This window comes from Salmo salar, chromosome ssa14 (genome assembly GCF_905237065.1).
Source record: "Salmo salar chromosome ssa14, Ssal_v3.1, whole genome shotgun sequence".
In the NCBI taxonomy this organism is placed as follows: domain Eukaryota; kingdom Metazoa; phylum Chordata; class Actinopteri; order Salmoniformes; family Salmonidae; genus Salmo; species Salmo salar.
Window position 1 is genome coordinate 86,251,267 of NC_059455.1, and position 52,291 is coordinate 86,303,557.

Sequence of the window (52,291 nt, forward strand, 5' to 3'; positions counted from 1 at the left end):
CTATGAGAATTGGTCGTTTATGATGACCGGAATAGAGAGTAAAAGGAGCAGGTTTCTGGGGGCGATAAAATAGCTTCAAGGTATAATGTACAGACAAAGGTATGGTAGGATGTGAATACAGTGGAGGTAAACCTAGGCATTGAGTGATGATGAGAGAGATATTGTCTCTAGAAACATAATTGAAACCAGAAGATGTCATAGCATGTGTGGGTGGAGGAACTGAGAGGTTGGATAAGGTATAATGAGCAGGCCTAGAGGCTCTACAGTGAAATAAGCCAATAAACACTAACCAGAAGAGCAATGGACACGGCATATTAACATTAAGGAGAGACATGCTTAGCCGAGTGATCATAAATGTCCAAGTGAGATTCAGACAGCTAGCCGGGCCATAGGTAGCAAGTTGGCAGAAGATGTAGGGAGGTCTGTTTTTAGCCACCTGTGTGCGTGAGTGTGTCTGTGTGTGTGCCTGTGTGTTTGCTTTTGTGTGTGTGTGTGTGTGTGTGTGTTGTGACACATTATACCCCATGGTTGTGTCTCTCACAGCAGGCAGAGGGAGGATTTAATGCTCTGATGCAACACCTTGTCTCTGACTGTTATATATTTAGAAACAAGTTTTTCTTTATGAAAATATTATTTTTCTCTCACTCCATCTTTGTTCTTTCTCACTCCTCTTTCTCTCCATCTCTCTCCCCTTCCTTCCTTCCTTCTCTCTCTCTCTCTCTCTCTCTCTCTCCCCCTTCCATCTCTCTCTCTCTCCCCTTCCATCTCTCTCTCTCTCTCTCCCCTTCCATCTCTCTCTCTCTCTCTCCCCTTCCATCTCTCTCTCACTCCTCCCTCTTTCGCGCCTCTCTTTTCTCTTTCTCTCTCTCTTTCTCTCTCTTTCTCTCTCCCTCTCTCTCACACACTCTCTCACTCCTATTTCTCTCCATCTCATTCTCTCCCCTCCTCTCTCTCTTATCTCCCTGGCTTTCTCTCTTCCTTTCAATTGTCCATCTACACTTTCTCTGTCTCTCTCTCCCCCCAGCCCTCTCTCTGCAGGGTGATGGGCTGCAGGCTTCCTAAGCTGCGGAGGGAGGGGGAGGAGAGGAGTCCCGGAAAGATTTTTTCCACCCTCCGACGGCCACAGGTGGAGACCAAGGTGGGCGTGGCCTACACCTACCACTTCCTGGACTTCCTGTTAGGGAAAGAAGGCACGTATACGGACAGGCACTCACACACACACACACACACACACACACACTCACACACACACTCACTCTCACTCACTCACTCACTCACACTCTCACTCACTCACTCACTCACTCACTCACTCACTCACTCACTCTCTCTCTCTCTCTCTCTCTCTCTCTCTCTCTCTCTCTCTCTCTCTCTCTCTCTCTCTCTCTCTCTCTCTCTCTCTCTCTCTCTCTCTCTCTCTCTCTCTCTCTCTCTCTCTCTCTCCTAGATCCAGTAGTCAATTCCAATTTGACTCTTAGTCATCAGAATAGATTAGACAGGACTCCATCCAGATTTATATGAAGTGGCAGTACAACTGAAGATATCCCTCTAGTGGTGTGGGGGCTGTGCATTGGCAAAGTGGGTGGGGTTATATCCTGCCTGTTTGGCCCTGTCCAGGGGTATCATCGGATGGGGCCACAGTGTCTCCTGACCCCTCCTGTCTCAGCCTCCAGTATTTATGCTGCAGTAATTCATGTGTCGGGGGGCTAGGGTCAGTTTGTTATATCTGGAGTATTTCTCCTGTCTTATCTGGCGTCCTGTGTGAATTTAAGTATGCTCTCTCTAATTCTCTCTTTCTCTCCTTCTTTCTTTCTCTCTCTCGGAGGACCTGAGCCCTAGGACCATGCCTCAGGACTACCTGGCATGATGACTCCTTGCTGTCCCCAGTCCACCTGGATGTGCTGCTGCTCCAGTTTCAACTGTTCTGCCTGCGGCTATGGAACTCTGACCTGTTCACTGGACATGCTACCTGTCCCAGACCTGCTGTTTTCAACTCTCTAGAGACAGCAGGAGCGGTAGAGATACTCTCAATGATCGGCTATGAAAGCCAACTGACATTTACTCCTGAGGTGCTGACCTGTTGCAACCTCGACTGGCCACCCCTCATAGCGAGGACTGGCCACCCCTCATAGCCTGGTTCCTCTCTAGATTTCTTCCTAGGTTTTTGCCTTTCTAGGGAGTTTTTCCTAGCCACTGTGCTTCTACACCTGCATTGCTTGCTGTTTGGGGTTTTAGGCTGGGTTTCTGTACAGCACTTTGAGATATCAGTTGATGTAAGAAGGGCTATATAAATAAATTTGATTTGATTTGCTAAAAGTCTATTTTGGGCCTCCCGAGTGTCGCAGCGGTCTAAGGCACTGCATCGCAGTGCTAAAGGCGTCACTACAGATTCTGGTTCGATCCCAGGCTGTGTCGCAGCCGTCCGCGACCAGGAGACCCATGAGGCGGCGCACAATTGGCCCAGCATCGTGCGGGTTAGGGGACGGTGTGGCTGGCCGGGATTTCCTTGTCCCATCGCGCTCTAAGACTCGTGTGGCGGGCCCAGGTGCATGCACGCTGACACAATCACCAGTTGGACGGTGTTTCCTCCAACACATTGGTGTGGCTGGCTTCCGGGTTAAGCGAGCAGTGTGTCAAGAAGCAGTGTTGTGTTTCGTAGGACGCACGGCTCTCGACCTTCGCCTCTCCCGAGTCCGTACTGGAGTTGCCGTGATGGGACAAGACTGTAACTACCAATTTGGATATTACGAAATTGGGAAGAAAACAGGGTAAAAAGTAGCCCCTCCCAAAAAGTATACTTTGGTCTTCAGGAACTGGGTTGACATTTATACTCTCGGTTTGAGGAGGCATCCCAAGATTCAGCTTTAAAGTACAGACTAATCCACGCCCTCTCCCTACCTCTGAAAACAAAAGGGAGATGAGAGAGTAGTGTTGTTTAAGTTTTGTTCTGTGTTTAGGGAATGGTGTGTGTCTGTGTGTGTCTGTGTGTGTGCTTGCAGCATTTTGGAACTGTTTGATGAGAAGCCCCAGGAGGCTGCTGGGTTCTAAATATACTAATTCTGCTATTGTGACAGGACACAAGGGATTGTGCAGAGAGTGAAAAAAGAGAGTTTGGGAGATGTTTCTGGATTGTTAAGTCTCACCATTTGTCCATGTTAAGATTCATTTTCTTTCACCTTGTATTTAATGGATGCAGGAAGTTGAGTCAAAGTCAGTTGTTAAATTTGCTACATATTCAGAACTTTCAGCAGCCAGCCCAGTACAGTGTTTGCATCCCAAATGGCACCCTATTCCCTTTAAAGTGCACTACTTATAAGGGTCCGGTCAAAAATACTGCACAATAAAGGGATTAGGTTGCTATTTGGAACTCAAACCACTAGCAGAGAAAGTCATGACCAACCAGACAACAGCTCTGAATTCAGCCGCCTCTGTTTCTGATAAGCTCATTATAAGATAGATGGGAGCACATGCATAGTGTACTGTCACGCTGGTATAAAGGATTTTGAAGACAGACGCAGGAATACACAATAGGGGTTTTTAATACACCCAAAACAAACACGTATACAAAAACACTGGGCTGTACCCAAACAAAAGAGCGAGGGTAAACCTCGTTGAACTACACAGGACGATACCCGTAATACACAATATATAAAGCACGAAGCGTAACAGCTGCACCAACGGTTAGGTCCTCACACCACAAACGGACATGGGAACAGTAATCAACAAAACCATGGAAACCAAAGGGCACATATATACTAATCAGTGGGAATAGAGGACAGGTGTGCGTGATGAAACTTCCTGAGGGATCCGTGACATGTACTGTAGACCCACATGTACACACCCATACCCATGCATCACACACACACACACACATACAAAACCTCACATTAAAACACTCACAACCTCTCTTGACTGCACACAAACATAAATAAATACACACAGGACAGTTTTCAGGCTGGGTCGTATTGTCATCATGTCTCTATACAGACAGGCAGGTCATTTATATGGTCAATTCATTTCTGTCACCTGAGCTCCTTACGTCTGCATAGCAGTGCTCTGCTCAGGTGATCAAGGAAGATACTCTCAGTGTGTGTGTGATGGAGAGAGACCAAGAGAGCGAGTGAAGGATTATCTGATTTTGTGGAGATTCATTCCCAGCAATGGGATTTATTTGTGTGTGCGTGTGGGAGTGAACACGTGTGTGTATATGTGAGAGAGACAGTGTGTCTAGTGAGGAATCGGCCTGTCTCTCAGTCTGACATTGAAGAGAACCCACGGTCAAATTCACGGTTTAATTCACGGTTTAATTCCATTTAGTTTCCATTAGAAATATTATTTCACCCTCTGTGACTTCATGACTCTCACACAGTAATGACAAATAATTAACCATGTCTGTGTGTTCATATCCATTCAGACTATCTATACCTAGATACTGTGTTACATTTATTTATTCAGTCAGACACATTGGCTTGGCTGGGGATTTTATCCTCCAACGCAGCAGAGAAACCACTTGGACCATTTTGACCATAAATCAACCACAGGATTTGTCCAAAATGTCTCCCTACTCCGTCTATAGTAGTAACAGTGGCAGAGCAGTACAGTCAGTTGAAGGAATATAACAAAACAATCTGCTTTATTACATCATCATCATCTCAAATGACACACTATTTCCCCTTTAGTGCCCTAATAAGTGCACTAGATAGGGCGTGTCATTTGGGATGTAACCATTGATTCAGACCAGTGTGACCAGTGAGTGGACTCTGCAGACTACCAAAGAAAAGAGAGGATTCGTTGGCAGAAGAGAGGGCTGGACAGGTTGATAAAGGAGGGAGAGAGAAAGTGGGGGTGATGAGGGAGAGAGATGGTGGGGGTGATGAGGGAGAGAGATGGTGGGGGTGATGGAGGGAGAGAGATGGTGGGGGTGATGGAGGGAGAGATGGTGGGGGTGATGGAGGGAGAGAGATGGTGGGGGGTGATGGAGGGGGAGAGAGATGGTGGGGGTGATGAGGGAGAGAGATGGTGGGAGGTAGGGAGGGAGGTAGGGAGGGAGAGATGGTGGGGGTGATGAGGGAGAGAGATTGGGGGAGAGAGATGGTGGGGGTGATGGGGGAGAGAGATGGTAGGGGTGATGAGGGAGAGCGATGGTGGGAGTGATATGGGAGAGAGATGGTGGGGGTGATGAAGGAGAGAGATGGTGGGGGTAATGGAGGGAGAGAGATGGTGGGGGTGATGGAGGGAGAGAGATGGTGGGGGTGATGGGGAGAGAGATTGGGGGAGAGAGATGGTGGGGGTGATGGAGGGAGAGAGATGGTGGGAGTGATAGAAAATGGGAGGTAGTCGTGCTGATGGATGGAGGGAGGGAGGGGCCATTAAAGGAGAAAGAGTGGGAGCGAATAGGTGTGGGAAAAGGAGAGACAGGAGGAGAGTGAGGGTGGGAAAATGAGTCCGGTGTGATCACAGTGACTAAAGCTTCTCTCCTCAACTGACACATCGGGGCTCTGAAGTCAGCTGATGAGTTTTAGAGCATGTAGAGAAAGAAACACTCTTCTGACTGAATGTGAAGGCTATAAATCCCATCAATCAGAATAGGAGCTTCAATTGGTGCGTGTCTGTCTGTGTGTGTATCTGCTGTGTTCGCCCATGTGTGTGAGAGAGAGCAAGATACACTACATGACCAAAAGTATGTGGACATTTGCTCCTCGAACATGCCATTCCAAAATCATGGGCATTAATATGGAGTTGGTCCCCCCTTTGCTGCTATAATAGCCTCCACTCTTCTGGGAAGGCTTTCCACTAGATGATGGAACATTGCTGCGGGGACTTGCTTCCATTCAACCACAAGAGCATTAGTGAGGTCGGGCAGTGATGTTTGGCGATTGGGCCTGTCTTGCAGTCGGCGTTCCAATTCATCCCAAAGGTGTCCGATGGGGTTGAGGTCAGGGCTCTGTGCAGGCCAGTCAAGTTCTTCCACACTGATCTCGACAAACCATTTCTGTATGGACCTCGCTTTGTGCACAGGGGCATTGTCATGCTGAAACAGGAAAGGGCCTTCCCCAAACTGTTGCCACAAAGTTGGAAGAAAATAATTGTCTAGAATGTCATTGTATGCTGTAGCGTTAAGATTTCCCTTCACTGGAACTAAGGCGCCTAGCACGAACCATGAAAACAGCCCTAGACCATTTTTCCTCCTCCACCAAACTTTACTGTTGGCACTATGCATTCGGGCAGGTAGCGTTCTCCTGGCATCCGCCAAACCCAGATTTGTCTGTCAGACTGCCAGATGGTGAAGCGTGCTTCATCACTCCAGAGAACGCGTTTCCACTGATCCAAATTCCAATAGCGGCGAGCTTTACACCACTCCAGCTGACGCTTGGCATTGCACATGGTGATATTAAGCTTGTGTGAGGCTGCTCGGCCATGGAAACCCATTTCATGAAGCTCCCGATGAACAGTTCTTGTGCTGACGTTGCTTCCAGAGGCAGTTTGGAACTCGGCAGTGAATATTACAACCGAGGACAGGCAATTTTTACTCACTTCAGCACTCAGCGGTCCCGTTGGGTGAGCTAGTGTGACCTACCACTTCGTAGCTGAGCAGTTGTTGCTCCAAGACGTTTCTACTTAACTGATAATGCACGAGAAGCCCGGTGTTTGGAGGATATTTTGGCACAGATGTTTTTAGGCCCGAGACAAACACCGGCTTCAAGGGCATTATCACTTTTATACAACGGGTTACCAACATATTCAAATAATGATTGACATATTTTCATTAAAAACTTTATTTTGACGAATTTATTCATACTATTTCATCCTTCCACAAGACTTAGACCCGATACGAATCTAGGGTTGCTACCCAAGCCGGCTGATCATTTGTTCTATCAGTTGGGCTGCCAGAGACGGGACCCAGTCGTTCAATCTTTTGTTTTGTATCTATGGACGCGACCCAGTCGTTCGTTCTAAACGTTCCATTGCCATACTGGCTGCCAACGTTCTCATCCCTTGCTTGCTAGCTAGCCAACTAAGGCTAACTTACAGTCACGTCAAAGAGTGCAGCCAGAATAACAACGAAGTAGCCTATTTGCATTTGTTTAAGCCATTTTCTAGTGACATTTATTTTGATCCATCCACAACAATGAGCTAATGATACGCGATTTCACCTGGTATAGAAAATGTGCTCTCTCTTCAGGACACTGTTGTTCAGAGGAGCTAGCCAACAACACAGCTAACACCATCACTTCAAACTGAAGCTGGAAAGACTTCAAACTAGCTGCACTTCATTTCGTTTTACGACTGGCTGAGAAAAGCTGCCTACCTGTCTGTGTCGTCCCGACTCCCGACATGTTCATTACTATGGGAAAGCTGGAGATCGAATTTGAATATTGAAACAATGTTGTAAATGTCGGAGAGACAGACAGCAAGTTTTATACAAATCTCTGGTGTTGAAAACGAAATGTTAGTCTAAAGGAAATGAGATAATGTCTAGATGCTTTTTATAGTGGAGATCGAGTTTATAAATTGCTTGGCTGGCCTGATGAGAGCGTGGGTTGCGCAGTCAGATGGAACAGAGTAAATAGGCATTTTAAAGTAATAGATTTAGCCGGTGGTAACTTGTGGAATAGACACCGGCTGGAATGCGGTTATAACCAATCAGCATTCAAGATTAGACCCACCCGTTGTATAATTCACAATAACAGCACTTACAGTTACAGCTCTAGCAGGGCAGAAATTTGACAAACGGACTAATTGGAAAGGTGCCACGTTGAAAGTCACTGAGCTCTTCTGTAAGGCCATTCTACTTCCAATGTTTGTCTATGGAGATTGCATGGCGGTGTCCTCGATTTTATCCATCTGTCATATATAGTGTACATAAAGCTGCTGAAGTTTGATGTATTCAGATACAGTGCTGTGAAAAAGTATTTGCCCCCTTTCTAATTTTCTCTACTTTTACAGCAAAGAGATGGTGGAGGTGACCCTCTCAGTCTGAGGGGTTCTGAATGACGATGAAGAAATAGTTTTTAACTGGAGCAATCATAATCTCATTCTTCTTGGAGAGGACCCTGAGGAAGGGGAGGTCATTCTGGGGGTCAATGTCCCTAACTGTGCTAAGTGCCTTCATCACTAACTGGTGAATGAGTCCAGCATACTGCACTGTGCTGGAGTAGTCAAGGGTGGTTTTGATAGGGATGCCTTCAGCATTGACAATGATGATTCCTTGAACCCCATATTACATATTTTTGAAACGGAATGTTATCAAATCTTCAACCAAAACCTAATATTAGATCAAGGGAACCTGAGGAACAAATAACACAATTACATACTTATTTCAGAAACAAAGTTATGCGTAACTTTGTTAATTTGTTGTTATTTCTTAACTCAGGTTTTTTTAATCTAATATTAGCTTGTGGTTGAATATTGCAAAAATAAATATAATCACAAAAGGGGCAAATACATTTTCACGGCACTGTAAATAGAATTTATGATGAATGTAAGCTATCAAAACACATGATATATTGAGCTGTCAAAACACATGATATATTGAGCTGTCAAAACACATGATATATTGAGCTGTCAAAACACATGATATATTGAGCTATCAGAATATAAGTGATGCCTGGGAGTGTGTGTGTTTTTGGGAACCTATCAGTGTGTGAGGTGGGAATATTCAGCTCTTTAGAGAATGCATGAAGAGGTTTACTGGTAGAATTTGAAATTTAACTTGGACTGGATGACTAGTCAGACTAAGCAATATTCTGCTCTCTAAACTACAGACATGTCATGGGGTGTTTTCAGGCAGTTCATCTGAACTCTGACCTGGTCAAACATTTCCTGTACTATGGATGCTCTAGAAGAACTGAGACTTTGTCTAGCTCCCAAATGGCACCCTGTTTCCAACATACAGGACATTATGGGCCCTAGTCAAAAGTAGTGCACTATGTAGGGAATAGGGTGCCATTTGGGATGTAACCTGTGTGTTATGACCCTGACCAACAGCAGTCTAACCCGCAAGCTCATACCTCAGCTGTGTGTGGGTCATACCTCGATGGTGGGAACCTCAGGGCTTTAGGACATGTATTTTATAGTCAGTGTTTGGCACGTACATTCCTGCTCAACTCTAGTCATTCAAATATACTGAAGACATGTCAAGGAGGTATAATAAACCCTGGTCTGTGAGTGAGTAATAATCCCCACCACCCGCGCGCACACACACACACACACACACACACACACACACACACACAGACACAGACACAGACAGACCGTCACCAGTCAAGATTACAAGAGCATTGGAAGCTCAAGGTTCTGATTCCAGAATTCAAAATTCCCATTCTGGAGTGTAGTGGTTCTCATGCTGGTTCTCAGTCTTCTCTCAGGCCAGTGCCTGTGGGGAAAAGTGAAGTGCTGATTAACAGCTGAACAGTGATTCACTACTTCCTCCATCTGTCCCACTGGTCAACAACTCCAGAGTGATGAGGAGAGGTTCATCTGTCCCACTGGTCAACAACTCCAGAGTGATGAGGAGAGGGTATCCAACATCCCCACTGTCTGAACCTGGCATTGTAAACTTCCAGAGTGTGTTGTGCCTCAAGCTGTTCCTTTGGCAGAGCGGAATGATAGCCCTCTTAAAACCACTGTGGTAAACGTATAAATGAAAGGACTCTCCCTCCCTCCCTCCCTGCAGGGGAATTAGCCTAGTAGGTTGTGGATATCTTACTGGTTATTGTAATAGGAGTGTTAAGGTAATGATGCCTAAATGACTGTTTAGTGACACAATCATATTGTATTCATCTCCAGATGTTATGACAACCGGAGGGAGGGAGAGATGGAGTGAGGGGTGGGTTGAATCCGTCTGTAGATTCAGGTTTTAGTATCTGAGGTATTAAGTTGTGGTTCAGAAAATAAACTCCTCAGATTGTCTGAGGTGTGTGTGTGTGTGTGTGTGTGTGTGTGTGTGTGTGTGTGTGTGTGTGTGTGTGTGTGTGTGTGTGTGTGTGTGTGTGTGTGTGTGTGTGAACAGGCCAGATAACTATATCTGTGTGTGAAGGCCAGATGATGATCTGGGGAACAGATGGAGAATGAGATGGCTAACACATCTGTGTGTGTGTGTGTGTGTGTGTGTGTGTGTGTGTGTGTGTGTGTGTGTGTGTGTGTGTGTGTGTGTGTGTGTGTGTGTGTGTGTGTGTGTGTGTGTGTGTGTGTGTGTGTGTGTGTGTGTGTGTGTGTGTGTGAACAGGCCAGATGATGATCTGGGGAACAGATCTCTCTGTGTGTGTGTGTGAACAGGCCAGATGATGATCTGGGGAACAGATGTGTGTGTGTGTGTGTGTGTGTGAGAACAGGCCAGATGATGATCTGGGGGAACAGATGGAGAATGTTCGGATTTTCGTTATTTAGCCCTCCGAAAAGGCTCACCAGGAAGCACACAATGTCATGACTCGTGTTTTGTCCTTAATTTTATTTTAAATCAAATGACCACAGGTCATAAACCTGAAATACAACAAACAGGTAATGACAATATATTATTCAGATATATTATTTAGTATATTATTCAAGTAATAATAATAATAATAATAATAATACATCAAATAAGCCTGCAACACCATCAAAGATGTGGCGAATCTGGCTTAAAACAGCACCGACTACATCACCCAGAATGCCCAGCGCCAGAGGAGCATGCGCACAGTGACTCTGCCGTCACAGGTTGCTATGGACGCTGTCACAGGACACAGAACCCATGCCACCACATGCCTCGTCCAAAGGATTTACCCACAAACGCAACATAATGCGGCACTCCACCAGGGATCACCGAACCAAACCACCGCTATCACCACCGCCACCAGAAACCAGCAGAGTGCTCCGAAAAATCAGCACAATGCAAATGGCTGATAATAATAGCCTAATGCTATATAGCATCTGGGTCGCTGAGCTACCGCACCCAGCGAGCTACAAGTTACTCCCGGCCAACTAACACCAACACAGTGAGGTAAACGTTCAGTGCACAAACATATAAGTGACTTAAACATCAATGCTAGACTGAGTAGTTCGCAGTTACATACCAACGGGCTGTGTGCTCCTGATGATTGTCTACGGGGAAGTGATTACCAGGTGCTGTAATTTAAGTCTCTAGTGAAGCTGCGCATGCGCACATAACGTAACATATTTGAGCATCTAAGAAACTTAAAGAAATCACTCGTTCCCCATTTAATTGAACACATCAGACCCATTTGCTTCTCTTTTATCTATTTATATATATTTTTTATTTTATTTTCCTGAGTGAGCTATAAATCTCAACACCTCCCACTTGGCCGACTGATCGAAGATCCAAGGAGGGCACAGTCTCTTGAGTCTCTCAGTGAGAATTTCAAACTAAAGTCCAGTCTTTGTAGGCATTTACAAACTTGTATTAACTAAGGAGGTAGGCTCCACCACCTTTCCTCCTACTGAGTGTAGGTTTGCCCTCGAAGCACTCAGTTGCCTCCCAGGGTTACCCGCTAGCTAAGCAAAGAACACCGAGTCACAGTCTTTGGGTACCCATGGCGAGGACTTATCTTACCTCCTCTTGGTCTTCAGCAGGAATCAAGATCACCAACCTCCGCACATCCCTGCGAATGACGATTTTCGTGTGCATGGTAGAGTCCTTTCTCCGGGCCCTGGGAACCATGGGAGCAGGAAGACCCATGCAGGTTGTTATGTCCGCATCCCGGACAACCCCCTTCTCGTCTGGATATGTTGTAGCAACCCGGCCGAGCCGGAACTGCCCCCTCAGAGCATTCTGGTCCGCAATCCAGACTACGTCTCCAACTTTGATACTTCTCTCTGCTCGGTGCCACTTGTGTCGTATGAACAAGTTTGGTCCTGCCAGTTCGCTCCATTTCTTCCAGAACCTGTCGACTCCAGCCTGGACAGCCCTCAGCCTGTGCCAAGAGCGGGTTTCCATGTCGATTCCGTGTATGTCACCTCCCTGTCCGGTGCGCCCCAGGATAAGGGAGTTGGGGGTCAAGTACTCCACTGAGTCCTCTTGTTCCTGTGCCCTGGCGTCGATGGGTCGCTCATTAGTCAAGTTGGCTGCAGAGTAGAGAAGGGTCTGGAACTCCCCCCAGGTGTAGCAGCCAGTTGTTCCGCCAAGACTGTTAAGAGCTCTTTTAGGGAGCTTAACAGCTGCCTCTGCTGCTCCATTCCTGTGTGGCCAGTCTGCAGGATGAAAGTCCCATTGCCACTCTGTGCTATTTCTGGCAGCCTTGTCTTCAACGGATCCCTTCTGCAAACATGCCAGGTGCTTGTGTAGCTCTCTCAGAGCAGGCCTGGCTCCCAAGAAGTTTGTGCCTCTGTCTGACCATAGCTTTTTGGGATGCCCCCTTAGAGCAGTGAACCGGGAGTAGGCCTGAAGAAAGCTCTCAGAAGACTGGTCATCGATGAGATCAGCATGGACGGCTCTGGAAGTCATGCAGCAATACACGACTCCCCAGACCTTTTGCTTGGTTCTTTTCTTAACAGCGTCCCTCACTTCAAAGGGTCCAAAGAGGTCTAGTGTAGTATACTCGAATGGGTTCGCTCTACTGGTACGTTCCTGAGGAAGAGCGCTCATCACTTGCCAGCACAGCCGGGCTCTTTGCTTCTTGCAAGTGATGCACCTGTTGACCACCTTCTTCACTGTCCTCCGACCTTGCACAACCCAGGCCTTTCTTTTAGTGTGCAGCAGTGTGGCAGCCACCCCTTCATGATTCGCTTCGTGAGCTTCCCTCGCAAGCAAGGCCCCCAGCCACGACCGGAACGGGATTAAAGGTACAGCGGTTCCGTCTTCATTCCAAGACTGGACTCTACCACCACAAAGTAAGAGTCCATTGTTGTCGTCTTTCATCACAACAAGGCGGTTTAAGGTCGTATCCTGAAAGTTCACGCCGTCTTGGGCTGCAAGGGCTATGTCTTGGAAAGCCGCTGTTCTCTCTCCCACAGACAGCCTGGGCCCCCTCACCTCCCAGTTTGCTGAGCTCGAGGCTTGGTAGCTTGTCCTCATCCAGGATTCTGCCGCTCTTCGAACCCAGGCGATTGTTCCACACAATTTAGACAAGCTACTGAATCGTTCGGGCTCGACAAGGCGCACTAGAGCTACACCCCAGGGCTTCCTCTTTGGCCTCTCTACTGCTGGAATTGGACCTTGGTCTTTCATCTGCGGTCGCGGTGCGGAGTCTTGCAAGTCTGCCCCAACATCAGTATTGCTGGGGTCTGAGAACTTTTCTGCCTGAGACCTGGTGACTACAGCTGAGAACGCTCTTCTCTGCAACCTTTTAACCTCTTACATCTAGACGTTCCGCTAGCGGAACACCTGCTCCATTATCCAATGATGGGCGTGGCGCGAAATACAAACTCCTCTAAAATACAAAAACTTCCATTTTTCAAACATATGACTATTTCACAGCATTTTAAAGACAAGACTCTCCTTTATCTAACCACACTGTCCGATTTCAAAAAGGCTTTACAACGAAAGCAAAACATTAGATTATGTCAGCAGAGTACCAAGCCAGAAATAATCAGACACCCATTTTTCAAGCTAGCATATAATGTCACAAAAACCTAGAAGACAGCTAAATGCAACACTAACCTTTGATGATCTTCATCAGATGACAACCCTAGGACATTATGTTATACAATACATGCATGTTTTGTTCAATCAAGTTCATATTTATATCAAAAAACAGCTTTTTACATTAGCATGTGACGTTCAGAACTAGCATACCCCCAGCAAACTTCCGGGGAATTCGCTAACATTTTACTAAATTACTCACGATAAACGTTCACAAAAAGCATAACAATTATTTTAAGAATTATAGATACAGACCTCCTCTATGCACTCGATATGTCCGATTTTAAAATAGCTTTTTGGTGAAAGCACATTTTGCAATATTCTAAGTACATAGCCCAGGCATCATGGGCTAGCTATTTAGACACCCGGCAAGTTTAGCACTCACCAATATCAGCTTTACTATTATAAAAGTTTCATTACCTTTTGTTGTCTTCGTCAGAATGCACTCCCAGGACTGCTACTTCAATAACAAATGTTGGTTTGGTCCAAAATAATCCATCGTTATATCCGAATAGCGGCGTTTTGTTCGTGCGTCCCAGACACTATCTGAAATGGTAAATCAGGGTCGTGCGCATGGCGCAATTCGTGACCAAAAAAATCGAAATATTCCATTACCGTACTTCGAAGCATGTCAACCGCTGTTTAAAATCAATTTTTTTAGCGATAATATTCCGACCAGGAATCTCCTTTTAGCTAAACTGAGGAAAGTAAACAAAGCTTTCGGTCGATGCGGGCACGAGCCTGAGTCTCACAGTACTGTAACCAGCCACTACCCAAACGCGCTACTTTGTTTCTGCCAGAGCCTGCAAAGCCACGATTCAGCTTTTTACCGCCTTCTGAGACCCTATGGCAGCCATAGGAAGTGTCACGGGACAGCTAAGATCCTCACTCTTCAATAAACAGAGACAAGAAGAACGACACCTTGTCAGACAGGCCACTTCCTGCCTGAAACCTTGTCAGGTTTTTGCCTGCCAAATGAGTTCTGTTATACTCACAGACACCATTCAAACAGTTTTAGAAACTTTGGAGTGTTTTCTATCCATATGTAATAAGTATATGCATATTCTAGTTACTGGGTAGGAGTGGTAACCAGATTAAATCGGGTATGTTTTTTATCCAGCCGTGAAAATACTGCCCCCTAGCCATAACAGGTTAACGTCATCAGCCACGCTGGTCACTATCTCACTGGCTGTCTTCACAGGCCACTCAGCCTCAGGCCAACTCAGGAACTCTGGGCCTTGTTGCCACTCTGACCCTTCATCGAGTTCCTCAGGAGTTGCTCCCCTTGTGATGATGTCTGCTATGTTCAGGTTGCCCTCAATCCACCTCCAGTCTTCCACTGGTCCAGCCTTCTGGATCTCTCCGATGCGGTTAGCGAAGAAAGTTAGGTAGCCATAGCTATCCTTGTGAATTGCTCCCAGGATTGTTTGGCTATCCACGAAGTGGACCCAGCGTGCGACCTTGATGCGGCAGTGCTTTACAAGGTATTTTCTCAGGCGGATCGAAAAGACAGCACCACATACCTCTGCCTTAATCACATCTCCTTTCTGGTTGAGAGGGGTAAGCTTTGCTTTTGACTCAACCAGCCTCACTACGACCCCATTCTGCGTCTCCCAACGGAGATAGAGCACCACACCGTAGGAAGCCTCACTCCCATCTGAAAACGTGACTCCCATTGGATGGCCTATGGCTCCAGTTGGTGTGAGGCTTCTTTCGAACCTGATCTGGGCAAGTCTCACATATTCTTCGAGGAGTCTTATGGAAGCCTCTCGTAGTTTTGGTGAGAGTGGGTCATCCCAAGTGTCCTTAACTGGACTGCTTATACTCGCTTCTTGGTAAGCTTCTCTCACAAGCATAACCCCTTTCTGCTTTGCGGGTGTGGCAAGACCAATGGGGTCGTAGAATCCAGCGATCTGGCTTAGCTGCATTCGACGGGTCAATGGGTTTGGAGTTTTACCTCTGACTTCCTCTTCGCGCAAATCGACTCCTGTTCTCATCTTTCCTCTCTTCTTTGAGAAATTTACAGAGGTCATCACACGAAGTTTGTCGGTCTCTGGTTCATAGCCGACTCCAAGTGCTTTGCTCTCTTCGTTCCGCATCTGGTTGGGTAATATCAGCGTTTTGGGCACACTCACAGTTGTCTTACTGATACTGGCATCAGTTGTGGTTGCGGACCTCCCACTTTGGCCTGATAAGACCCATGGCTTAAGGGAGAAGCCTCCAGCCTTTAAGATCTTTTCCACTCCTTTGGTGATTTTCTCCAGTATCTGCAAGTCATTGTGGGACGTCAAGATGTCATCCACATAACTATCTTCTACCACAACTCTGCGCTCCTCAACCATGGCTGCAAACTGGGGCAGGTTGGCTGTTTCTCTCATTGCCACCTGGGCGATACAACCAGCAGGTTTATCGCCAATGTTGACCCTGACGACAGCAAAGACTTCGATCACCTCCTCAGGATTGTCTCTCCAGAGGAATCGATGGAGGTGTACTTCTTTGTCTTCTAGCCAGACAGAGTTGTACATTTTTTTCACATCGCCCAGTGCGGCGTACAACCCAGTCCTGAATCTCAGAAGCACGCCCCTTATCTGATTTAGGACATCAGGACCCTTGTACAGTAGGTCATTTAAACTTATTCCCATGAATTCTTGGCTACTGTTCCAGACAATTCTTACAGGGGTAGTGGTTGAGTGAGGATTAGGAGCAACTAAATGACTGATATACCACTTAGGTCCCTTCCAGCTATCGATTTCCTCCTGGGTGACTTTAACGGCAGCCCCTCTTGAGACCATATCGTGGATTTGCTCTCTGTACGCAGCCTTCCATTCCGGCTCCCTCTCCAGTCGTTTCTCAGTGTTTAAAAAAGTCGCTTCCACTGCACGTTGATTGTCAGGGAGTGTTGTGGGGTCTCCTTTCCACGGGTAAGCTGCGTCCCAGTGAGGGGATTCGCTGTGCTTGTCAGCTTGCACGTAGGTAGGACATTCCTTTATTTTCTCCAAGTCTCTTTCCTCTCCTAGGGTCATTTCCTTGCCTCCAGGGGGGCACCTACCGCATCTGCAGCCACCACACTGAGGATCACAGGCGGCGCCAATACTGTCCCACTTAAACCATTCAAAAACGTATTTGTTGGTAGTTGCAGTGTTTCGGAGGATTGCGTCGTCTTCTTCCACCGAAACTCCACTGGGTCCTCCCGTCTTCACGAGAATCTCTTTGTACGCCCTTGAAGCTGTTCTCATTGACCTAGCGAAATGTGTTTCAGACCTGTGCACTGCTAGGTCTATCACTTCAAAGAGGTCAGGATGCGTTCCACCAACAGTCTTCCCAAGGGGACCATCCCAGAGGACGAGGTCTCCAACTACTCTGACTGGCTGTGGGACAAGGCGACCCTCTCAGTGGCTAATCAACAGGTCGATCTTTTCGGGCCGGACCAAGTCCTTGAGTTGAACATTTGGAAAGAACTTCTGCAGTTGCTCTGGCGTGACAGCTTGGTTCACCTTCGCAACATCTTCCAAGCCGTAACAGAGGAGTTTGTGCTCTGCTATTGTACCTCTGGGAGTTTTTACTCTCAGCCTCAGGGTATACTTCATGGTAGTAATGGTTTTCTCCATCCCTCCAACACCTTGGACAATCAACTTAATGTTCTCACCATTTAGCTTGAGACGCTCTGCTGCTTTATTAGAGATATAATTAGTATCTGAAGCGAGATCAATCAACGTACCGACTAGCTGGCCAGAGTTTGTCGTCACATCCAGTAGCATCATTATGACAGGGCACTCTTTTGGCTCACAACCAATGCTAGCACACACTTTTGTTGTGATCTTATTTGAAAAGGCTTCTTTGAACTCTGCTCGCACCTCTGGAGAAAGTTTGGCAAGGAGCTCCTCCTGTTTGTTGGTTAGTCCAAGCCCCCTTTTCCCCAATTTTGCGTCGCTCTGCTCTCCGCTCTTTTCCTCTTTCTTCTTGATCTGTGACTTTGGACAGAGCAAGTAATTGTGGTCTGAAGAGCCCTCTTTCTGACAGTCATCCTTTGAGCATAGATACTTTTGTGTGCAGCCGCCATCGTCACCATGAAGGCGCAAGCACTTAAAGCATGCTCCTGCTCTCCTAAGCTGAGCCTTCTTGCCTGTCAGATTGAGCTTCTTGAAGACCTTGCAGGCGAACAGCCTACCTCCATGCTCGTTGTCTCCACATGTGATGCATGAGCTTGGTTGAGCGCCCTTTAGGGTGTTTCCTGATGTGACTCTGAATGCCCTCCTTTCTTTTTTCTTCTCGCTCGACCTCTCAGTATTGTCCGCCGGGCTAGGCTGTAGCTGGTCTAGCTCCTCGAGAATGTCCTCCTGCTTCTTCAAGTATTGCAGTAGACAGTCAGAGTGGTTGCGTGGTGAAAACCCGCTTCCAGGGTCATTTTTGTGTGTTATCCACTTTTCTTTCAGGGAGTCAGGAAGCTTACTTTCAATCGACTGCACAACCACTCGGTTCTTCACAGCATCTTCCTCCCCTAAGACTTGTAGGTCACGAAGAGCTCTCTCCACGGTTTGAATCAGTTCGATTGTCTTCCTTGGATGGTTTCCTTTGATGGGGCAAAGTCCTTGCACTTCTTGTGCAATCAGCAGCACTATTTTTGGCTTATTTCCGTACTTGTTGTCCAGGAGCCTGAACACGTCGTTGGCGGATCCACAGCTGGACAATACGAGGTCCCTCTTGACTTTTTCATCTAGGCTTCCCAAGAGATGGAATTTTCTCACATTTTCCAATCCATGAGGGTTTCCCAGACGTTGCAAGTCCTCCCATTCAGCTTTCCAGCGGTAGTAATCCCTCATATTACCAGCAAACATGGGCAAGCGTGCACGTTCTAGGCTGATCTGGGGCCTGTAGTTGTAAGTCCCAACTGGCTCCTCCTGCTCCACAAATTTCACTTTTCCCAGTTTCCCTTCGTCGTCGGATTGAGAACCGCCTTTCCATGCCCACTCATCCCACAGTTTTTCACGCCTTTTCTTCAACTTCCGGATCTGGTCCTTTGACTCTGTTGCCTTGGACCGAGGGATCAAATCTTTCCACTCATCCAATCCTCGTTCGAAGTTTTTTACCTCCCGTTCCAGGTTCCTATGAATCAATTCACATTCCCTCCTGGTCATATGGTGGTGATCGGTGTCCTCGGCCTGGTCCATGGATGATCCAGCCTCTTCAGTGAGGTTGGTAATTTCCGCCTCAGCGAACCTTGTCCAGAAGCTGATCAGGATGACTTGTTCAGTTTCATCAAACTTAGTCACATTCTGCTGTTTTTCCGTCAATGTTTTCCGCCTTCTTTTTGGCTTCATCATCGTCCACTTCTCTCAGGGCCGTGGCATACTCAAACCCTGCATCTCTGACTCTGGAGTGATCCACTTTAAAGTTCCTCCACTCACTTCTCATTTCACTTTCCCCCAGTGCACTAGCTCTGGAGGTGAGGTAATTGGCTCTTCTAGTGAACGCAGTCTGGGCTGCTGACCGCTTCTGTTTTAGCCTCTCCAGCTCCTCCTCTGATGCTGCCATCTTGCCAACTTTTCTAGCGTTTAACTCAAGCTCAAGTGTTTTCTGCCAACTGGGTTTTAAGTAGTCCTTTAACCTCTCTAGGCTAGGCGGGACGAATTCGTCCCACCTACGTAACAGCCACTGCTATCCTGTGGCGCGATTTTCAAAATCTTCAAAATCCTATTACTTCAATTTCTCAAACATATGACTATTTTACAGCCATTTAAAGATAAGACTCTCGTTAATCTAACCACACTGTCCGATTTCAAAAAGGCTTTACAACGAAAGCAAAACATTAGATTATGTCAGCAGAGTACCAAGCCAGAAATAATCAGACACCCATTTTTCAAGCCAGCATATAATGTCACCAAAACCCAGAAGACAGCTAAATGCAGCACTCACCTTTGATGATCTTCATCAGATGACAACCCTAGGACATTATGTTATACAATACATGCATGTTTTGTTCAATCAAGTTCATATTTATATCAAAAACAGCTTTTTACATTAGCATGTGACGTTCAGAACTAGCATACCCCCCGCAAACTTACGGGGAATTCGCTAACATTTTACTAAATTACTCACGATAAACGTTCACAAAAAGCATAACAATTATTTTAAGAATTATAGATACAGACCTCCTCTATGCACTCGATATGTCCGATTTTAAAATAGCTTTTTGGTGAAAGCACATTTTGCAATATTCTAAGTACATAACCCAGGCATCACGGGCTCGCTATTTAGACACCCGGCAAGTTTAGCACTCACCATAATCATATTTACTATTATAAAAATGTCATTACCTTTTGTTGTCTTCGTCAGAATGCACACCCAGGACGTCTACTTCAATAACAAATGTTGGTTTGGTCCAAAATAATCCATCGTTATATCCGAATAGCGGCGTTTTGTTCGTGCGTTCCAGACACTATCCGAAATAGTAAAGAAGTGTCGCGCTTGGCGCAATTCCTGACAATAAAATTCAAAGTATTCCATTGCCGTACGTCGAAGCATGTCAACCGCTGTTTAAAATCAATTTTTACGTCATTTTTCTCGTAGAAAAGCGATAAAATTCCGACAGGGAATCTCCTTTTCGGCAAACAGAGGAAAAAATCCCAAAGCGCGGGCGGTCGGGGTCACGCGCATAAGCTAGTGTCTCTTGATGGGCCACTTGAGAAAGGCGATAATGTGTTTCAGCCTGGGGCTGGAATGACGACATTCTCTTTTTTCCCGGGCTCTGAGAGCCTATGGACGACGTGGGAAGTGTCACGTTAGAGCAGAGATCCTTAGTAAATGATAGAGATGGCAAAGAAGTTCCAGAAATGGTCAGACAGGCCACTTCCTGTAAAGGAATCTCTCAGGTTTTGACCTGCCATTTGAGTTCTGTTATACTCACAGACACCATTCAAACAGTTTTAGAAAATTTAGGGTGTTTTCTATCCATATGTAATAAGTATATGCATATTCTAGTTACTGAGTAGGAGTGGTAACCAGATTAAATCGGGTATGTTTTTATCCAGCCGTGTCAATGCCCCCTAGCCCTAACAGGTTAACCTGTTAGGGCTAGGGGCGTATTTGCACGGCTGGATAAAAAAATGTACCCGATTTAATCTGGTTACTAATCCTACCCAGTAACTAGAATATGCATATACTATTATATATGGATAGAAAACACCCTAAAGTTTCTAAAAATGTTTGAATGGTGTCTGTGAGTATAACAGAACTCATTTGGCAGGCAAAACCCTGAGACAGATTCTGACAGGAAGTGGATATCTGATGTGTTGTATTACCTTTAAACCTATGCCATTGAAAAACACAGGGGCTGAGGAATATTTTGGCACTTCCTATTGCTTCCACTAGATGTCACCAGCCTTTACAAAGTGTTTTGAGTCTTCTGGAGGGAGATCTGACCGAACAAGAGCCATGGAACGATGATGGCCCATTAGACACCTGGCGTGCGAGTTCATGTTGGGCACCCTCGTTCCAATACGTTATAAAAGAGTATGCATTCGTCCACCTTGAATATTATTCATGTTCTGGTTAAAAAAGGCCCTAATGATTTATGCTATACAACATTTGACATGTTTGAACGAACGTAAATATATTTTTTCCCCTCGTTCATGAAGTGAAGTCCGGCGGGCTTAGATCATGTGCTAACAAGACGGAGATTTTTGGACATAAATGATGAGCTTTTTTGAACAAAACTACATTCGTTATGGACCTGTGATACCTGGAAGTGACATCTGATGAAGAGAATCAAAGGTAATGGATTATTTACATAGTATTTTCGATTTTAGATCTCCCCAACATGGCGGCTAGTCTGTATCGCAACGCGTATTTTTCTGGGCGCAGTGCTCAGATTATTGCAAAGTGTGATTTCCCAGTAAGGTTATTTTTAAATCTGGCAAGTTGATTGCGTTCAAGAGATGTAAATCTATAATTCTTTAAATGACAATATAATATTTTACCAATGTTTTCTAATTTTAATTATTTAATTTGTGGTGCTGACTTGAATGCCGGTTATTGGAGGAAACGATTTCCTGAACATCAACGCCACAGTAAAACGCTGTTTTTGGATATAAATATGAACTTGATAGAACTAAAAATGCATGCATTGTCTAACACAATGTCCTAGGAGTGTCATCTGTTGGAGATTGTAAAAGGTTAGTGCATAATTTTAGCTGATTTTATGGTTTTGGTGACGCCTGTCTTTGAATTGTCACAACATTACACACAACTCTTGTAAATGTACTGTCCTAACATACTCTAAATTTATGCTTTCGCCGTAAAACCTTTTTGAAATCGTAAAACGTGGTTAGATTAAGGAGATGTTTATCTTTCAAAGGATGTAAAATAGTTGTATGTTTGAAAAATGTGAATTTTGACATTTATTTGGATTCAAATTTGCCGCTCTTGAAATGCACCTGCTGTTGATGGAGTGCACCACGGGTGGGACGCTTGCGTCCCACCTAGCCCATAGAGGTTAACTGTAGACTCTATCCTCTTCTTGGCTTTCACTCATTAATGATTTGCCTAGTAAGTCAACAGATGAGCAGACAGCTTTATGGGTGGACTGTTTGCTTATCAGAAGTTAGTCTCGTGACGAATGTTCTAGCACTTGCATTATCCATGTAAAAGGAGAACCGTGGTTTATGACTGTTCGGATTTTCGTTATTTAGCCCTCTGAAAAGGCTCACCAGGAAGCACACAATGTCATGACTTGTGTTTTGTCCTTAATTTTATTTTAAATCAAATGACCACAGGTCATAAACCTGAAATACAACAAACAGGTAATGACAATATATTATTCAGATATATTATTTAGTATATTATTCAAGTAATATAATAATAATAATAATAATAATAATAAATCAAATAAGCCTGCAACACCATCAAAGATGTGGCGAATCTGGCTTAAAACAGCACCGACTACATCACCCAGAATGCCCAGCGCCAGAGGAGCATGCACACAGTGACTCTGCCGTCACAGGTTGCTATGGACGCTGTCACAGGACACAGAACCCATGCCACCACATGCCTCGTCCAAAGGATTTACCCACAAACGCAACATAATGCGGCACTCCACCAGGGATCACCGAACCAAACCACCGCTATCACCACCGCCACCAGAAACCAGCAGAGTGCTCCGAACAATCAGCACAATGCAAATGGCTGATAATAATAGCCTAATGCTATATAGCATCTGGGTCGCTGAGCTACCGCACCCAGCGAGCTACAAGTTACTCCCGGCCAACTAACACCAACACAGTGAGGTAAACGTTCAGTGCACAAACATATAAGTGACTTAAACATCAATGCTAGACTGAGTAGTTCGCAGTTACATACCAACGGGCTGTGTGCTCCTGATGATTGTCTACGGGGAAGTGATTACCAGGTGCTGTAATTTAAGTCTCTAGTGAAGCTGCGCATGAGCACATAACGTAACATATTTGAGCATCTAAGAAACTTAAAGAAATCACTCGTTCCCCATTTAATTGAACACATCAGACCCATTTGCTTCTCTTTTATCTATTTATATATATATATATTTTTTTTTCCTGAGTGAGCTATAAATCTCAACAGAGAATGAGATGGCTAACACATCTCTGTGTGTGTGTGTGTGTGTGTGTGTGTGTGTGTGTGTGTGTGTGTGTGTGTGTGTGTGTGTGTGTGTGTGTGTGTGTGTGTGTGTGTGTGTGTGTGTGTGTGTGTGTGTGTGTGTGTGTGTGTGTGTGTGTGTGTGTGTGTGTGTGTGTGTGTGTGTGTGAACAGGCCAGATGATGATCTGGGGAACAGATGGAGAATGAGATGGCTAACACATCTCTGTGTGTGTGTGTGAACGCCATGTGTGTGGGGTGTAGAATGAGTGTGTGTGTGTGTGTGTGTGTGTGTGTGTGTGTGTGTGTGTGTGTGTGAACAGGCCAGATGATGATCTGGGGAACAGATGGAGAATGAGATGGCTAACACATCTCTGGTGTGTGTGTGTGTGTGTGTGTGTGTGTGTGTGTGTGTGTGTGTTGTGTGTGTGTGTGTGTGTACAGGCCAGATGATGATCTGGGGAACAGATGGAGAATGAGATGGCTAACACATCTCTGTGTGTGTGTGTGTGTGTGTGTGTGTGTGTGTGTGTGTGTGATGTGTGTGTGTGTGTGTGGAAAATGTGTGTGTGTGTGTGTGTGTGTGTGTGTGTGTGTGTGTGTGAACAGGCCAGATGATGATCTGGGGAACAGATGGAGAATGAGATGGCTAACACATTCTTGTGTGTGTGTGTGTGTGTGTGTGTGTGTGTGTGTGTGTGTGTGTGTGTGTGTGTGTGTGTGTGTGTGTGTGTGTGTGTGTGTGTGTGTGTGTGTGTGTGTGTGTGTGTGTGAACAGGCCAGATGATGATCTGGGGAACAGATGGAGAATGAGATGGCTAACACATCTCTGTGTGGCTCAGTTAATTTATTCAGACTATCTTCTCTCCAGGCCCTTATGCAAATGAGACGGAATGAGAGAGGATGACAAGCATATAGACAGGCGACACACACCTTATTACACATACAACTCAATTCTCACATAGAAATATATATAATATATACTGTGTATACACACACGCATATCATAGGATATTACTATTTGAAACACAAACACAGCATATTTCCCTTGGGGGTAAGCATGACGATTAGAGCCTATATGATAAGCTGTCCTCTAGTCCCATTGAAGCGAATGGCTCCTCTCTCCATTGTGTTCTGTAATGGGGTAAACCATGAGCTGATCCTGCTAGCTGTAAGTGCTAATACGGCACGCTCATACAGACATCATCACAGCTAAGCCATGCTATCCCTATGCCAAAGGAGAGAGAGAGAGCTCACACACACGCAGGAAAACACAAGAACACACACTCACTCACTCTGCACTGTGGGAGAGCTATTGTACACAGCCTCTGGAAGAGCCAAACAGGTGTGGTTTACTTCTGTGAGTGTGTGTTTTTGTGTGCACTGGGTGTGTGTGTGTGTGTGTGTGTGTGTGTATGCACCGTGTGTGTGTGTTTGTATGCACCGTGTGTGTGTGTTTGTATGCACCGTGTGTGTGTTTGTATGCACCGTGTGTGTGTGTGTTTGTGTGCACCGTATGTGTGTGTGTGTGTGTGTTTGTATGCACCGTGTGTGTGTGTTTGTATGCACCGTGTGTTTGTTTTTGTGTGTGTGTGTGTGCACCATGTGTGTTTGTGTGCACCGTGTATGTGTGTGTGTATGTAGGTATGTGTGCGTGTGTGTGTGTCCTAACCAAAACCCCTAGAGTTGATTGACGCGGCCACGCTAATTAACATAATCCAAAAATCCCCAACAAAATCAGTCTGTTTAAACTAGAAATATCTGCGTCTCAATTCACTGCATCCGCTATGTCCCCCTTCAGCGTCTGCGTTGTTAAGTGGCAAATCTACCCCAGTGTTTGTCAGACCAGAAGACATCCTGAAAATCAGTCTTCTCACAAAAATGGCTGTAACGTCTGAACGGTTTGGGCTACACTCTATGTAAAGATGAGACTCTCACGGACACGATGGTGTTCTCCGTTTTGCTCTACGACCCCCACACTTTTTAGTTAAATAAATCATTGATACCTACAGGGCTCCTAAAATTCTAAATCAAATAGAAAATCATCCATGTTATGACCATGTTAAAACAGGAGTTATGGTTTGATCAGCAGCAGATTTATCATGAAGATGCCATATGTTATTATTCAATTCAAACTATAATAACTAAACAATACGCTCTCTCTCTGTCTGCCCCCCCCTGTTCTCCCTCTTCTCTCTCTCTCTGTCTGCTCCCCCCCCTGTTCTCCCTCTTCTCTCTCTCTCTGTCTGCCCCCCCCTGTTCTCCCTCTTCTCTCTCTCTCTGTCTGCCCCCCCCCCTGTTCTCCCTCTTCTCTCTCTCTCTGTCTGCCCCCTCTGTTCTCCCTCTTCTCTCTCTCTCTGTCTGCCCCCCCCGGTTCTCCCTCTTCTCTCTCCTCTCTGTCTGCTCCCCCTCTGTTCTCCCTCTTCTCTCTCTCTCTCTGTCTGCCCCCCCTTTGTTCTCCCTCTTCTCTCTCTCTCTCTCTGCCCCCCTCTGTTCTCCCTCTTCTCTCTCTCTCTGTCTGCCCCCCTCTGTTCTCCCTCTTCTCTCTCTCTGTCTGCCCCCCTCTGTTCTCCCTCTTCTCTCTCTCTCTGTCTGCCCCCCTCTGTTCTCCCTCTTCTCTCTCTCTCTGTCTGCTCCCCCTCTGTTCTCCCTCTTCTCTCTCTCTCTGTCTGCCCCCCTCTGTTCTCCCTCTTTCTCTCTCTCTCTGTCTGCCCCCCCTCTGTTCTCCCTCTTCTCTCTCTCTCTGTCTGCTCCCCCTCTGTTCTCCCTCTTCTCTCTCTCTCTGTCTGCCCCCCCCTCTGTTCTCCCTCTTCTCTCTCCCTCTCTGTCTGCCCCCCTCTGTTCTCCCTCTTCTCTCTCTCTCTGTCTGCCCCCCTCGGTTCTCCCTCTTCTCTCTCTCTCTGTCTGCCCCCCTCTGTTCTCCCTCTTCTCTCTGTCTGCTCCCCTCTGTTCTCCCTCTTCTCTCTCCCTCTCTGTCTGCCCCCTCTGTTCTCCCTCTTCTCTCTCTCTCTGTCTGCTCCCCTCTGTTCTCCCTCTTCTCTCTCTCTGTCTGCTCCCCTCTGTTCTCCCTCTTCTCTCTCTCTCTGTCTGCCCCCCTCTGTTCTCCCTCTTCTCTCTCTCTCTGTCTGCCCCCCTCTGTTCTCCCTCTTCTCTCTCTCTCTCTGTCTGCCCCCCTCTGTTCTCCCTCTCTCTCTCTGTCTGCCCCCCCTCTGTTCTCCCTCTTCTCTCTCCCTCTCTGTCTGCCCCCCTCTGTTCTCCCTCTTCTCTCTCTCTCTGTCTGCCCCCCTCTGTTCTCCCTCTTCTCTCTCTCTCTGTCTGCCCCCTCTGTTCTCCCTCTTCTCTCTCTCTCTGTCTGCCCCCTCTGTTCTCCCTCTTCTCTCTCTCTCTGTCTGCCCCCCTCTGTTCTCCCTCTTCTCTCTCTCTCTGTCTGCCCCCCCTCTGTTCTCCCTCTTCTCTCTCTCTCTGTCTGCCCCCTCTGTTCTCCCTCTTCTCTCTCTCTCTGTCTGCCCCCCTCTGTTCTCCCTCTTCTCTCTCTCTCTGTCTGCCCCCTCTGTTCTCCCTCTTCTCTCTCTCTCTGTCTGCCCCCCCTCTGTTCTCCCTCTTCTCTCTCTCTCTGTCTGCTCCCCTCTGTTCTCCCTCTTCTCTCTCTCTCTGTCTGCCCCCCCTTTGTTCTTCCTCTTCTCTCTCTCTCTGTCTGCCCCCCCCTCTGTTCTCCCTCTTCTCTCTCTCTTTGCCCCCCCTCTGTTCCCACTCTCTCTCTCTCTGTCTCTCTGTGTCTGTCTCTGTCTCCCCCCTCTTCTCTCCCAACACCCTCTCTCCCTAATCATAACCTTCTCTTATATATTCTCTATCTCCTTTTCTCCGTCTTTGTCTTTGTGTGTCTACCACTCACACACGCTTTCTCTCCAACACTCACACTCACTCACCACTAACATATATATATATATACACACACACACACACTTGCTTTCACTCTCTCACACACACACTCTTTCTTTTCCCAGAGGTGTCTGTGTCGTCAGTGCTGTGTCTGTCGTCAGTGAGAGAGTTACCAGTCCAGGTGAGGGAGCTGTATGGTCAGGGCTTTGTCCTGGTGGCTGTCCATCCCTTCGTCCACCCCTGTGGCCCCAGGCCCGCACGCATCCAACGCCAGCTACACAGAGCCGTCCTCATCAGAGAGACGCACTGGTACGGAAACACACACACACACAGTCTCACTCACTTCCTTACATACTCACGCACTCTTTCTCACACACACACACACCCCTTCACTCACACACACACACACATAGTCTCTCTCATACACACACACACACACACACACACACACACACACACACACACACACACACACACACACACACACACACACACACACACACACACACACACACACACACACACACACACACACACACACATACACACACATACACACACACACACACATACACATACACATTCAGTACCAGTCAAAAGTTTGGACATACCTACTCATTCCAGGGTTTTTCTTTATTTTGAAAATGTTCTACCTTATAGAATAATAGAAGACATCAAAACTATGAAATAACAAATGGAATCATGTAGTAACCAAAAAAAGTGTTAAACAAATCAAAATATATTTTATATTTGAGATTCTTCAAAGTAGCCACCCTTTGCCTTGATGACTGCTTTGCACTCTCTTGGCATTCTTTCAACCAGCTTCATGAGGTCGTCACCTGGAATGCATTTCAATTAACAGGTGTGCTTTGTTAAAAGTTAATTTGTGTAATTTCTGTCATTAATGCATTTGAGCAAATCACTTGTGTTGTGACAAGGTAGGGGTGGTATACAGAAGATAACCCAATTTGGTAACAGACCAAGTCCATATTATGGCAAGAGCAGCTCAAATAAGCAAAGAGAAATGACAGTCCATCATTACTTTAAGACATGAAGGTCAGTCAATAAGGAAAATGTCAAGAACTTTGAAAGTTTCTTCAAGTGCAGTTGGAAAAACCATCAAGCGCTATGATGAAACTGGCTCTCATTAGGACCGCCACAGGAAAGGAAAACCCAGAGTTACCTCTGCTGCAGAGGATAAGTTCATTAGAGTTACCAGCCTGAGAAATTGCAGCCCAAATAAATGCTTCACAGAGCTCAAGTAACAGATACATCTCAACATCAACTGTTCAGAAGATACTGTGTGAATCAGGCCTTCATGGTCAAATTGCTGCAAAGAAACCACTACTAAAGGACACCAATAATAAGAAGAGACTTGCTTGGGCCAAGAAAGACGAGTAATGGACATTAGACCGTTGGAAATCTGTCCTTTGGTCTGATGAGTCCAAATTTGCAAATTTTGGTTCCAACTGCTGTGTCTTTGTGAGATGCAGAGTAGGTGAACGGAGGATCTCTGCATGTGTGGTTCCCACTGTGAACCATGGAGGACGAGGTGTGATGGTGTGGGGGTGCTTTGCTGGTGACACTGTCAGTGATTTATTTAGAGTTCAAGGCACACTTAACCAGCATGGCTACCACAGCATTCTGCAGCAATACACCATCCCATCTGGTTTGAGCTTAGTGGGACTATCATTTATTTTTCAACAGGACAATGACCCAAACACACCTCCAGGCTGTGTAAGGGCTATTTTACCAAGAAGGAGAGTGATGGAGTGCTGCATTAGATGACCTGGCCTCCACAATCACCTGACCCCAACCCAATTAAGGTGGTTTGGGATGAGTTTGATCGCAGAGTGAAGAAAAAGCAGCCAACAAGTGCTCAGCATATGTGGGAACTCCTTCAAGACTGTTGGAAAAGCATTCCAGGTGAAGCTGGTTGAGATAATGTAAAGCTGTCATCAAGGCAAAGGGTGGCTACTATAAAATATATTTTGATATGTTTAACACTCTTGTTACTACATGATTCCATATGTGTTATTTCATAGTTTTGATGTCTTCACTATTATTCTACAATGTAGAAAATAAGTAAAAATAAAGAAAAACCCTTGAATGAGAAGGTGTGTCCAAACATTTGACTGGCACTTGACATACATACATACATACATACATACATACATACATACATACATACATACATACATACATACATACACTCCCATTTCCCTCATTCAATAACTGCTACACAGAACATAGAGACACATAGTTAGCTAAGACCTTTCTCACCAGCAGGAGCCTCATCGGAATCCTTTTCTCACCCACAGAATCTGTGAAATGGAAGCAGAATCCTATTCTCTTCCTGGGATTTTTGGGAGAGATCTATTCTCAACCGTGGAATTCTTGAAGCATATGTGTAGAATGGGAAATGTATACAGCATATTTTTCTTTCATACTCCCACACACATATGCTTACACATACAAACATACCCTCCCATCTTTTTCGCTCGCTCGCACACACACTCACACACACACACACACACACAGAGTTGGGTGCTTGGCTGCTCCTTTGATGCCCCTCCTGTCAAGTGGCACCTGTCACCGTGGAGACGGCTGATTGTATCGTCAGCACCCGCCGGAGGGGAACAATGTGCAAGAGAGGGGAACCATGAGGCCTCTCCTCCTCTCTATCTCTCTCTCCATCTCTCTCTCCTCTCCATCTCTCTCTCCATCTCTCTCTCCTCTCCATCTCTCTCTCTCCATCTCTCTCTCCATCTCTCTCTCCTCTATCTCTCTCTCTCCTCTCCATCTCTCTCTCCTCTCCATCTCTCTCTCCTCTCCATCTCTCCTCTCCATCTCTCTCTCCTCTCCATCTCTCTCTCCTCTCCATCTCTCCTCTCCATCTCTCCTCTCCTCTCCATCTCTCTCCTCTCCATATATCCCCTTATCCCTCCTCGTCTAATCCCTCCGTTACCATCATTCCCCTTTCGTTCTCGCTCCTCCTCTTCCATCCCTCTCTCCTCCTCTCCTTTTCTCCTATCACCCAGGAGGCTGTCATCAGAAACCTTAGAAACCAGAGGGACTGTGGTTTTCTGTTTCAAAACTGTCTAAAACATGTTATAGATGCTGCCTGAACATGTTATAGATGCTGCCTGAACATGTTATAGATGCTGTCTGAACATGTTATAGATGCTGTCTGAACATGTTATAGATGCTGTCTGAACATGTTATAGATGCTGCCTGAACATGTTATAGATGCTGCCTGAACATGTTATAGATGCTGCCTGAACATGTTATAGACGCTGTCTGAACATGTTATAGATGCTGCCTGAACATGTTATAGACGCTGTCTGCACATGTTATAGACGCTGTCTGCACATGTTATAGACGCTGTCTGCACATGTTATAGACGCTGTCTGAAGATGCTATAGACGCTGTCTGAAGGTGTTATAGACGCTGTCTGAAGATGCTAAAGACGCTGTTTGCACATGTTATAGACGCTGTCTGAAGATGCTATAGACGCTGTCTGCACATGTTATAGACGCTGTCTGCACATGTTATAGACGCTGTCTGCACATGTTATAGACGCTGTCTGCACATGTTATAGATGCTGTCTGCACATGTTATAGACGCTGTCTGCACATGTTATAGACGCTGTCTGCACATGTTATAGACGCTGTCTGCACATGTTATAGACGCTGTCTGAAGATGTTATAGACGCTGTCTGAAGATGCTATAGATGTGTTATAGACGCTGTCTGCACATGTTATAGACGCTGTCTGAACATGTTATAGACGCTGTCTGAAGATGCTATAGATGTGTTATAGACGCTGTCTGAACATGTTATAGACGCTGTCTGAACATGTTATAGACGCTGTCTGAAGATGCTATAGACGCTGTCTGCACATGTTATAGACGCTGTCTGAAGGTGTTATAGATGCTGTCTGAAGATGCTAAAGACGCTGTCTGCACATGTTATAGACGCTGTCTGAAGATGCTATAGACGCTGTCTGCACATGTTATAGACGCTGTCTGCACATGTTATTGACGCTGTCTGAACATGTTATAGACGCTGTCTGAAGATGCTATAGATGTGTTATAGACACTGTCTGAAGGTGTTATAGACGCTGTCTGAAGATGTTATAGACGCTGTCTGCACATGTTATAGACGCTGTCTAAACATGTTATAGATGCTGTCTGAAGATGCTATAGATGTGTTATAGACGCTGTCTGAACATGTTATAGACGCTGTCTGCACCTGTTATAGACGCTGTCTGAACATGTTATAGATGTGTTATAGACGCTGTCTGCACATGTTATAGACGCTGTCTGTACATGTTATAGACGCTGTCTGAAGATGTTATAGACACTGTCTGAAGGTGTTATAGACGCTGTCTGAAGATGCTAAAGACGCTGTCTGAACATGTTATAGACGCTGTCTGAAGATGCTATAGACGCTGTCTGCACATGTTATAGACGCTGTCTGCACATGATATAGACGCTGTCTGCACATGTTATAGACGCTGTCTGAAGATGTTATAGACGCTGTCTGAAGATGTTATAGACGCTGTCTGAAGATGTTATAGACGCTGTCTGAAGATGTTATAGACACTGTCTGAAGATGTTATAGATGCTGTCTGAAGATGTTATAGACGCTGTCTGAACATCCTATAGATGTGTTATAGACACTGTCTGAACATGTTATAGACGCTGTCTGCACATGTTATAGACGCTGTCTGCACATGTTATAGACGCTGTCTGCACATGTTATAGACGCTGTCTGAAGATGTTATAGACGCTGTCTGAACATCCTATAGATGTGTTATAGACACTGTCTGCACATGTTATAGACGCTGTCTGAACATGTTATAGATGCTGTCTGCACATGTTATAGACGCTGTCTGCACATGTTATAGACGCTGTCTGAACATGTTATAGAGGCTGTCTGAACATGTTATAGACGCTGTCTGAAGATGCTATAGATGTGTTATAGACACTGTCTGAAGATGTTATAGACGCTGTCTGAAGATGTTATAGACGCTGTCTGAACATGTTATAGACGCTGTCTGAAGATGCTATAGATGTGTTATAGACACTGTCTGAAGAGGTTATAGACGCTGTCTGAAAATGTTATAGACGCTGTCTGAAGATGCTATAGATGTGTTATAGACGCTGTCTGAACATGTTATAGACGCTGTCTGCACATGTTATAGACTCTGTCTGAACATGTTATAGACGCTGTCTGCACATGTTATAGACGCTGTCTGAACATGTTATAGACGCTGTCTGAAGATGCTATAGATGTGTTATAGACGCTGTCTGAACATGTTATAGACGCTGTCTGCACATGTTATAGACGCTGTCTGCACATGTTATAGACGCTGTCTGAAGATGTTATAGACGCTGTCTGAAGATGTTATAGACGCTGTCTGAAGATGTTATAGACGCTGTCTGAAGATGTTATAGACGCTGTCTGCACATGTTATAGACGCTGTCTGCACATGTTATAGACGCTGTCTGAACATGTTATAGATGCTGTATGAAGATGCTATAGATGTGTTATAGACGCTGTCTGAAGATGTTATAGACGCTGTCTGCACATGTTATAGACGCTGTCTGCACGTTATAGACGCTGTCTGCACAGTTATAGACGCTGTCTGCACATGTTATAGACGCTGTCTGCACATGTTATAGACGCTGTCTGCACATGTTATAGACGCTGTCTGCACATGTTATAGACGCTGTCTGAACATGTTATAGACGCTGTCTGAACATGTTATAGACGCTGTCTGAAGATGCTATAGATGTGTTATAGACACTGTCTGAAGATGTTATAGACGCTGTCTGAACATGTTATAGACGCTGTCTGCACATGTTATAGACGCTGTCTGCACATGTTATAGACGCTGTCTGAAGATGCTATAGATGTGTTATAGACACTGTCTGAAGAGGTTATATACGCTGTCTGAAGATGTTATAGACGCTGTCTGCACATGTTATAGACGCTGCCTGCACATGTTATAGACGCTGTCTGAAGATGCTATAGATGTGTTATAGACGCTGTCTGAACATGTTATAGACGCTGTCTGCACATGTTATAGACTCTGTCTGAACATGTTATAGACGCTGTCTGCACATGTTATAGACGCTGTCTGAACATGTTATAGACGCTGTCTGAAGATGCTATAGATGTGTTATAGACGCTGTCTGCACATGTTATAGACGCTGTCTGCACATGTTATAGACGCTGTCTGAAGATGTTATAGACGCTGTCTGAAGATGCTATAGATGTGTTCTAGACGCTGTCTGAACATGTTATAGACGCTGTCTGCACATGTTATAGACGCAGTCTGCACATGTTATAGACGCTGTCTGAAGATGTTATAGACGCTGTCTGAAGATGTTATAGACGCTGTCTGAAGATGTTATAGACGCTGTCTGAAGATGTTATAGATGTGTTATAGACGCTGTCTGAAGATGTTATAATTTCCCTGAAGCAGAAGAGATGACTAGGCTCCAGCATACACACATGATGATCCATAGTTATATTCACTCCTTCATCAGTCGTTCATCAGTCTTTCTGCACGTTCGTCAGTCCTTTCTGCACGTTCGTCAGTCCTTTCTGCACGTTCGTCAGTCCTTTCTGCACGTTCATGTGTTTCTTTGAGAAGAAAGTAAGTATGCATCCTAAATGACTCTTCCATACATAGTGCACTACTTTTGACCATAGCCTTATGGACCACTATGAGCCCTGGCCAAAAGTAGTGCACTATATAGGGAATAGGATGCCATTTTGTACGCATTTAAAATAAATGCTGATGTCTTCCTTAATCCCTCTTTCATATCTCTCCAGTTCAGAGAAGACCCAGCTGAAGTGGGCGGGCCGTCGCCTGGAGGCAGATGTGTGTCTGGCGGGTCAACTGGCCCCCGACCCGGATGTCATCCAGAACTACGTGAAGAAGGTCACCATTAGTCCTAAAGCACAGATCTAGGATCAGCTTACTACTCCCACTCAGCTCCACTCTGGGAGGAGTTGCCCATAGGCACAGATCTAGGATCAACAAATTCCTCCCAAATTTGAGCTTAAAGGGACATTACACTCCGGAATTCCTCCCCAAAATCTAACCTAAATATTTGACAGAAAAGAGACTAGGGGAAAGCTCATCCTACTTCCCTTGGATGGCGCTTACCTTCCTCAGCTCCTTCCCCTACTGGTTATGTTCACCTGTATCATTCTTTAGGTCCATGTAGATGGAGTGGAGGAAAGAAAAGGAGAAGTTAGGAGAGGAAGCCACTTTAGACTATTGAGATGCCCCCTAATGTCACTATCAGCTGTGACATCATAATTTAACAACCACAAAAGCCCTCTTAGTATAACAATATAGTTGTGAATTCATTTTATTCTACAGCGACCATGAGAAGTGAACAGGCCTTATTGAGGAGATTTGCATGTGAACAGGCGGAGCACAAAGGGGAGCAGTGATTGGATTGAAATGCACAGGGCTCAGTATAATGTGATATGGTTAGGCAGCATGACATGAATAGGCAATCAGCCTGGCTGCCAGGAATTTGCTGAAAAGAACCACAGACAGGAGCCAATAGGAGAGTGAGGGACAGAGAGACCGGTCTTATCACACTGCAGAGGTGAGCCCTGCTTCCCTATGATACACATACATGCACACACTAAATATGAAGAAGTAAATGTCAAGGAGGTATAATGAACCTTTGGGTGGGAGTGTGTGACACACGCACGCATATATTTTCTATTTTCACCCCAATCTTGACAGACTCAACTGGTGGGCAGTGTCTGTTCAGTGTCTCCCTTATTCATCTGTCTCGCCCCACAAAATGTGTGTGTGTTGATTGTCATTGTGTTGATTGTGATTGGTGGAGGGATGATAATGGGGAAAGAGGTCTCATTATTTTGTGTGGTAGTTAGCATTCTGTGTTCTCTCTGACGAGCCCCACTCAAACTGTCAGCGTTAAAATCAACTGACAATTAACCAGAGGAGCTCCGTGTGAGGGAGAAGGAGAATGACAGACACACACACACTAATGACAGACTCACACACACACATACACACACAGGATAATGACCCACACACACAGTGGATAATTAGGTTCCTTTGTCATTAGAATATTTGATCTTTAGGGACGATTAGGTTGGCTGTTATTTTGCTGAATGTTTTGCAGAATGTCTAGTGTGTAAATGAGCCTCTGTGTTGGTGAGTGTGTAAATGACGTACTGTATGTGAATCAATATACCAAGCATGTCATTCATAGAACAGTACACCAGAGCTAACTGACAATGGCAGCCAAAGGCCCCACTGGCCAGATCTGTAGCTATTAGAATACAGAATGAATCAATAAGGCCCGAGGAGGTGTGGTATATGATCAATATACCACGGCTAAGGGCTGTTCTTAACCACGACGCAACGCAGAGTGCCTGGATACAACCATTAGCCGTGTTATACTGGCCATATACTACAAACCCCCAAGGGTTTATAAACTGGTGACCAATGTAATTAGAACAGTAAAAAGTCTATTTTTGTCATACCCATGGTATACGGTCTAATATATCACGGCTTTCAACCAATCAGCATTCAGGGCAAAAACCACCCAGTTGATAATTATAAATATATCGCGGGTCGATTCTATTTCCTTAGCTGCCCATCAATCCTGTGTGTTGACGTGCCTAACGACAGATCGCTGCATGAAGCTGAATGGATCAATCACATTAGTCGCCTACAGCTCCTGGTCCGTCACGTCACTGTGTGGGGTATTACAGCTCCTGGTCCGTCACATCACGTCACTGTGTGGGGTATTACAGCTCCTGGTCCGTCACATCACGTCACTGTGTGGGGTATTACAGCTCCTGGTCCGTCACGTCACTGTGTGGGGTATTACAGCTCCTGGTCTGTCACGTCACTGTGTGGGGTATTACAGCTCCTGGTCCGTCACGTCACTGTGTGGGGTATTACAGCTCCTGGTCCGTCACGTCACTGTGTGGGGTATTACAGCTCCTGGTCCGTCACGTCACTGTGTGGGGTATTACAGCTCCTGGTCTGTCACGTCACTGTGTGGGGTATTACAGCTCCTGGTCCGTCACGTCACTGTGTGGGGTATTACAGCTCCTGGTCCGTCACGTCACTGTGTGGGGTATTACAGCTCCTGGTCCGTCACGTCACTGTGTGGGGTATTACAGCTCCTGGTCCGTCACGTCACTGTGTGGGGTATTACAGCTCCTGGTCCGTCACGTCACGTCACTGTGTGGGGTATTACAGCTCCTGGTCCGTCACGTCACTGTGTGGGGTATTACAGCTCCTGGTCCGTCACGTCACTGTGTGGGGTATTACAGCTCCTGGTCCGTCACGTCACTGTGTGGGGTATTACAGCTCCTGGTCCGTCACGTCACTGTGTGGGGTATTACAGCTCCTGGTCCGTCACGTCACTGTGTGGGGTATTACAGCTCCTGGTCCGTCACGTCACTGTGTGGGGTATTACAGCGGACTAAACTCCACTCTATGGTCATGGAAGTTTCCACCAATAGAGTGGAGCGGAGACCAGGCTTTATGTAATTTAGCTCTGACTAAATCATTAGCCCAAGTTCAATACTTAAAAAAATATGAATTATGAAACGTCGACCTTATACCTATGTTTGTCCTCTGTAGTAGCATGCCTTTCTTTGTTTGCTGAAATCCACACTTTTTCAATAAATGTTAATCAAATACAACCACCGACTGTTTCCTTTGTTGAGATTCAATTGGCACATCTTAGAGCAACATCTTAGAGCAACATCTTAGAGCAACATCTTAGAGCAACATTTTAGAGCAACATCTTAGAGCAACATCTTAGAGCAACATCTTAGAGCAACATCTTAGAGCAACATCTTAGAGCAACATCTTAGAGCAACATCTTAGAGCAACATCTTAGAGCAACAGCAACGGTGGTTGTATTTGGTTAACTTTTTTTGAAAAGGTGTGGATCATTATTTGTCACAGTAAAGGAAGTTAAAATCCTCCCCTGTTGAACAGATCAAATTCATCTTTCAGAAATGTCTCCTATATCCACCGTTTCCATTACACATGTCGCAATTATTTCTTTTGCGACATTGCTTTTGTCTAATAAACCTGGGTCAATGGAAACCTGCCTACTGTGTGTGTGTGTGTGTGTGTGTGTGTGTGTGTGTGTGTGTGTGTGTGTGTGTGTGTGTGTGTGTGTGTCCAGATCCAGGATGCAGCGGAGCAGGGTGTTCTGTTTGTGGGCTTCCTGCAGCAGCCTGGTGGGGGACCTTGTTTCCTGGGGAACATGGACCCTGAAGACCTGTCCTCTCTGCACTCCAGCCCCTCCCCCATACGCAGACACCCCGCCAGTACCACTGTCAGTACCACGGCCAGCCCCTCAGAACCCACTATACCAGACCTCATCTCTACAGAGTCTACGGAACCCCACCAGAATCTCTTAGAACCAGAACACGACCGGAACACAGGAGTGAAAACACCAGAATACAAGTCGGTAGAACTCAGAACAATTGAACAGAATCCTACAGATACCAGTCAGGTGGAGCTGGACTGGAGCTCAACAGAACTGGTAGAGAACACGCAGGACTGTTCTGAAGTAGAATCAACAGACAGGGAACACAATCACAGTCCAGTCAGAATACCCTCAATAGAGGATCAACCAAACCATAGTCCAGATGAAGCAGCAGACCCACCAGAGAGACTGCAGAGTCCCAGCCCTATAGATCCAGCCTGTGACTATCACAACCATGTCCCAACTGAACTCAGTAGCGACCAGGATCAACTACAGTCCTGCAGCCCAATAGATCCAGCCTGTGACCATCACAACCATGTCCCAACTGAACTCAGTAGCGACCAGGATCAACTACAGTCCTGCAGCCCAATAGATCCAGCCTGTGACCATCACAACCATGTCCCAACTGAACTCAGTAGCGACCAGGATCAACTACAGTCCTGCAGCCCTATAGATCCAGCCTGTGACCATCACAACCATGTCCCAACTGAACTCAGTAGCGACCAGGATCAACTACAGTCCTGCAGCCCTATAGATCCAGCCTGTGACCATCACAACCATGTCCCAACTGAACTCAGTAGCGACCAGGATCAACTACAGTCCTGCAGCCCTATAGATCCAGCCTGTGACCATCACAACCATGTCCCAACTGAACTCAGTAGCGACCAGGATCAACTACAGTCCTGCAACCCAATAGAGCCCACATGTATAGAGAGACAACAGAATGAAAGCCAAGTAGACTTCATCAGGACTCTACTACCAAACTTCAGCCCAGCAGAGTTAACACATGGACTTGGTGGTCCAGATGCAGACAGACGGCACCAGGGAGACAGACAGAGTCCAAGCCCTGAGACACAGAACCAGAGACAGATACCAAAACAGGACCATGGCACAGACAACCTGGTCCGGTCACCAGAACTAGACAACGGCGACCGCGGGTCGGAATCCTGGACTGAGAGGGAGTGCAACCATGGAAACAGGGGTACGGGGGGTGACCTGGATAAGTATCAGAGAAGCAGCAGAGTCCCGCCCCACAACAACAACAATCACATTCGGGTCAAGAGTCCAGACAGAGATAAGAGGGCTGTGGGGTCTCCACCAGCACAGAGCAGTGAGTGTGGGATCTACTACTGTTACGACTGCATTACTGACAGGCTGCTGGTGTGAGATGATGCTGACAGATAGGGCAGCTCTGCTTCTGGCTCCTCAGAAACGTTGATATAGCATTGCCATGAGTTGAAGTTTATACTGAATATTGCAATGTTGATTAATTTCAGTCGTGTACTTCCTGGCAAAAAAATATAAACAAATTATATGTGCCTCTCTTTCTCTTTGTGTGTGTTCGTGCGCGTGTAGGAGGGCAGCTGTTTGCCCTGTACAACCACACAGGGGAGCTGTCCAGCTCTCTGAGGTCTTACTCCCTTAGGGTTCCACTGGGGCTGCAGAGAGAGGCGGGGCTAGTGACAGAGGTCGATGCCCACTGGCTAGATCACATGACCCAGCATTTCATCAGTGGAGCTCGCCTCATCGACGGTTTCTTTCACCTTGGAGACGACAATGGTGACGTGTTATGAGTGTCAGTCTGTTTGTGCTGTCATGGCAACTCATTGTCACTCTTTGGCATGCCAAACACTCTGTTCTCCTCAAGCTCATTAATGGTAGCATGTTGATATTTGAAGATTGCTAAGAGGCCAGACTGACTTGTCAATGAGCACTGGAGTTGTCAAGAGCACAAACAGATCTGGGACAAGGCCAGTGATGTAGTAGTGTTTAAAGAAATGGAGCTGGCACACTCACAACTTCACCATGTACCTTTATTCACAAACAAACGTTTCCATCCTGCAAGGATCTTCATCACGTCATCAGGTTATAGTGTTTACCATGTCAATATACTGAAAACGTTTTGAATTTAGGGGAAAATGTTAAAGGCCTACTTGGAAAGTGTGTAGGCTCAGCCTTATCCATGTTCCTTCACCCATGATGCATAGAACTACATGCAAAGACAAGATTCGATCAACTCTGTCTCTTCCAAATCTGTGGAAGAGCTTCAACTGTAACAGAATAAGTTGGGCTTCCCTTTCTCTCTCTGTCTTTCTCTCTCAATTCAATTCCATTTAAGGGCTTTATTGGCATGGGAAACATATGTTAACATTGCCAAAGCAAGTGTCTCTGTCTCAATCTCTCTCTGTCTCTCTCTCTCTCTGTGTGTATGTGTGTGTGTGTCTCTCTCTCTCTCTCTCTCTCTCTGTCTCTCTCTCTCTGTGTCTCTTCTCTCGTGTCTCTGTTCTCTCTCTGTGTCTCTCTCTCTTTCTCTCTCTCTCTCGTGTCTCTGTGTGTCTCTCTGTCTCTCTCTCTCTCTCTCTCTGTCTGTCTGTCTGTCTGTCTGTCTCTCTCTCTCTCTCTCTCTCTCTCTCTCTCTCTCTCTCTCTTTCAGACAGCGGGGTCTTCTCTGTGGACATTGTGTTCATCTTTCAGAGCTCCTCAGAAGAAACCCCACCCACTTCATACGACGCCATCGTGGTGGAGCAGTGGACCATTGTCGATGTTAGTGTGTGTGTGTGTGTGTGTGTGTGTGTGTGTGTGTGGGGGGGTGTGTGTGTGTCCGTTCATTGTCGACGTGTGTGTAACACTCTTTTTGTCCTCTCCAGGGTGTAGTGGTAAGGACTGACTACATTCCCTTGCTCCAGTCTCTGGCTCCCTATGGCTGGAGACTGATGTGTGTTCTGCCTACTCCCATCGTTAAGACCAACAGGTACTGTCCCAACCCACCAGTCAGGAACACTAGGCACTATACCAGCCTAGTACGGACTAATACTTACAGTATTTCTCTAAACCAGAGATGGGCAACTGGTGGTCCGCCCCCTTTTTGAAGGCCCTTCGATCAATTTCCAACCCCCAAAAAATATATATATATTTTATTTTTTATTTTAGGAACTCAGTCGGAGTCTCAACTTAGTTTTGCTAGTTAGAATAGTAGAATAAACAAGGTGCAAGTTAGAAATGCGTTTGTGCATGAGCAGTTTTTCTCTTATGTCAGTCACTGATAGTAAGTCAATTAGCCCATGTCAGCAATTGTTTTTAGATTGTTAAGTAAGTTTAGTGGCCATCTATCTAAACTTGTTATCCTGGTTGAATTACTGTCCGGGGGGCCTCCATTGACTTTGTCTGTCAGTCTCACTCAGATATCATATCAAAAACTACAAGCATTTGCCTCCACCCTATGGGAAAATGTGTGGAATTGTAAAACAGCTAATTTCCCTTTCCGCCACATGGCAAGTGAGTAGAATTGCATAAAATGAGTTATAAAAGTGCAAAATCTTCTCTCCGCTCCATGGCAAAATTTGTAGAATTGCACGAAATGATCTACATTTCGCTTTTCTGTCAAAGAGGAGGGCCACTAAAAGGGGGGGTATGGATTTGGGTATGCAGACACGTGAGCAATTGCGTTCCGATTTTTGGTGTCCCCCACCCCCATCAAAGTTGCCCTTCCCTGCTCTAAACCATACTCAACATTGAAACACTGCACATCATTTGGAACACAATTACCTTTCACATTTTCTGTCACATTACAGACCCGGTAAAAGTAAAAGACCCAGAATAAGACGAAACGTTTTTACAAGATGTGAAGCCAGTACTGATGTGATTCACATGGTATTAATAGCACTGTTCTTTCCTCAGTGATGGCAGCTTGTCCACTAAGCAGATCCTCTTCCTCCAGAGACCTACCCTGCAACGCAAAAGGAAAGACTTCAAGGTTCCTCACCATCCTTTTTCCTGAATTCTCTCTCCCTCTCTCTCTCTTTCACTCTCTCTCTCTCTTTCACTCTCAATTCAATTTCAATTCAATTCAAAGGGCTTTATTGGCATGGGAAACATGTTTACATTGGCAAAGGAAGTGAAATAGATAATAAACAAAAGTGAAATAAACAATAAAAATGTAACAGTAAACATTACGCTCACAAAAGTTCCAAAAGAATAAAGACATTTCAAATGTCATATTATGTGCAAATAGTTAAAGTACAAAAGGGAAAATAAATAAACATGAATATGGGTTGTATTTACAATGGTGTTTGTTCTTCACTGGTTGCCCTTTTCTTGTGGCAACAGGTCACAAATCTTGATGCTGTGATGGCACACTGTGGTATTTCACCCAGTAGATATGGGAGTTTATCAAAATTGGTTTTGTTTTTGAATTCTTTGTGTATCTGTGTAATCTGAGGAAAATATGTCTCTAATATGGTCATACATTTGGCAGGAGGTTAGGAAGTGCAGCTCAGTTTCCTTCTCATTTTGTGGGCAGTATGTTCATAGCCTGTCTTCTCTTGAGAGTCAGGTCTGCCTACGGTGGCCTTTCTCAATAGCAAGGCTATGCTCATTGAGTCTGTACATGGTAAAATATTTCCTTAATTTTGGGTTAGTCACAGTGGTCAGGTATTCTGCCACTGTGTACTCTCTGTTTAGGGCCAAATAGCATTCTAGTTTGCTCTGTTTTTTTTTTGTTAATTCATTCCAATGCGTCAAGTAATTATCTTTTTGTTTTCTCATGACTTGGTTGGGTCTAATTGTGTTGCTGTCCTGGGGCTCTGTGGGGTCTGTTTGTGTTTGCGAACAGAGCCCCAGGACCAGCTTGCTTAGGGGACTCTTCTCCAGGTTCATCTCTGTGTAGGTGATGGCTTTGTTATGGAAGGTTTGTGAATCGCTTCTTATAGAATTTAACTGCTCTTTTCTGCATTTTGATAATTAATGGGTATCGGCCTAATTCTGCTCTCTATGCATTATTTGGTGTTTTACGTTGTACACAGAGGATATTTTTGCAGAATTCTACATGCAGTCTCAATTTGGTGTGTCCCCCATTTTGTGAATTCTTGTTCGGTGAGCTGACTCCAGACTTCACAACCATAAAGGGCAATGGGTTCTATAACTAATTTAAGTATTTTTTGCCAGATCCTAATTGGCATGTCGAATGTTGTCCTGAGTGGCGTAGTGGTCTAAGACACTGCATCTCAGTGCAAGAGGCATCACTGCAGTACCTGGTTCGAATCCAGGCTGCCTCACATCCGGCCGTGATTAGGAGTCCCGTAGGACGGTGCACAATTGGCCAAGCGTCGTCCGGGTTTGGCCTGGGTAGGCCGTCATTGTAAATAAGAATTTGTTCTTAACTGACTTGCCTAGTTAAATAAAGGTTACACATTCCTTTTGATGGCATAGAAGGCCCTTCTTGCCTTGTCTCTTAGATTGTTCAGATTTGTGGAAGTTACCTGTGGCGTTGATGTTTAGGCCAAGGTATGTCAAGTTTTTTGTGGGCTCTAGGGCAACGGTGTATAGATTGAATTTGTATTTGTGGTCCTGGCAACTGGACCTTTTTTGGAACACTATTATTTTTGCCTTACTGAGATTTACTGTCCGGTCCCAGGTCTGACAGAATCTGTGCAGAAGATCTAGGTGCTGCTGTAGGCCCTCCTTAGTTGGGGAGAGAAGCACCAGATAATCAGTAGACATTTGACTTCGGATTCTAGCAGGGTGAGGCCGGGTGCTACAGACTGTTCTAGTGCCCAAGCCAATTCATTGATATACACTACAGTTCAAAAGTTTGGGGTCACTTAGAAATGTCCTTGTTTTTGAAAGAAAATCACATTTTTTGCCCATTAAAATAACATCAAATTGATCAGAAATACAGTATAGAAATTGTTCATGTTGTAAATGACTATTGTTGCTGGAAACAGCAGATTTTTTTATGGAATATCTACATAGGCGTACAGAGGCCCATTATCAGCAACCATCACTCCTGTGTTCCAATGGCACGTTGTGTTAGCTAATCCAAGTTTATCATTTTAAAAGGCTAATTGATCATTAGAAAACCCTTTTGCAATTATGTTAGCACAGCTGAAAACTGTCGTGCTGATTTTAAAGAAGCAATAGAACTGGCCTTCTTTAGACTAGTTGAGTATCTGGACCATCAGCATTTGTGGGTTCGATTACAGGCTCAAAATGTCCAGCAACAAAGACCTTTCTTCTGAAACTCGTTAGTCTATTCTTGTTCTGAGAAATGAAGTCTATTCCATGCGAGAAATTGTCAAGAAACTGAAGATTTCGTACAACTCTGTGTACTACTCCCTTCACAGAACAGCGCAAACTGGCTCTAACCAGAATAGAAAGAGGAGTGGGAGGCCCCGGTGCACAACTGAGCAAAGAGGACAAGTACATTAGAGTGTCTAGTTTGAGAAACAGACGCTTCACAAGTCCTCAACTGGCAGCTTCATTAAATAGTACCCTCAAAAACACCAGTCTCAACGTCAACAGTGAAGAGGCCACTCTGGGATGCTGGCCTTCTAAGCAGAGTTGCAAAGAAAAAGTCATATCTCAGACTGGCCAATAAAAAGAAAAGATTAAGATGGGAAAAAGAACAGACACTGGACAGAGGAAGTCTGCCTAGAAGGCCAGCATCCTGGAGTCACCTCTTCACTGTTGACGTTGAGACTGGACAGAGGAACTCTGCCTAGAAGGCCAGCATCCTGGAGTCGCCTCTTCACTGTTGACGTTGAGACTGGACAGAGGAACTCTGCCTAGAAGGCCAGCATCCTGGAGTCGCCTCTTCACTGTTGATGTTGAGACTGGTGTTAGTTTAGTGTTTTCCAATTTTCCCAGAAATGTTTTGAGTCTATGGATTCTTCAATTACATTGAGCTGATTTCTGACGTGCTGTTCCTTCTTTTTCCGTACTGCATTTCTGTATTGTTTTAGTGAATCGCCATAGTAAAGGCGTAGGCTCAGGTTTTCTGGGTCTGTGTGTTTTTGGTTGGATAGGTTCCTCAATTTCTTTCTTAGGTTTTTGCATTTTTCATCAAACCATTTGTCGTTGTTGTTCATTTTCTTAGGTTTTCTGCTCAACATTTTTAGATTCGATAGGGAAGCTGAGAAGTCAAATATAGTGTTTAGGTTTTCTACTGCCAAGTTTACACCTTCACTATTACAGTGAAACGTTTTGTCCAGGAAGTTGTCTAGAAGGGAGTGAATTTGTTGTTGCTTAATTATTTTGGGGTAGGGTTCCACACTACTTTCCTTCCATCTGTAGCATTTCTTAATATTATTCAGTTCCTTTTGGCTTTGATGCCTCATGATTGAGTATTGCTCTGTTCAAGTAGTGTGATTTTGCAGTGATCAGATAGGGTTGTCAGTGGACTGACTGAATGCTCTGAGAGACTCTGGGTTGAGGTCAGTGATAAAGTAGTCTACAGTACTACTGCCAAGAGATGAGCTATAGGTGTACCAACTGTAGGAGTCCCCTCAAAGCCCTACCATTGACTATGTACATACCCAGCGTGCGAAAGAGCTGAAGAGGTTGTGACCCGTTTTTGTTGGTTATGTTATCGTAGTTGTGCCTAGGGGGGCATATGGGGGAGGGAATGCTGTCACCTCCAGGTAGGTGTTTGTCCCCCTGTGTGCTGAGAGTGTCAGGTTCTTGTCCAGTTCTGGCGTTTAGGTCGCCACAGACTAGTACATGTCCCTGGGCCTGGAAATGATTGATTTCCCCCTCCAGGATGGAGAAGCTGTCTTCATTAAAGTATGGGGATTCTAGTGGGGGGATATAGGTAGGATATTTTTCTCTGAGATTATTTCCTTTTGAATTTCTAACCAAATGTAAAATGTTCCTGTTTTGATGAATTTAATAGAGTGAGTTAGGTTTGCTCTATACCAAATTAGCATACCCCCTGAGTCCCTTCCCTGTTTTACTCCTGGTAGTTTGGTGGATAGGACTACCAGCTGAGATAGTGAAGGCGTTGTGTTTCATAGTGTCTAATGTGTGGTTTGGCCTCAGACCAGTAAGTGTGAGCAGAGCCTGCTAAGCATCTGGTACATGCCATTGGCTTGGGCCAGTGTAAGAATGGGGGTTGGGCCTGTTTGCCTGCTCACGGCCTGGGCGTATGTGTGACTTTCATGTTGAGGCCCTCTTTGTGGGAGTGGGGGGGCATGGGGTGGGCTGGAGGGGCAATGGTCTGATCTGACCTATATGGGGTGTGGGCATGGTTGGTTTGGGGGGATATTGATTGGTGGGGGTGTGGATGTGGCTGGTGGTGCTGTGGTCTGAATGTGGGTCCTCTCGGCGTGGATCCTCTGTGTAGGTCTGGGGGGGTCCCTCAGGTCTGGAAGAGTGTCTCGCAGGTCTGAGCGGGGTGTCTGTTGATCTGTTGCTCCTGTGTGAGGTATTGGGGCTGCGGTTGATGGCGATGTCCTTTAGGGTCCTGGCGAAGGTGGGCACTGCTGTCTTGTATAGGTGAACATGGTCATAAAGTCCAGGGTGGAGTGGTGGGCCAGGTAAGCATTTGGTTTTGAGGCACAGTAACTGGAAATACTTGCGTTTACCCGCTGTATGGTAGCAGGGTGGAGATAACCACTTGTGTGTTGGGGAAAGTAGAAGAAGCTTTTTCAATCACTCCCTTGAGAGCTGTGGCCACCCTTTCCTGCTGTGCTCTCAGGTGGTCTGTGCCTGTGTGTATTATTATGTGGCTAGGTGACCCTAGTTGGTCCTCAGACAGAAGGTCTGTCATTCTGCCCCTGAACAAGGCAGTTAACCCACTGTTCCTAGGCCATCTGTTCCGAACCTAGTTAAATTTAAAAAAGGGTGGCTGACGAGGGGTGTTCAGAGGGAGTGGGTTCCCCTGAGCTTGGGGTTCTTCATTTGTCTGTCCTGCTGTGGTTTTGAGGCTATGGTCTGGGGTGGACTGTTCTGCTGTGGTGTCAAGTCTTTGGTCAGGATCAGAGGTGGGCTGCTGTTCTGGCTTCTCTGCGGGGGTGGCCAGCTCTCTAATGGGTTGTTCTGTCACATGTCATCTTTCCCACCTTCTCCTCTAGTGCGCTGTTCTTCTCCTGCTCTGCTCTCATCTTCTCCTGCCGCTGGGCCTCCTTCTTCCACTCCTGCTCTTTCTCCTGTTGAAATTGTCTCACCACAGTCCAGAGTGCAGACATATCTCTCTCCCCCTCCAGCTCTCCGGGTCTGGTTGAGGTGGTGGTGTTGTGCTGGACTGTTGTCTGGGTCTGTGCTGACTGGAGTGTGTTCACCTGCTGTTCCAGCTCCACATGCCTTACCTCCAGCTGGGTGAATTCATCCTTCATTTCAGTGAGGGAGTAGTGTTGTTCGTCTGTGAGGTTGTTTAATGAAGAGGTCTGGTCTGACACGCTCGGGGTGAGGGTATCATTCTCAAGAGAGAGCTTCTCCTGCTGTGCTCCCTGTTTGATTATGTGAAAGTCCAGAGGAAACTGTTTGGGGTTGCCCTGTACCAATACTGTTCCAGACTTGTACAAGTTGACATTAGGTGACTCAGAGTCCTTGTTGTGTAGTATCCTGAGTTTCCACCCATCGCTAATCCCCCCCCTCTTAACAGAGAGGTAGTGTGTTAATATAGCACTGCGCCATGCCAGGGGATGGTCCTAGTGGAAGATTAAGTTGCTTATGTTCCCATTTTTATACCAGTCAGCAAAAAGTGTCTCTTGATTTTCAATAAGGAGCTTATTTTTGTACTCTTTCCGTGCCTTCTCATTTTTTACATCCAGGGGGTACTGTATTGTAATGACCTCTGTACAGGGGGAGGGGGTTTCAAAGGCCTCTGCATTTGGGTGGGGGAGGCTGTGAGTGAAAACAATGTCCTGAGCAAATTGGCTTTTTACCAAATTACCGTACGACTGCTGCTGGGCCTCCTTCTTCCACTCCTGATCTTTCACCTGTTGAAGTTGTCTCACCACAGTCCAGAGTGCAGACACTCTCCTGACATTGTTAGGTTCAAGGGCTTTGACACGTCTCACTTCACACCTCAGTGCTAATTGAAGTTGCAGTCAGATCTGTTCTTTCCTAGCAAGCTTGGTAGCCTTAATTTAGCATTCAGTCCTTATAAAGTCAAATATATTATTGTAATTGTATTTTTCTTGTTGGCTTTAAAAGTAGCTTCAGACTAAACATTACTAAACATTACTCACTCTGATTTCTGTTGTGCTTCTTTTGCAGGTCGTTGGTTTGCCAGAGCATTTGCTGTATAGTCCTTGCGAATAAGAATCTTTTATAGTAGGAATCCTTCCGGTAATTTAGTCCAAAATCAGGTTGTAGGTTCGGGGTTTTGATTTGGAGTAATGGTTGTGTTGTGGAGGGTAGTATCCTGTGTATGTCCTTGTAGAAAAATCCAAGTTTATCTAACTCTAAATCTATATTTTTTGTGAAAACATGCTGAAAAATGCAGGAGCTCATCTGCTTATTCGCTCTCTCTCTCTCTCCTCCCTCTCAATTTAATTCAATTCAAGGGGCTTTATTGGTATGGGAAATATATGTTTACATTGCCAAAGCAAAGCAAGTGAAAAAGATAAACAAAAGTGAAATAAACTATCAAAAATGAACAGGAAACATTACACTCACAAAAGTTCCAAAGGAATAGAGACATTTCAAATATCATTATGTCTATATACAGTGTTGTAATGATGTGCAAATAGTTAAAGTACAAAAGGGAAAATAAAAAAACACAAGTATAGGTTGTATTTACAATGGTGTTTGTTCTTCACTGGTTGCCCTTTTTCTCTCACTCACTCACACACTCACACACAACCTATAGAATGCTGTGTCACAGTTGGTGTCACTTCTAAATATAGCGGTAGATAAGCCAGCTGATATAGGTCTACTCTGGTACTGTTAACGCTCAGAGGGACAGTTATATTGTCTAATAATAGGCATTTCTTAGTACATTACAGTCCAAAGGAGATTTGATCAATTATTTGCGGTTAACTGTCCAAGAGAGAAGCATTACCGAGATAGATTTTGTAGTGTTTTTGTCAGGTGTCTGAAGACCGAGTTTAAAGAAAGAAAAAAAGTATCTCTTTAAAATGTCTCTTTCAGAAGTTGAACCTCAGGGGTCGGAACAAGGCGAAGAAAAACTCTGCCGGAGAAATGCTGAAAGAGGAGAGAAAGAACATGTCCCCAGTGATGGAGAGAGGGATGGATGAACAGAAGAAAAACACGGAAGAGGAGGAGAGCGAGGCGAGAAGAAACTGGGACAACAACAGAAATGAGAAAGGGAGAACCGTAGAGAGAGGAGGACTCAAGAGAGAAGAGGAGGAGAGAGAGTGTGAGACAGAATCTCAAGAAGACTTCCCCCAGGGTACAGAGGGTGTGGCCACAGACCTCAACCAGGAAGTAGAGTGGGAGAATGGCAAAGTCCCATTGGCCAGACAGGAGAAGGCTGTTAGATTTGTGTATGTCAATCAGAAGAATGATGAAGTGAAGTCAGAGAAGATCACACAGCAGCTGAGTGAAAGAGCGCTGTTTTCTGGAGTATGTTAATTAAGAACTGACAGATAGAATCTGTGCACAATAAAGTGTCAGAGGAGGAGTGCTGGGGTGTATTCATTATGGCGATTCTGTTGCTAAACATTTTGCAAACAGAAATTGTTTGCTCCAAACGGAAAACGTTTTGCAACGGAAACAAGTTTCTATTGGACAAAATCAGGTAGGTCCCTCCCCATTTCATTCCACTTCCTCGGTTTGCTTCCGTTTGGTTCTTAAACGGTTTCCGTTAAAGGACGTAATGAATGCCCCCATGATCTAGGTTCAGTTCTATCTCCTAAATCATAATGAATAAGCAGGGGTAACTGATTCTAGATCAGCACTCCTACTGTGAGACGCTTTGTGAATACAGGCCCTGACCTGGGTTCAAATAGTATTTGAGTTTGCATGGTGCCTTGCCTGGATGGAACCAATGGAATATTTCCAAACCCAGCCCACATGACACTCTAGGCAGGCTTGCAGAAATTTTAAGATTTCAAATTATTTAGTCCCAGGACTGGAATTAATAAATATACAGTATGACAGAAGATGAAGAACTATGTGTATATTCTAAGAACAAGTAGCTCATCAATGGAAACCAAGGAACTTACCAGAATGGTGATTTAGTTCAAAGCCTTTATATTCCTGGTATTGTCATATATATAGATTTCCATATGGTTCTGTGTATGTTCATATGGACTGCTTCCAACATGTAATGGCTTCAATCAGCCTTCAAGGCACACATTTGACCTGTTGCCTCAGATGTTGTCATGTGGAGTAGGGTGAAGTTGCCCCTAGACTCTGATTTTGGGTCAGTTTAACATTTCCTCCACCAATGGTTAAGGTTAGGATTGGGGCAGGGAAGCTGATCCTAGATCTGTACCTATGGGAAACTTCACCCCAGAGTGTTGTAATGTACTAGCCTATTAGGCATTAATATATGGACATGCATTTGTACAGTTGTTATGCATCTGCTTTTGGCTAGTGTCATTGGTTCATGTAATGGCCAATGAGAATGCGCACATAATGTAGGTCAGGATTTTGAGGTAAGAGCTTTAATTGCCATGGTAACATCAATGTTTTTCTCCTACCTATGGATCACTGTATCAAAGAATACTGTACATTTGAGTAGATACTCTATTTAACCCATTATAGTCAAGGTCTATGGCCCTGAGTGAGTACTTAATCTGCATATCATGATTGGTTCCACTGCATAGCTTTCACCTATCATGTGTCAGGTCAGTGATTATACTTTACGGAAGGGATTTACGGAGTACGTTTTAGGAATATTTGTACGCCACCATAGTCCCCTTTCTGCTCTGGAAGTGTGTTGTGTGAGTGGTGTGGTTAGCAAGTCTTTGGTAGTATCCCAAATGGAAACATATTCCCATTCAGGGCTGGTAAAAAGCAGTACACTATGTAGGGAATAGGGTGCTATTTGGGATTTAACCTCCTGACAGACAAACAGGAGGAATAAACAGTTCTCAAAACAATATGTGGATTCCATTTTCTTTTATTTCACCCTGTATTCCAATGATACTGCTGTCTGTGTTATCCACTCAGTCTCCCCACCTCTGAGGAGCAAAAACTCAGAAAAATGTGTTAATCATCACAGCAAAATGAGAATCTCACAACAATCTCAGAGAGAGACGTCATGCTATGGACCAATCAGGCACCACCTAGAGGTTCCATTACAGTGCACCGTGGGAGATCCCCTCTGCCCCTGTACGCAAACTCATTTGTGCATGTGAGACGTGTGTGATTTCAGGCCTGTATGAGTGTGTGATTGAAGTCGTGATGTGTGTGCAAGTCAACGGAAGAGAGGGGATAAGGGGACATTTTCCAGGATGTGTGGGAGATATGTTTTAAGGTCTACATAGTTTTCGCTTTCTATAAATACTATTGCTGGTGTGATCTCTCTAGCCCCTTTATACCTGGTGCTAACAATGTGTCCTGATATTGTCCACATTCTGATTGTCCCTGATAGTGATTGGATTCTTGATTTGCTCCCGAGTGGCGCAAGGCACTGCATCTCAGTGCAAGAGGCGCCACTACAGTCCCTGGTTCGAATCCAGGCTGTATCACATCCGGCCGTAAATGGGGTCCCATAGGGTGGCGCACAATTGGCCCGGCGTCGTCCGGGTTTGGCCGGAGTAGGCCGTCATTCTAAATAAGAATTTGTTCTTACCTGACTTGCCTAGTTAAATAAAATAAACAAAATCGGATCACACAAAAAACATGTTAATGCGAGGTGTAACCAGTGCTATGAATAACTTTGAGAGAGGCCATCTGCAAGATTAAAACCTGGCACCTTCTGGTTTCTTTTATTTGACTCTCACCTGTAATCTCCACCCACTGAGCTTTCATTCAACCAATCAAATCGTCCCCGAATACCTCCGAAGGTGGTCAGGAAGATCTGATCACAATCAGATCTGCTTTAGCCGACATCTGCTTAGCGGTTGTTTTGACATGTTAGAGCTGTCAAATCCACAAGTGGCTCCTGGCATGTCTAAAGCAGACACATTAAGAGAAATCCCATGCAGCCTTTCGAACACTGGAATGTGAGATGTAATCTACACCTCGATTAGGCTGGTAAAAATCATCACTATTTTGTTAAAGCGTCATTTCTATATAGCCTACACTTGCTCATTCTGAATTTCTAACGCATGTGGGGGGTGGCTTCATGACAATGATCAAGAGCTGCTGCTCACCGATTTTTACAGCTCCAACGCTTGAGCTGACAATGTAGGCCTTGTCTTAACTTCTAAAAATGTGGGCAGAATCAGAATGTGGACAATATCAGGATGCATTTTAGCACCAGGTATAAACAGGGCTTCTGGTGGGTGGGTTGTCAAAGACCTCTGCAGCAAGAAATAAGATTCAGTTATCAAATAATTATCCTGTACAGAATTGTACATACACATTCTTTACTCAAATACAATACCCCTGAATTAAATGAGTATTTTGATACAGAAAAAGTCACTCAGAAAATAGGTCTATAAGAGGGCAGGATCAGGGGTGCAAACTAGTGAGGGCCCAAAAAGGTGGCACTTTTTGTTGCACTGAAATATGCAAAACAAATCCCTGCTATGGGGAAATGCAGCTTTTAACAACAAAGAATATGATCTACATGATCAGTCTCTGTGTGTAAAATAAACGTGGTTAATGTAAAGAAAGCAATCCAATGTTATTTGTTGCCTAGACTTTACTGCAAATGACAAGTCTTGAGAAAAAAACGACACTAATATTGCAGTTAGCATTGACAGCCTTTATAATGGAACACTTGTGAACACACACAAATATTGCAAAACAACTTAAAGTAGAAATAGAATAAAACAGGCATTCTATTTTTGCTCTATTATAGTGGCCACTATAGACATTGATCAAGTGCACAAGGCTACATGTGTGC

The 52,291-nt window shown here is 45.3% G+C and overlaps 1 protein-coding gene across 1 annotated transcript; it reads left to right on the top strand.

The window, feature by feature from the left end:
* The first annotated feature begins 24,289 nt into the window (after positions 1 to 24,289).
* LOC106570535 (raftlin) lies at positions 24,290 to 50,367 on the top strand. Its single transcript, XM_045693708.1, has 9 exons — positions 24,290 to 24,349; positions 27,185 to 27,366; positions 33,905 to 34,013; positions 37,279 to 38,695; positions 38,941 to 39,144; positions 40,019 to 40,128; positions 40,233 to 40,336; positions 41,263 to 41,338; positions 48,457 to 50,367. The coding sequence occupies exons 1-9, from the start codon at positions 24,290 to 24,292 to the stop codon at positions 48,898 to 48,900; spliced, it is 2,706 nt and encodes a 901-aa protein (XP_045549664.1). The 3' UTR covers positions 48,901 to 50,367.
* The last annotated feature ends 1,924 nt before the right edge of the window (positions 50,368 to 52,291 follow it).

Bases quoted from the DNA above. Each gene is read 5' to 3' on its own strand.
- LOC106570535 (XM_045693708.1), top strand. From the start codon at position 24,290: ATGGCTCCTCTCTCCATTGTGTTCTGTAATGGGGTAAACCATGAGCTG. The intron at 27,367-33,904 runs GTACGGAAACAC...ATATCTCTCCAG, and splicing joins CTCATCAGAGAGACGCACTG to TTCAGAGAAGACCCAGCTGA. The intron at 39,145-40,018 runs GTGACGTGTTAT...TCTCTCTTTCAG, and splicing joins TCACCTTGGAGACGACAATG to ACAGCGGGGTCTTCTCTGTG.